Here is a 60,948-nt window from a genome sequence, read left to right as displayed (position 1 = left end):
TGGCTTTTTCACATTCCGTATAGTATGAGTTTACCATTTCTTTAGTTTCAGTTACTGGGCATTTAAGTTGATTATAGGCTTTTGTTACTACAATGTTTCTCCACTAAATAACTCTGTAAAGTCATTTCTGATATCTATTTACTATAGGATAGATTCCTCAAATTAATATAATTAAGTTTAAAATTACATGCATTTTTTTTTTTTGTTTTGGGGCCACACCCAGCAGTTCTCAGGGCTTACTCCTTGCTCTGTGCTCAGGGATCACTCCTGACAGTGCACAGGAGATCATATGGGGTGTGAGGTCCACTATGTGCAAGGCAAGTACCTTATGCCATACTATTGCTCTGGCCCACTTTTAAAGCTGACAAACTGCTCTCAGTGGAGGTTATGCAATTACATTCTCACTAGTCTTAGACAAAAGAATGCAAGCTTCCTCATTCCTACGTCCATGAAATTTAAAGTGATGAAAAGTACCTTTTGGAAACTTCAGCACATTTTTTTCTCCCCCTTCCTTACAAAGTTCTATGTTCTTACTTCAGAGCTAGCGATAGATAGCTAATTAATGCTTGACTTTCTTGTTACTCTTTAAGCTGGGCTTTCTGGAAGTTGGGATTTTGTTCATTATATAGTTTTGCACTCTGGAATGAACAGGCTCATGTCACACAGGAGTTAACTCCAAAAGTTTGTCTTCATAGTCCACATGTACTTCCAATCACTAGTGGACTGAGTATTAAATTGGCCACACTAGGAGGCCCAGGAAGGTAATTAATGTAAAATGGCTGCAGTGGCTTGGGAAGTGAGAATAGGGGCAAAAAAGGGGAACACTGAACCGCAGTCATTTATTTTAAAAGCACTCACAATGCGGCCCCATTGTAAGATTTTCATCCTGAGGTCAGACTTCTGGCTTTCCTGTAAAACTGCCCGTTTTCGCGTGTGGGGGCGTCTGTCAGTGTTGGGGAATTACCCCCGGCGGGGTCGGGGACCATCTGGGGTGCTGGGGATGGAACCCGGGTGAGCTGCGCGCAAGCCATGCGCCTTTTCCGCTGACCCATCACGCTGGCCCCTACACTGGCCTAATTTTGCAATCATCCCATCAAAACTAGCCTGTGTACAAGGCAGCCCTTGCAGCAGGGGGTTTGCAAAGCCTGCCGGACCCGGGAGCTAGTACAGGGTTTAAGCTTCTTGACATGCATGCAGCTGACCCTGGGTCGATCCCAGCACCCCATATGGTCCCCCATCCCCCTCCCCCAATCAAACCTGGCAAGGCCCCAGCGCAGAGAGCTGGGAGTAAGCCCTAAGACGGCTGGGGGTGGCCCAATTCCCGCAACTCCCCGCGTCGGACAGTGACCGCCAACGCAAGGTCTTCGAGCCTGAAATGAACGCAGACTCGCGGCCGAGCCAGGTGGTGGAAGCGCAGTCACGCGGGTCTCTGCAGGCGCGTCCCAAGGCGCGGGGCTGTCGGGGTCCGGCTAGGAAGTTTACAGGTTGCACGCCGGCCCCAAGCAGCAGCCGCGCCACTTCCGGCACCTCTTCCGCCGGGCAGGTTTCTCTTCCGCCCCGCCCACCTACTTCCGGCCCGGCCCGGCCCGGGCTAGCCCCGCCCGACGACTTCCGACGCTCCGGTCGCCTGGGAGACGGCCAACTTCCGGCTGCGCGGCGGAGGGGGCGGAGCCAAGATGGCTGCGGAGACTGCGGTGACGGTGAGCTGCGCGGCTTGGCCCTCGGTGAAGCGGCCGGGCGGGAGCGGGCAGAGTGGGCCCCCTCGGAGGGCCAAGGCCGGCCGGGGGCTTCTCCCACTGCACCCCCGCGGCGGCGGGGGCTTCCCGAGCGTCCCGGGAGGCGGGGGGCGGTGGGCCGCGGGCTGGTGCGGGCCGCCGCTCGGCGCTGCCCAGGGTCGCGTTTCCGCGCCGGGCCCGCTGCGGGGGCCGCCTGCGGTGCGTCGCTCGGCCGGTCCTGGGGGAGACGCCCCGGAGAGCAACGGAGCGCCGTTTCCCCGCCGCGGGCCGGTGTTTCCTCCTCCCTCCAGATCTCTGGGTCCGGAGCAGCAGGCCAGAGCAGAGGTTTCCGTTAAACCGACTCGATGCGGCTCTGTGATTTCGGGGCCGCCCCTGGCCCTGCGCCCCGGCCTCGCTCCTCCTGGCGGGGCTCGGGGGGCGCACGGGCTCCCGGAGCCTCGGCCCCGTCCGCCGCGTGCACGGCAGTTTCCGTTCTTTGGACCGCCACGAGGCGTGGTGCGAGGCTAATTTAGGTTTTGCAAAGGGTTCAGCGGCATCGTTTTGTTGCAGGTGACGCAGATGAAGTGGGACGCGCCCCCGCACGGTCCTCGGGCCGCCCCTGGGTCCCGCCGGTTCCACGCCCGGTGGGAGACGATCCCCCAGGCGCGTTTCTCGGGAGCCGCGGGACCCGGGCGGGAGCGAGGAACGAGGGCAGGGGGGTCCGTTCTGAATTCTCCCCCAGGCCCGCGGGCCGGCGCTTTCCGCACGCAGCAAAGAATCCCAGGGGCCGAGAGGGAGGGAAGGAGCACGGGAGGAGAGAGAGAACTGGGCTGTCAGCGGAGGGGCGAGAGCCCAGCCCGCATCCCGGGGGTGCGGCCGAGCCTTTGCAGGGTTGGATCCTGGTTTCCCCCAAACTGCCCCACGGGGTCCTTTCTGCTAGGTAAGAGTGTCGCCAGGGCGTTGCCACCGGGAGGAGCTTGGAACTCCTGGTGTCCACCTTCATGCCTTTATCACACCCCCTTGTTCCTGCTGTAGCTGTTCCTGCAGGGGTGCTGGGCTCCACCCGCTCTGGCCTGTGCTGGCCCCTCAGTTCCTGTCCTCAAAGTGCCACCTGCCATAGTGCTTTCTGACTTATTTTCTGGTGCTCATTGCAAGTATGATTTTGTATGTACTTGATACCTATGATACAATGATATCTCTGGTGCGGTTGTCTCCTAGTGCTTTTAAATCATGACTCTTTGGGGCTGGAGAGGTGACACAGCGGATAGGGCATTTGCCTTGCACGCGGCCAACCCTGGTTCCATTCCCGGCATCCCGTATGGTGCCCCTGAGCACCGCCAGGAGTAATCCCTGTGCATCGCCAGGTGTGACCCGAAAAGCCAAGGGAAAAAAAAAAATCACGACTTTCTGATTTCCATACGACTTTAGCACTTGGACGTGAGAATAATTAGTTTACACCCGTGTCAAGTTTTGTTGTTTTTTAAATTCCAACTTCATTTTAGCAAGTTGACACACTGTGGAAATAAGAATTCCTGACATTTTGGGGAGTGTTGTGGCATTTTATAATAATGTTTAAAAGGATCCTAATCTTCAGCCTTTGTCCCATAAATATAAAAGTAAATCATAAGCATGTGACAGGATATTCATTGCAGCGTTGATAGTGGAAACAGATTGAATGCTCGTTATTAGGGTAATGTTAAACATAGTATATATCTAAATAAAAATGATATGATTTGGAGTATAGTGTGTAATTAACTTTTATGATGGACACTGGACACTGTCCTCCCGTTGTTCATCAATTTTCTCGAGTGGGCCCAGTAACATCTCTATCGGAGACTTTGTTGTTACTGTGTTTGGCATATCGAATACATCACGGGTAGCTTGCCAGGCTCTGCCATGAGGGTGAGATACTCTTGGTAGCTTGCCGGGCTCTCCGAGAGGGGCGGAGGAATCGAACTCGGGTTGGCCATGTTGGCTGCGTGCAAGGCAAACGCCCTACCCGCTGTGCTATCGCTCCAGCCCGACTTTTATGATACAAAGAAAAAATATATTTGTAGGTGAGGGTATATAGATGAGGAAAGACAACTAAGGCTTAAAGCAGAGAGATTTGGTTTTAGGGCACTTGCTTGATGTTGCCATTCTGGGTTCAATCCCCTGCTCCCCATATGGTCCCCTAAGCCTCTGCCAGGAGTGATCCCTGAACATTGCTGAGTGTGGTCCAAGAAACACCCCCAACCCTTTGGGATTTGAGCAACTGTATATATTAGAGAAAAGAATTAAGAAAAATTTGAATTTTTTGCAAATTTTTGCAATATTTGCAGGAGACATCCAGCAAATGGAGTAAAATTAGTCCAGAGTGGACTAGTTTAATATGCTGTTTAATATGCTGTTAAAACTATTAATGGTTACTTCCAGTTCTCTAGGGAGGAAGACTGAGAACTGACATTTATATTTTATTAATCAGTACTTGCTTATAAGATCTTAAAACAATGCACATAGCTCTTATTTCCATGATTTATACTTAATAAAATTTTTATAGCTACCTAATTCCCATTACAGATCAAAGTTTTCAAAACAGAAAACAAAAATTAATATTCCTTTAATTCATTTGGCTCAGAGTGCCTAGCACATATCACGTATTACCAGAAGATTTATCAAATGAATAAATGATCACATAACTACATATATATAAATTCACAAAAATATAGTGACTTTTCCATATTTATGATCCCGTGGACTATTGCAGCAACCCCTCTCCAACCCCAGTGGGGGCTGGATTGCTCACTTTGGGAAGCAGTGATCTATACTGTAGGTAGCAGTGGTTTTCTCCCTTTTTGGTTATTTAGTTTTTGGGCCACACTCAGCTGTGCTCAGGGCTTAACTCCTACTTCTGCGCTCAGGGATCACTCCTGTTGGGCATGGGGGACAGTATGAGGTGGTGGGGATTGAATCTGTGTCGGTTGCTCGCAAGGCAATTGCCTAGTCCCCTATACTGTTGCTCTGGCCATTGGGCTTACATTACTGACCAAGCAACAACAGAATTGACTCCCTACATCCTCCAGCATTCCTTTGGGGAGGCCCTTATTAAAATTTTTTGTATCTGCATGAAGTTAATTAACTGCATCATTGGAGAACATCAACTGTTGTTACATGAGTGCTTTTTTTAAAAGTTAGCAGGATTTATGGGTGGGGGAGCTTGCTTCTTTTCATGGAGCCGGCTTCTCTTTCATCCCAATACCACATGGTCTCCTGAGCATCAAGCTGGAAGTAGCCCCTGAGATTCACTGGGTGTGGTCTAAAAGCAAAACAAAAAGTTATGGTGGTGCATTAACATTGATTTCATTCATTTTAGAAAACACAGTTTGGTGCAACTGCTGAATCTCAGAGTTCTCGGCCGAAAAAAGGTCTGTATGCAATTTCCATTGTATGCTTGCATAGGTTTCTTTACTAGTTAATTGTTACGTATGTATTAAATATTTAGTTGATGTTTTGAGGCTATACCTGATGGTACTTGGCTATACCTGGTGGTGGTTTTATCTTAGCAATGCTTAGGTGATGCTGCGGATCCAGCCTGGGACTCCTGCATGTAAATCCATGTGCTCAGTCACTATTTTTTTTTCCCAGACCTTGGAGATACTGCTGGAAGTAGCCGTTTAACACTGAGCCAGGAATATAGCCTTTGAGCATACAACATGTAACCCCAAAACCTAACCCTCTGGCTTTCAAAAAAGCCTCCATCTGGATCAGAGGTATCCAGATTTACTTGACCAACTGTCCCCTTTTCTGGAAAAAAAAAATCACAGTGTCTGCAAAAAATCAACCTTCTTTAGGTGAACAAATGGAACGTGCCCCCCTGGGTTGTTCAGTTGTCCCATGAGATCATTCTAGAATCCCCCTAGAGTTTTGTTTACTTTGGGAAACACTAATCTGGACCTTTTATTTTATTTTTTAATTAATTAATTAATTTTTTTGTTGAATCATCCTAAGATACAGTTACAGACTTACAAACTTTTCATGATTACATTTCGGTCATACAGTGATTGAGCACCCATCCCTCCACCAGTGCCCATTCTTCACCACCAATGTTCCCAGTATCCCTCCTGCCATCCTCAACCCTTCCCATCCCTTGCCTCTGTGGCAGGAACATTCCCTCTTTTTCTCTCCTTTCGGGTGTTACGGTTTGCAATATAGGTACTAAGAGGCCATCATGTTTGGTCTATAGTCTGCTTCAGCACACATCTCCCATCCCAAATGATCCCTCCAACCATCATTTACTTTGTGATCCCTTCTCTATCCCAGCTGCCTTTTCCCCCAGCACGTGAGGCCAGTTTCCAGGCTGTGGTACAATCCCCTGGCCCTTATCTTTACTGTCTTTAGGTGTTAGTCTCTTATTATGTTACTTTATATTCCACAAATTAGTGTAGACATTCTGTCTGTCCCTTTCTTTCTGACTCATTTCACTTAGCATGATATTCTGCATGTCCATCCACTTATATGCTGATTTCATGATTTCTAATAGTTGCATAATATTCCATTGTGTAGATGTACCAAAGTTTCTTTAACCAGTTGTCTGTTCTTGGGCACTCGGGTTTTTCCAGATTCTGACTATTGTAAACAGTGCTGCAATAAACATAGAAGTGCAGATGTCATTTCTACTGTATTTTTTTTGTATCTCTGGAATATATTCCCAGAAGTGGTATTGCTGGGTCCTATGGGAGCTCAGTTTCTAAATTTTGGAGGAATGTCTATATTGTTTTCCAGAAAGGCTGGACCAGTCGGCATTCCCACCAACAATGAATGAGTGTCCCTTTCTCCCCACATCTGCGCCAGCACTGGTTGTTCTTTTCCTTTGTGCCAGTTTCTGTGTTGTAAAATGATATCTCATTGTTGTTTTGATTTGCATCTCCCTGGTGATTAGCGATGTAAAGCATTTTTTCACGTACCTTTTAGCCATTTGAATTTCTTTCTTCTTTTTTTTAAATGTAGGAGTACTGCTATTTATTCAGCCATTGATTAAGCTGCTTGAATTGGGCATGAACTCCACATTACTTCTTTTCTTTTTAAATTTTTTTAATTAGATATCTGTGAGATAGACTGTTCATAGTTGGGTTTCAATCATACAATGATCCAGCACCCATCCTTCCACCAGTGTACATTTCCCACCAACCAATGTCTCCCGTTTCCCCACCACCATCCCCTGACCCCCTACCCTCAGCCTTCCTCTATGGGAGGCACTTTCCTTCTTGCTCTGTCTCTCCTTTTCCTTTTTACGCATTATGGTTTGCAATAAAGGTGCTAAGAGATCATGGTGTTTGTTCGGGGCATTTGGTATTTTAATCGGGATGGTAAGGCTGGAGTAGCTTTTCAGTTGGGTGAAAGCTTTGGGGTGTTGATGTGACTGCCAATACTTCCGGAAGAACAAGGAGGTGGGGGGAGGTAGCCCATCCCAATCCTGAGAAAGCTTGGAGATTTCAGTCACAAAACCCGAATACCAGAATATTCAACAGATTATATCTTGGTGAGGTCGTCTGAGATGGTAGAGTCAGGCAGGGGTTATGTTGGCAGTTTTGGATTGTGGAAGCAGTAGCTGCTGGGGCCTCTGATTGGGTGGGCACAGGCCAAACATCCCCCTTCGATTTACCCTGGTCTATTCAGCCAAGCATGGGTCCGAGCTTAACTGTGGCCTTTGATCTCTTTCAAGATATATTAGTCTTTAAAGCAAGGCCAGTAGTAGAGCTTACAGGGTGGCGCTGGAGTTGGTTCGTGGGGTGACTGCCAGTGCTTCCATGAATATTGGGACGTGGGGGGAGGTACCCCATCCCAACTTCAAGAAAGTCTGGAGATTTCAGTTATAAAACCCCATACCCGAATTTTCAGCAGATTATATATATCTTGATGAGGTCTGCCCTGAGACGATGGAATCAGGCTGGGGGTATGGTGACAGTTTTGGATTGTAGAAGCAAGTGGCTGTCGGGGACTGTGCTTGGGCAGGCCACCAGGCCAGTGCACCGCCCTCTGATTTATCCCAGTCAGTTCAGCCATACACAGGTTCGAGATTAACTGTGGCTTTTGATTTCTTTCTAGATTTCTCTGTGTCTCTGAAATAAGGCCAATAAATGAGCTTGTATAGCTGAGCTGGGGGTGGTTTGTCGGCATGGCTCCCACATACCTAACTTTTGGCCATTTAATTTCTTGTAAACTTGGTCCCAAGTTAGAGGGGTCCAGCCAAAGGCATAGCAACAATTTGGGGGTATCAGTAAGCCTGAAGGCATCATCAGGCTGCTGATGCATTTGCCCCGCAGGTACAGGTTGGTGGCATCATACCCCCATTGAGTTTCTTTTTTGAGGAAATTTCTGTTCATTTCTTTTTCCCATCTTTTGATTGGGTTGGAGGGTTGTTTCTTTGTAAAGTTCTACCAGTGTCTTGTATAACCTGGATATTAAGTCCCTGTCTGATGGATATTGAGTAAATAATTTTTCCCATTCCATGGGGTCTGTATTTTGGTCACTGTTTCTTTTGAGGTGCAGCAGCTACTTAGTGTAATGTAATCCCATCTGTTTACATTTGTTTCTACTTGCTTGGTCAGTGGTGTTTCATCCTTGAAGATGCCTTTAACTTCAGTGTCATGCAGGTTTCTGTCTACATTTTCCTCCATGTACCGTATGGATTCAGGTCTGATATTGAGGTCTTTAATCTTTTTGGATCTGACTTTTGTATGTGGCATTAGACAGAGGTCTGAGGTAATTTTTTTGCATATAGTTGTCCAGTTTTCCAAGCAGCATTTGTTGAAGAGGCTTTCCTTATTCCACTTCACATTTCTTACTCCTTTATTAAATATTAAGTGACTTTATACTGGAGAGGCTGTGTCAGAATGTTCAACTGTGTTCCATTGGTCTGCAGGTCTGTTTCTATTCCAATACCATGCTGCTTTAATTACTACTGCTTTATAGTACAGTTTGAAATTGGAAATGTTATGCCACCCATCTTCTTTTCCCCAAGGGTTGTGTTAGCTATTTGTGGAGTTTACTGCTCCATATGAATTTCAGGAGTGTTTTATGTATTTCTTTGAAAAAATGTCATGGGTATCCTTATAGGGACTGCACTGAATCTGTATAATGCTTTGGGGAGTATTGCCATTTTGACAATAAAGTAAAGTAAAAGTAAAGGCCCTCCCGTTGATCATCGATTTGCTCGAGCGGACCCAGTAACGTCTCCATTGGAGACTTTGTTGTTACTGTGTCTGGCATATCGAATACGTCACGGGGAGCTTGCCAGGCTCTGCCGTGCGGGCGAGATACTCTCAGTAGCTTGCCAGGCTCTCTGAGAGGGGCGGAGGAATCGAACTCGGGTCGGCCATGTTGGCTGCGTGCAAGGCAAACGCCCTACCGCTGTGCTATCGCTCCAGCCCTACCGATCCATGAGCAGGTGATGTGTCTCCATTCCTAGTGTAATCTGGACCTTTTATTTCTGTTAGTTCAATTTTATTTCTGTAGTCCAACTACTTTGCCTTTTGGGATACCTATTTACATGTTTGCAGTATCACTTTATTACACAGTACTGGGGGTGTTACACCTGTAGAATAAAATGATTGCAACATAAACAGTGCCTCTGGAGTTCTGTAAGGTAATGACACGAGCGCCTAAGATATTGAGAGTAATCTTTCCTTTAATTTCTATATTTTCATAATTTATAATTTGATTTGTTGATATGATTGTCTGCATTGGTTGATTTTCAAAATATTGTGTATACTTGTAGCCCTTGGATAAGCCATATTGGATTATGATATGTTAATCTTTCTGCATATTGTGAGATTCAGTGGGTTAATACTTTGTTTAGGGTTTAATTCCATGACGAATATTGATCTTTATTTTTCTTCAAGAACTTTTAATTATATTTTTGATAGCAAGGTTGCAATAGTGTTAAATTTTTTATTATACAGATACTGCATCTCACCTCTACTAAATTACTAATAACTGTCAACCAGTGTCCATAGAGATTTTTCTTTTTCTTTAAGAAAATTTATTAAAGTAACTCTTTCTGCATCCATCATCAGTAATTGGGTTACAGTATATATACACATACACATATATTTAAATTTTATTTTATTTTTATAAAGTTGTTCACAATAATTTATTGCATTTAATATTCAAGCACCAATCCCACCATCGTACACCTACCTAGCAGCATAAGAGCAAAGCGTATGAAGATGGTTGCGTTTCATCCTGGAGCCATTTAAACCCTTGTATAAGACATTACAAGCATGTATGTTAAACTCAAACATGTGCTACTTTTGGTACATCAGTGGGATAGAGTATGAAAGGTCACATGGCCGCAAATACGGCTACGCAGTACAGGAATTCTGAAGTTTAGAATATGATTATAGAGCAAATTTACTCATGGGTAAGGCATATATGGCTGTCTTCCAGGAGCTTTATTTTAGAGTCTCTGGGTCTTGGCCTTTGATGAGATTACATGCGCTGGGGGCAGTTTGTGAGTGTAACTGCCGAACTACTGGAAAACTAGAGTTGGGGGGGAAGAGGCCCAGTCCCACTCTAAGCAAACTTGGAGATCTCAGTCACGGGTCCTGCATACCTGGGTTTTTCTGCAGGTTCTCTTGTGGGTGAGGCTCCTCCAAGCGGCCTTGAGCATGGCTGCAGTTGAGTTTTGGAGGTTTTTTGACTGCCAGGATTCTGATGGGTCAGGGAGGGAAACTCAACCCACCCCACTTTAAGTTGCCCCATTGAAGACAGCCTGGCACAGGGTCAGGATGTTCTGTGTCGCTCTCTTTTGGGAGCTTTATTGCAGAGTCTCTGGATTTTAGCTGTTGATGAGATAATATGTACAGTGTATATGTTTTTTAATTTGTTTTATTTAAGCATTATTATTTATAATTTTATTAAGAGTCTCTTGCCCCCGCGCCTGGCTGTCCTCGCCAGGGGCCCCTTTGGAGGGGGGCGGGTTGAGTTTCCCTCCCCGCCCCGAGCAGAGCCTTGGCAGCTGAAGACCTCCAGAACCAGCCACAACTATGCTGAGACCACTCTCCACACGCATGAAGGTACTGGCAGAGGAACAAAGGCATGCGGGTCCTGGGGCTGAGATCTCCAAGCCTGCTCGGACCGGGGCTGAGCATCCTCTACCCAGATCCTCCATCTTCCAGTAGGCAGGGGTCACACCCACCAACTGCTCCCTGGCACCGTGTAATCCTATCAATGGCCAAGACCCAGAGACTATAAAGCCCAGCTCCCGGAAGCTCTTACTATCTCATTCTTTTTTTGGACGACCTGGCAGACTACCAAATGTAACCTGCCCACACAGCGGAGTCTGGCAAACTGCCCATGGCATACCCAATATGCCCAATACCAGTAACAGTGATGGGTCTCATTCTCCTAACTCTGAAAGAGCCTTGAAAGTGGCACTTTTTAGAATCTCAGAGCTAGGACGAAGGAGACGTTACTGGTGCCTGCTCGAGGCAATCGACGAACAACAGGATGATCGTGATTAAGAGTAATATATATATTTCTATGTATATAATCCTGTGTGTGCATGTGTATGTGTGTTTTGGCGCAGGTAGGGAGGGCATACTCAGCAGTACTCAGGGCTTACTCCTGGCAGTGCTCAAGGTACCACTTGAGATGTCAGGGATTGAACTTGGGTCAGCCACATGCAAGACAAACGCCCTACCCGCTCTACTGTATCCCAGGTCCCTTCCTTTCAGTTCTTGAGGACCATGTGGTGATGGGCTTCCTGCATGTAAACCATGGACTTCAATCTGTTGAGTTATCTCTCTGATCTCACAACTGGATCAGGATCTTACAACTAGAAAAGTTTAATCCCTGAATACAAATTATGTGACATGTTTTCTTTTTATTATTTAAAAAAATTTTATTTTGGCCACACATGGCAATGCTTGGGGCTTATGAGGTTACTCCTGCCTGTGCACGCAGTAATCACTCCTGGTGGTGCTCAGGGGACCATAAAATATGCTGGATTAAGCTTGGGGTGGCCACATGTAAAGCCTTATCCACTGTACTATTGCTCTACCCACTCAGTTTTGCTCCGCCCACTCAGTTTTGATTTCTAATAGCATTGGGCCCCTGAGCATCAAGGGGAATGATCCTTTTTTTTTTTGCTTTTTGGGTCACACCTGGCGATGCACAGGGGTTACTCCTGGCTTTGCACTCAGGAACTACTACTGGTGGTGCTCGGGGGACCATATGGGATCTGGGAATCGAACCTGGGTTTGTCGCGTACAAGGCAAACGCCCTACTCTCTGTGCTATCACTCCAGCCCCCTCCAAGAGGAATGATTCTTAAGCACAGCAGGGAATAGCCTCTGAGCGCTCTGAGTTGTGACCTGATTCTCCACTTATCACCCCCAAAAGTTATCAATTGTGCCTAGAGTTGTGGTTCAAGCGATGAAGCACATGGTTTGTGTGTTTGGTCTGTGGCACTTATGACCCCTTTCTATTCCATCTGGTATATATTTTACAACAAATACAAAAATTGCTGGTTCACAAAAAGGGAGATTAACACCCAGGAATGGCTGAGATTAGTACCAGGAATTTTGCTCCATGAATGGAAGGCCAGCCACAGGCTCTAGGTGAAAAGGAAGCTCAGATAGAGAAGAGAGTACCAAATGAAGGGTGTTGTGAGGACCCTCCCAGGGTGGGAGAAGCATGCTAAAAGTAGTCGATAGACCAAACATGATTGCCACTCAAAGCCTCTCTTGCAAAACACAGTACCCAAAAGAAGAGAGAGAGAACAAGGGGGAATACCCTGCCACAGAGGCAGGATGGGACGGGGGGGAGGGGGGGGATGCTGGGAACCGTGGGGATGGATGACGGGCACTGGTGGAGGGATGGGCACTTGATCATTGTATAACTGAAACCCAAGCACAAAATTTGTAAGCCTATAACTGTACCTCATGGTTTTTCACTAATAAAAAAAGAAAAAAAAACAAAAAACCCCAAAAATTGCTGGTTTGCAGCTATCATAATAATATTGGCATTTATAACAGCACTTACAGAATGACATTTAGATATAATGTGTCATTTATATACTGGCATTTATAAATGCATAGTATTCATCTCATTGAGCTCACTCTATAATGTCTAACCCCTAGACTTCTCGGGGGCCCCTAAAAATACATTTTTAAAAAAAAAGGATTTCCATTGGTGTTCAGCCAACCCCCTACCCTCTCACCCACTGTCTTTCCTCCCCTCTTCCTTCTCATCCTTTTTTCTTCTTTATTTCTTGTGCCAGGGGATTGAACCTATAGTCTCTCTCACTTACAAGGCAAGTGCTCTTCCACTGAGCTCTGTCCCTAGACCTGAAGACAGCTTTTTCCAGTGAAATTCACAGCGTATAAGAAGTTGTTTATTTTCATTTACTTGAACAGCATCCTCATTTTCCTTTTAACCCATTAAAGGATACAATTCATTTTTTCTTGAATTTTTTTGTATTATACTTTCTAAAAATTGTATAATACACAATGATATTTGAACTATTTTAGTGTATAATCCAGTAGTATCAATTACCTTCTCAATGTTGTAATTGTCACAACTATTTCCAGACCTCTATCATCATCCCATAACCATTGAGCAATAGCTCTTCATCTGGGCCCCACTCCACCTCAGCACACACAGTTCCTGTTAGCTGCTTAGCTTCTATTTCTGCTTCTGTGAATATCTGGCTTATTTTACTGACCATAATGCTTTCAGGACTCATCTCTATTATAGCATGTGCCAGTCGTTTCTTTTTTATGGCAGATACATACTGTGTTGGATGTATGTACCACATTTTGTTGATTTTTTCATCTGCTAATAGACATTTGGGTTATTTTCCACTTTCAGCTGTTGTGAATAATGGTGGAGTGAGCATTTGTATAGAGATTTCTATTTATTTCTTTCTGATTTTATTTCTTTTGAGGATTAAGGATGGAGGGGCCCGGACCAGAACGATAGTACAGTGGGAAGAATGTTTGCCTTGCCTTTGGCCAATCCAGGTTTGATCTCCGGCGTCCCATATAGTCCCTCAGGCACTGCCAGAATTAATTCCTGAGTGCAGAGACAGGAGTAACCTCTGAGCATTGCCGGGTGTGGCCCAAAAACCCAAAAAAGAAGAATGAAGAAGGGGCCAGAGTAATAATACAGTGGGTAAGGCACTTCCCTTGTAGATGGTGAACCTGGATTTGATCCCCAGCATCCCATTTGGTCCCTGAGCACCGCCAGGAGTAATTCCTGAGTGGAGAGTCTAGAGTAGTCCCTGAGCATCTTCTGGTGTGGCCCAAAGGGGGTGGGAAATTCAAAGAAATAGAAAACCATGAAATGGCTGGATTATGTGGTAATTCTGTGTCAGACTTTTTAAGGAATGCCATACTTTTCTGTAAATGCTACTATTTTAAGTTCTCATCTTAAAAATACAGTGGTTCCAGTTTCTCTGTTTCCTGGCCACATGTTTTGTTTTCTTTTGGTAGTGTTCAAGAAAAATAGCTGTCCTAGTTCATGTGAAGTGGCAAGTCATACATCTCATTGTAGTTGTGATTTGCGTTTCTCTGTTGACTAAAGTTATTGAGAATCTATTCGTGTTTTTTTGTTTGCTTGTTTTTTTCCCCCTCATTTGTACATCAACTTAGATAAATACCTGCTTAAGTCCTTTACCCTTTTTAGGAGGGTAGGGGGACACATCTGGTGGTGCTCAGGGCTAAACTCCTGGCTGTGTGTCTCAGGGATTGCTCCTGGCAGGTTTGGGGGACCATAGTGGGTGTTGGGGATTAAACCTGGGCTGGGTGTCTGCAAGGCAAACGCCCTACCCACTGTACTCAGACCCCTTGTCCTTTACCCATTTTAACTTCTTTTCCTTTTTTATTGATTTGTCATTGAGCTGGAGCCATAGCACAGCTGGTAGGGCGTTTGCCTTGCACGCAGCCAACATGGCCAACCTGAGTTCGATTCCTCGGCCTCTCTCAGAGAGCCTGGCAAGCTACCGAGAGTATCTTGCCCGCACAGCAAAGCCTGGCAAGCTACCTGTGATGTATTTGATATGCCAAACACAGTAACAAGTTTCACAATGTTACTGGGCCCGCTCAAGCAAATGGATGAACAACGAGAGAACAGTGACAAGTGATTGATTTGTCATTATTTTATAAGATCATATAATTTCATAGCTTACTGTCTCTATATATAGTATTTATCACATACGCAAAATTCAGTGCTCTCCAACCACAGAAAAGATCCCTGTGCCTATTCCTCCCAACAACCCGTTTTCTCTCTGGTAATTGTCACAGTTCTTGTTGTTTTCCATTTATTTGCTTTAGTTCTTTGTATTCCACCTATGTGGTCATGGTCATTATTTTTCACTTTTTCCCCCCACTTAACATAATTATCTCAAATTCCATCCATTTGGTCCCAAACAGTACAGTTTCAAGTTTTTTGGCTTTGGGTGTTAGAGAATGGAGTCAGGGCATTATGCATGTAAAGTATGTTTCTTCATGCTGAAGTACATTTTTGACCCCAGTTTTATTTAGTTTTAGATAGTAGAATAATATTCCATTATGTATATATACCACAGCTTCTGTATCATTTTTTGATTCTTTGTTTTGGCTATTGTGAATTAAACTGCTAATGAACACAGGGATGCAAATACCTCTTTGAAGATAGCACAGCGGGTAGGGCGTTTGCCTTACAAGCGGCCAACATGGCCGACCCGAGTTCGATTCCTCCGCCCCTCTCGGAGAGCCCGGCCAGCTACCGAGAGTATTCGATATGCCAGACACAGTAACAACAAAGTCTCCAATGGAGACGTTACTGGGCCCGCTCGAGCAAATCGACGAACAACGGGAGGGCCTTTACCTTTACCTTATCTTCTGGAGAAATTCTTAGGAACTGATATTGCTGGATCATCTGTTATTTACATTTAAAATTTTCAAAACTTTTCTTTTTGTGTGTGTGGTGCCAGGAATAGGCAAGTGCTGTACCTCTGAGCTCACATCCGTAGCCCCCATTGAAAATTTTATACTTTTTTGGGGGCACACCCAGTGGTGTTTATAGGTTACTCCTGGATCTATGCTCACGGATCATTCTTGGCAGTGCTCAGGAGACCATGTAGAGGACCGTATATCCAACCTGAGTTGGCTGTGTGCAAGCCAGTGCCTTGCGCACTGTACGATCTCTCTAGCCCTTGTATTGTTTTTAATTTTTAAAATTTAAAAAGTTTAAAGAAAATAAGTTTTTAATATTATTTTTGTGTGTGTGTTTTGTGTTCGGGCTATAAATGGCAATGCTCAGGGGTTACTCCTGGCTCTGAACTCAGTAATTACTCCTGGTGGTGCTTGGGGAACCATATAGGATGCAGGGCATTGAACCCAGGTCAGCCGTGAGCAAGGTGGGTGCCATATCCAATGTGTTGTTCACAATGTATCGAAAGTAAGACATACTGAATACAGGATTGTATGAAGGATGTGCTCATTTTTTTAGACTATTTTTTTTGACAGTTGCTTTCAACAGTAGATTAAATCCAACTGATTTCTTCATTAGATAGGAAATTAATTGGTTTGAGAGAAAGTTCAGTGATCAGATGAATTCAGGATTGATTTAGCTACTCATGCTTTGACTTTTCCTGAATTATAGCTTCCATTTAAAGCTACCAAAAATGGCATTGACACTCCATTTTTCCAATTCTGTCCATATGGTCTGGCCTTTTGTGCTTCTTTCATTTTTTTTATTTTTTAAAATTTATTAGAGCCCCGTAATTGTAAAGTTATTGTAAAGTTATTCGTATTTGTGTTTTAGACATACATCTGTCCAGTCCCAATCCCATCACCAATGTCAGCTTTCCTCTACCACTGTCCCCAGGTTTTCTTTCACCCTCCAGCCTGCTTCCTTGGCATTTGCATTAAGTTTGATTGTTGTACTTTGAATCAATGTTCTATGCTTCTTTTAAAAAGAGTCCCTGGCCGGAGTGATAGTACAGCAGGTAGGGCATTTGCCTTGCGTGCAGCCAACACGGGCTTGATCCCTGACATCCCGTATGGTCCCCCGAGCCTACCAGGAGTGGTTCCTGAATGCTGAGCCAGGAGTAAATCTTGAGCATCACTGAGTGTTTTCCCTAAATAAACAAAATCCCAACTCCCCCACCTCTTCCCCAAGGAATCCTACCTTCCTGTAAGGAATACTCTTAATTGGGTCAAATTAAAGATCTGAGGGTCATGATCATTGGAAATAGGGTTTTTTCTAGCAATTTAATTTAACCTCATCTGAAATGAACTTGTGGTAGGGGTCCACTATTGGTTGCAGAACAAGAAAATCTATTAAGTGGTATACAGAGTAACAACTAAATAGTGACGGAACAACTGTAAGGATACAGGATTAAATGAGAATATATAGCAAACTTTTATATATTCCTTCCCTAGAGTTGTATTTTAGGAGTCAGCAACCATTCTGGCATGGTCCAATTTCCATTATGAGATGTACCATCTGTTTTTTTTGTGTTTGTTCTAATTATGCTTGTAGTGCTCTAGTTACTACATCTCTTGTACATTTTGTTTTATTGATAATTTGCTTATTTAAAAAAATTTTATGTATCTTTCCTGACTGGTCACTGGCATTGGCTAGCACTGCATCCTCAGGTCCTCACTTTGAACCACTGACTGCCGGCTGGTTGGCCTAATTCTGCAGAGAAGGGCCCCAGGTTGCCCCAGAACTGCTTGGGAGGATCCCTACCCACCCACCCATCCACTAGGAGAAAAAAAAGGGGGGGGGGGAAATGTAAATATATGAGTTACACATTTTATATTTTGTAGATACAAATTAGTTGACTCTGAAGAATAGGATATCACAAAATAATATCACAAAATAATTACTTTCTGAGAGTAGTAATGTAGCAGGTAGAGTATTTTCCTTGCATGTGACTAACCTGGGTTCAGTCCCTGGCACCACATATGGTTCACCAGCCCCACTAGGTGTGACCCCTGAGCTCAGAAATGGGAGTAAGTCCTGAGCACTAGAGGTGTGGCCCAGAAACAAAGATAAAAGAAAGTAGTTATTTTCTATAAAGTGTTGTTTCAATATTACTCAATAATTTCTCTGAATTCTCATGTCAATTGGATTTTCAGTTAAGAGTACATAATAAATTCAAGTTGGGGCCAGAGTGATAGTTCAGTAGCTAGAGTGTTTGCCCTGCAGGGGACCGGCCTGGATATAATCCCTGGCATCCCATATGGTCCCCTGAGTACTGGGGTGATTTCTGAGTGTTGCCAAGTGTGGCCCCAAAATAAAAAAACAAAGCAAGTTTTGGACATTCATGCTCCAGAAACAGAGCAATAATGAATGTGAGTAGAAAAATAATACAGGTATATCCATCCTGAAGGAAAATTGTTTTTAGGCAAATAAACTGTTACAAGAAAAGCAGAAGGAGGAGGTGGAGAGGTAGTACAGGATGTAAGGCACTTCACATGTGGCAGTTTCAGCTTCTACCTGGTTCAACAGTCTATACCAATATGGTACCCCGAGCACTGCCAGAACTGATGTCTGAGCACAGAACCCTGAGCACTGCCAAATGTGGCTCAGTCCGTTCCCCCCCCCCCCCCCCAACTTCCAAGAGAAACAAGGATTGTTATGGTACTTTAATTTTTTGGAGAGGTGTTTGGCTTATCCACCCCCCCACCCACCCACCCCCACATACTGCTAAGGATAGCTACTTCTGGCTCTTTATTTTCTAGACTGTTATTTATTAAGGTTTTTAGATACCACACCTATAGGCTCAGAGCTCATTCCTTCCTTTCTTTCTTTCTTTCTTTCTTTCTTTCTTTCTTTCTTTCTTTTTTGGCGAGGAGGGGTGGCACGAGGCACACCCAGTGATACTCCGGGGTTATTCCTGGCTCTACACTCAGAAATTATTCCTGGTAGTGCTGGGGACTATATGGGATGCAGGGGATTGAACTCAGGTCAGCCTTGTGTAAGACAGGTGCCCTACCTGCTGTACTGTCTCTGACCCTTAGGGCTTACTGACTTTGAGCTCAGGGATCCCTCCTGGCCATGATTTGGAGGACCACACATGGAGCCGTTAATTAATGCCTCACCCACTGTACTCTCTTTTGTCTATCCTTAAATTTCTTCTTCTTTTTTTTAATAATAAAGTTTTCTCCTTTTTTTCTTTATTGGTTTGTTTTTGGGTCACATCTGGCAATGCTCAGAGGTTACTTTTTATTTTTTAAATTTTTAAATTTTTTTTTTTGGCTTTTTGTGTCACACCCTGCGATGCTCAGGGGTCACTCCTGTCTCTGCACTCAGGAGTCACTCCTGGCGGTGCTCGGGGGACCATATGGGATGCTGGGAATCGAACCTGGGTCGGCCGCGTGCAAGGCACTGGGTCCTACCTGCTGTGCCATTGCTCCAGCCCCCTTAAATTTCTTTTTAACCTTTAAGGTTGATTTTCTCAACATTAGCACTATTGACATTTTGAAAAATTTAGTTCCTTGTCATAGGAGCAGTCTTGTTTAGATTGTTAACAGCATCTTCCTGGGCCTCTGCATTGTAGATGTTAGTAGCATTGAGTTGCACCAACCAAAAATGTGCCCAGACATTGTCAGCTGTCTCCTAGGGTACAAAATTGTTCTTAATTGAGGAGCCCTAATCTGGTTAAGTAAAATGACAGTTGACAGTAGAAGGCAGGAAGAATTCACATAGAAGCTGGGTTAACAAGCAGAGAAGCTTTATTTGTACACGTCAGAAGCATTTTGACTGAGGAATTGAATTTGGTAATATGTCTGATGATCTTCCCCTTCTTGAACTAGAGAGGCTCCTATTCTGCACTGAGTATAGTCTTTGGAAATACTGGGTGACAACTATGGAAGGGATAAACAACTTCCGCATGGGATTTTCGATATAGCAGGACTTTGTCAAGAACAAGAAACTTTTAATTTGGAATTGTTAATCAGAACTACTTGGTAGTTCTGAGAGAATGATATCCTATCTGGGGCTACTTAAGTCCTCTTCATTTCTCCCCATGATATGACCCCAGGTGACTTTCTTCTGGCTTTCAGTTGAGGACCTTATCCGTCACTGAGGTGAGTGAATCAGCTTACTTCTTTGGGTATATTTCCTTCCTTAAAGGAGTCTCCATCATGAACCTTACCTTTTGTGCTAGTTGTAATTCACGTTAAGTTTTTCCTACAATGTGAGACAATACTATATTTCTATTCCAGCTTGGGGTAGAGAGAGAATATAGCCAGTAGGGTGCTTGCATGTGGCTGACCCAGATTCAGCCCTTAGCACCCCATTATGGTCCTCTGAGTTCCACTGGAATGCTCCCTTGTGCGTAGAGCCAGCCCTAAGCCTTGAGTGCTACTGGGTGTGTCCCCAAAATAAAATTTTAAGACACCCTACTGAATGGGAGAAACTATTTGTGCACAGTACATCAGATAAAGGGCTAATATCCAAAGTATATAAAGTATTCATAAAGTTCAACAACAAAATAATGTTATTTAAAAATGAGGCAAAGGGACTGGAGCAATAGCACAGCGGGTAAGGTGTTTGCCTTGCATGCGGCCGACCTGGATTTGATTCCCAGTATCCCATATGGTACCCCCAGTACCACCAGCAGTAATTCCTGAGTTCATGAGCCAGGAGTAACCCCTGTGCCTTGCCAGCTGTGACCCAAAAAGCAAAAACAAACCAAAAAACAATAAAAATGCGGCAAAAAATAGAAAACTCCCCCCAAAAAATAAAAATGAGGCAAGACGTACAGATTGCCACTAGGCAGACATAAAAGGGTTCATCCTATTATCAAGAAAATTAAAATAAAAATGGTAAGATAAAGGACTGGAGTGATAGTACGATGTATAGAGTGTTTACCTTGCACGCATCTGACCCGGGTTCGATCCCCAGTATCCCATATGGTTCCCCGAGCACTGCCAGGAGTAATTCCTGAATGCACAGCCAGGAATAACCCCTGTACATCGCCGGGTGTCACCCAGAAAGCAAAAAAAAAAAAAAAAAAAAAAAAAAAAGTAAGGTATCAGTCACAGCAGTGAGAATACCATATATCAGAAATAGTTGAAAATGACCAGTGTTGGTGAGAATGTGGAGAAAAAGGAACCCTCATTTACTGTTGGTGGGTTCAGCCTTTATGAAAAACAATATGAAGAATCTTAAAAAACTAGTGAGAGTAGAGCTCCCAGTGATTCCATTTCATCGCATCTATCTTTCCCTCACCCTTACCAGCAGAGAAATATTTATCCAAAATAGATACATATGCATATGTTCATTGTAGCACTTAGTTCAATAGCCAAGACATGAAAACAACCCAAAGTCCAGCAGGTGAAAGAATTAAAAGTGACATACATATGTATATATATATGTATATATGATATATATATATGCTGTGATTATTATGCCGCTGTAAGATAGGATGAAATCTTGCAATTAATTATAACTTAGATGTAGCTGAAGGGTAGGTACCCTGTTAGATGAAACAAGTCAAAATTGGAGGACAAATACAGAATGATCTCATTCATCTTTGACACAGAGAAGGACAAAAACGGGATAGATATCAATTAGTAACAGTCTTTTGACCTTGGATTACAAGATACCAAAGAGTTGGGGGAGAGGGATGATGAGGTGGGCTAGAGGTAGAGGTAAAGAGACAGTAGTAGAGGATCTTGGACACTTTGGTGGGTGCAGTAACTGTCCATCAGTACCACAAAACATTGACACTATTGTAAACATTGCTTACGCTAGCTATACTATATAATCTTTCAGAATTCTCTTCTCTCCAAAAAATAAGAAAATTAGACATAGAGAGGTCAAAGGAATTGAAAACGCATGCTTTGCCCGCAGGAGCAGCTCCCCAGAACACAGAGCTGGGAGTAAACTTTTAGCATCGCCTGATATGCCCCCCAAGCAAAACAAGCACTGTAGCACTGTCCTTCCATTGTTCGTCAATTTGCTCGAGCAGGCCCAGTAAATTCTCCATTGTGAGACTTGTTACTGTGTTTGGCATATCGAATACGTCACGGGTAGCTTGCCAGGCTTTGCCATGTGGGCGAGATACTCTCGGTATCTTGCCGGGCTCTCCGAGAGGAATCAAAGCCGGGTTGGCCCGGTCGGTAGCATGTAAGGCAAACGCCCTACCCACTGTGCTATCGCTCCAGCCCCATACAAAACAAACCAAATAAATTAGACTGTGGTAGGACAGAAACTTTGTGCAGCTTAATTAGTATCCTTAGAGACATGGTTCATCATTCTGTCTCTTCCATTAATTAGTTCTTGAATGGGGGCAAAATCATTTACTCTCTGGAGACTTAATTTTTTTTTTTCTGTAATATAATAGTCCCTGAATTATTTGACTCTCGCCTCATGGGACTATTCACTGGAATAACTGGGGAGAAAACAATTCAATATAAATATGTATCAGATATACAGAAACAAACTATAATACATACAAATCACATATATCAATAAAACTGTATACAAATGTGGAATACACACATCCATGAACCCAAAACATAATTATGTTGTTGAGGCTGGAGAGATAATACAGTGAATATAGCCCTTATCTTTTATGCAACTGATCCAGGTTTGATCCCAAGTCATCAGGAGTGATCCCTGAGCACAGAATGAGGAGAAAACCCTGAACGTCGCCAGGTGTGGCCCCTAAACACTCTCTCTCTCTCGCTCTCTTGCGCTCTTGCTCTCTTGTGCTCTCGCTCTGTGTGTGTGTGTGTGTGTGTGTGTGTGTGTGTGTGTACACATATGTATGTAATTGTTTGAAAAAAAAAAAACAACAAGCGCACCGTGGCGTATTTGATATGCCAAAAACAGTAACAAGTCTCACAATGGAGACGTTACTGGTGCCCGCTCGCGCAAATCAATGAACAGTGGGAGGACAGTGCTACAGTGCTACAGGTTATGTAGTAAAACTTCAATGTATTTCATATGATCTAATTCCCTTTATCAGGGTTGCCCACACACAGTATTGCTTTAGGGCTTACCGCTGTTGATGCTTAGGGTAGCATATCAGATGCCAGATGCCAGGGATCAAACTTGATTGCTTGCAAAGTGCCTTAACCCCTGTATTATCTCTCAGCAATCCCCCTGCCCCCGCCCCATTCATTGTAAAATCGTGGAAGGAAGCAAACAAGTTGGAAACCAGCAATATAAGAAAAAAAAATCTGGCTTCCAATATGTATCCGATTGGTACTGATGTTGTCCCATCTCCTCCATTGTTAATGTTTTAGCAGAGTTGATGTTTCTGTTGATTCTGGGCCTTTCCCCACAAGATCCGTCCTCACCTTTCCTTCCCTGCTGCCTATTGTGAGGAGCTGACCCTCAAAATCCTTCCAGGCTCCTGCGTCAGTAGACTTCCACTGGATTAGCAAGTAGGAACAGTAGATTGGAGGATCTGAGGCAGAAACAGCAAATTTTCTTCCTCCCTCTTCCTTCTCAGCTTGAGGAAGCTCTGAGGAGTGGGAATGTGCTCTGGTAGCATCTCTTTATTGTTTCTGCCAGACTTCATTGGCAGCTTTCTCTGAATAACTTTGGCCTGGGGTAGTGGTCGTAACACACTTAATCAATGTAGCCTAGAGGTGGTCACAGCCTTTGCTCCAATGCATATCTCTGATTTGTCTTTTGGGCCTGTATAAATTTCTTCTATCTCCTGATCATTCAATTAAATTTCCCCCTTAATTATTTTTTAGTGAGTGAAACAAGCCTGTTTTTTTTTTTTTTTGGTCTCATACCGGGGATGCACAGAGGTTGCTTCTGGCTTTGCACTCAGGAATTACTCCTGGCGGTGCTTGGGGAGCCGTATGGGATGCTGGGAATTGAACCCAGGTCAGCCGCGTGCAAGGCAAATGCCTTACCCGCTGTACTATCGCTCCAGCTCCAAGCAAGGCTGTTGTAATTGAATGACATTTGCTTAGGAAAGTGTGAGAGGAGAGAAAGGGAGAAAATGTGTTGAAGAGAGAACACAGACTTCTCCAGGATAGGCGAGCAAAGAACCATAGAGACAAGCAAGTGAGAAACATGCACAAGAGAGAACACAGGTTTGAAGAGCAAGCCCCCGTTTTTTATTTGAAAAATGCAAAGAAAATTTCTTTGGGTTTTTTTTGGATCACACCTGCTCAGGTCTTACTCCTGACTCTGTGCTCAGGGATCACTTCTGGTGGGGCTCAGGGAACCATATGTGGTGCCAGGAATCAAATCCAAGTTAGCTGTATGCAGTGCAGCTGCAATACCCAGTGTACTATTGTTCTGGCCCCCTTAGCTATTTTAGAAAAATTTTCATCAAAATAATCTTAAGGCAGGAGCCAGAAGATAACACAGCAGTTAAGGATCATGTCTAGCATGCATCTCACTAGGGTACAATTCCAAATACCACATTGTCCTCCAGGTATTTCTGAATGTTGCCCCAGAGACCTCCCGACCCCCAGCACCCCTACCTGTCCTCCTGGGACCCCAGCACTGAAGGGTTCAAGCATCATAGCTTCCTCAGATGCCTATTTTGAACTGAAGTCCTGCTAGCCTACATTCACTAATCCCAACCCCTCCACACCCCAACTTTCTGAGTACTGTTTGGAAAAATATACCCCCCTCCCCCATTAAAAAAACTAAACCCAAAGTACAATCTGATTTTCTTTCATACAGTTACTTTCTAGTATTAGATTACTATGAAGGTTTGAGTTAGGATCATTCCTAAGAGAATTTGGTACCCAGGCAAATAAATGACTGGGAAAAAGAATTCTGGTGATCTCATATTTGTTTGATTGTAGGATTATTTAAGATATACATCTTGCTCATCCTTAAGTGGATAGAGAGGTCACAAACGTGTAGAATGGGAGCAGGAGAGTGGGAAGGCCATGAGTATGTTGTTGTCAGCCTTCTGCCCTCTGCCTTTGTGTTATTGAAAAGACAAGTGTGTGAGAGCTCGGAACATGAAAGTGGTCTTTGTGCAAATAATTAAGACTTTACTTTGTCTTCACTGATTGTGCTAGGAAGAGATATGTGGAAACAGGTCTTCTTATAAACAAATTACCTTAGTTTTAGCTCATCAGTTGGCCACCTCTGTGGTTATACACTCCAAAAATGTGGCGTCCTATATGACTTTTGCTTTGCTGTAAAATGGAAGTGACTCGGCTTGTATGTAAGTGTCCTCATCATTGTTTAGAAGCTCTTTCAAATAATGTAATTCTTGGTAGTAGTTGTGAAAGCATTAAGATTCCATATCCTTATTTGTAGAGGGAATTGGAGTGAGCAATGATTTGGAATGCAAGAAATTCAACTTTCACAGGTAAAATTCTAACTGAAAATTAGGATGCATAGCCCGTAGGGATTTGTAAGGTATTCAGAGTTTCCTCACCTTTGAAAATAAATACAATAAAAATAACAGTAACACTAGTTAACACTTCTTTAGGACTTAACATGTGACAGATAATATTTGAATCTCTAAATATGTATTCAGTCTCACTTATAGAGGATGAATGTTTAATTCATCCTCCCTTCCCCCATTTATAAGTATAATTCCTCCCTCTCTACACTCCTTTCAGTTCCTTACCTATCTATTATTTTGGGATCATACCCAGCTGTGTTCAGGAGTCTGCACTCAGGAATTACTTTTGTTGGTGCTCAGGGGACCATATGGAATTCTGGGGATTGAACCTGGATCGCCCACATGCAGAGCAAGTGCCCTACCTGCTGTACTATTGTTCTGGCCCTGCTCATCTCTACTTTTTCCATAGAGAAATACCATCATGGGGCTGGTGTGAGAGTATAGCAGGTAAGGCACTAGTATTGCATGTGGATGACTGAGTTCAGTTCCTTCTACTCAGGATGGTCCCCTGAGTTCTGCCTAGAATTATCCTTCAGCACAGAGCCAGGAATAAGCCTTGAGCACCACTGGGTTGTCCCCCCAAAATAAAGGGAAAATAATCATTCATATTTGTTCATAACTTTTTATCCCCTGTCCCCTCTACCAGGACTCTTTGCTCCACCTCTCTAAACCCTAACAGACTGTAAACTCCCTGAAAGCAGGTGGTTAGTTTTCTTCATTTTCAGATCTCAGTATCTGGCACATGGGAGGCATTCTTTGATTATTTATTGAATGAATGTCTCTACAGATTGAGGAAACAATTTATCATATAACAGTAATAGGAAGATATGAGGACACTTGAAATGATTTGTAAAGTCATGGATGAAACTGAAATTCTTTTCGTTTTTCAACAATCTCCAACTCCAGGAGTATGGCATGATTTTTAAACACTGCTTTGTGGTTCCTTTTCTTCTTGTGATCCTTAATATTTCATCTCATAAATGTCTTAAGCCCTCAAATTACTTTGCAAAGTGATCACTTTTCCCTTATTCCATTTTTCAGCCAGAGTGCATGAAATGATTTGACTTTCATTGTAAGATTTTTCTTTGTTGAGGGGATAGGGGAGTGGGGCATATGGAGACTGTATGTGGTGCTGGGATTTGACCCAGTGTTGGCAGGCTACAAGTTAAGCATCTTCACTTCCATACTTTTATTTCTCTGTCCCTTATTATAAAACTTTAATACAGAAGTCTCAAATTTGCATGTTTTTTTATTGTAAAAGAAAATACCTAGTGATTTTCTGAATTCAAATAGTTCTGTCTCTTTTTCGTTCTGATCCCTTGGTGGCAGAGGGTAACCTGTACAATTAATCTGAGTCCAAGATTTGTCACTGAGCTATTTGTCCCAGAGCTATTAAGTTCAATGTCACACACAGAATATTACACTACATACTTGGTTTTAAATTGGTGATTTGTATGGCCTTTGATAAGAAACTAATTCTGGAAATGGTTATGCAGAACAAGCATTACCAGTATCTAATGGTTTGTGTAAATTGAGGGAAAAGAAATGAAGGAAACAAAAATCAAAGAATCTGACATAGATTCCTGATTCTTTCCTTGATTGTTACTGACCTGCAGAAAAGACTTGCTTAGAGAATATGGGAAGTTAAAACACGGATGCCAGTTGTTTTAACAGTGGTTGTTTTTCTCTCTTCTTCTGCATACAGTTGTATTTAAACTTTTAATCTTAAATAATTTTAACTTAATTTCATTGATATAATTTATTTTTGGGAAGGAATGTTTAATATTACTTCAATTTTGTGTTCTGGTAACATTAACTTTGGGTTGTGGTACTCCCCTTTCTTTCACATTATGGAACTCTGGAATAATCATTTTCTATATTGATTTTTATCTTCTAAGGTTCATGGCGTTATAAATCCCTCTTGTCCCTGCTGTACCTTTTACTTTTTTCTGTTTTGTTTTTTGGGCTATACTTATTGGTGCGCAGGACTACCTGGCTCTGTGCTCAGGGGATCATATGTGGTACTAGGGATTGAACTTGGGTTAGCATTATGCAGAGCAATTGCTCTACCTCTCTACTTGCCGTGCTCTGGACCCATTTCCTTTTTTTTTTTTTTTAAAGCAGAGACTATCTCAAATACATAAAGATTCATAAAAAAACAATAGAAATATTTGTTCCTACTGACTGGATTTACAAAATGAAAAAATGTAGCTATGTATATTTTAAAATTCTTTTTGTTTTAGAATTTCTTGTTTTTGTTTTGAGGCCACACTTGGTGGTGGTTAGGTTTTACTCCTGCTTTTGTGCTCAGGGATCTCTCCTAGTGGGGCTCAGGCAGGGCATATGAGGTTTTGGGGGTTAATCCCAGGTCAGATACAAGCTAAGTGCCCTACCCACTATACTATCTCTTCTGGCCCCTATTTTAGAGACTGTAATTTATTTTTGAGAGAGAACCAAAGAGTTGAAGTCAACTTTTTCTATTTTCTGAATTTCATTCCTTTTTCTTTCTGTTGTTTCAGCATTAGCAGGGAATCTTCTCTTTTTAAACACAAACTTGTAATTTCTGTTCTTTTTAATGGTGTGTGTGTTGCTGGGGATTGAGCCCAGAGATGTGAGGCTCTACATCCCTGGCCCTGAAAAATACATTTTTGGGGGGTTGTGAGGGCCACATTCTGGTGCTCCAGGGGCCACATCTGGTGGTGCTGGGAGACCATATGTAGTGCTGGGATTTGAACCAGGGTTGCAGGGCTGGCCACAGCCACATACTAGGCTAGTGCTTTAATCTTTCTACCATCTCTCAGGTGCCCCCAAGTAATTTTTTAAATGAGTTTTTACCTACTTTTTTTGGGGGGGGACTCCCCAGCAGTGCTAGGGGTTACAATTAGCAGTACTGGGGTGGGGGGTGGTTATGCAGTGCAGGGATCTGAACTTGGGACCTCTGCATGTAGGGTTTATAGTCAAGCTTTTTGGACTATGTTGTGATTGCTGTGTTTTAAAGTTTTTTTGTGGAGCCTTATCCAGTGGTTCTGGGAGCAACTCTTGGGTCTGTTTGGGAGCTAATCCTAGTAGTGCTCAGGCACTTAATTCAGGGCTCACCCAGTATTAAGTCAAATTAATTATCTTATTTAGGGGTCACACCCATCGGTGCTCGGGGCTCTCTGACTCTGCATTCAGGTATCATTCCTGGTGGGATTCCAGGGACTTGGGTAGGCCACATGCAAGGCAAGCATCCTGTACTCTGTACTATCTCTTTGGCCACTGGTCCCTTTGTTGTTTTCGAGGTACACTCGATGGTGCTCAGGCATTAATCCTGGCTCTGCACTCAAGAATTACTCCTAGCTGTGTTTGGAGATTAGCTGGGTATCAAACCTCGGACAGCCTACCCTCTGTACTATTGCTCTGATCCTAGGCCCCCAGATTCCCCCCCCCCCTTTTTTTTATTGTTTGGGGCCACATCCTGCAGTGCTCAAGACTTAGTCCTGTCTCTGCACTCAGGGATCACAACTGACAGTGCTCAGAGGACCATACGTGGTTCCAGGGATCAAATCTGGTCTGGCCGTGTGCAAGGCAAGTGCCATACCACACTGTACAATCCAGCACTGTGTCTCATTTTAATAGTCTATTTTGTGCTTCAATAAAAATAACTTAAAAAAATATTTTGAGAGGCGATGCTTGGACCACAGTTGGTAGTTTTTAGGGCTTAATTCCTGACTCTGGTCAGGGATCACTCTTGGCCGTGCTCGGATGTGATATATGTGATGCTAGGAATTGAACTAGGGTCATTTGTGAGTGAGGCAAGCACTTTAACCCCTGTGCTAATTCTCAGCCTTAATAGTATATATTTTGTTTGGGGGTTACGCCCAGCAGTGCTCAGGGCTTATTCCTGGCTCTGTACTCAGGAATTACTCCTGGCTGGCTTGGGGAACCACATGGGGTGCTGGGGATTGAATCCTGATTGGACACATTTAAGGCAAGCACCCTGCCCTATAGTTTATCGGGGGCTGTACTATCTCTCTATCCTCTGATGCACTATATTCTTATAATCAGCAGTATAAAAAATTATGATATTATATTTGTTGTTATTTAGACATGAAAACAATACTGAAGAACTAACCATGACTCTTTATTTTGTCAAAATATGTTCACCCAGCCCCAGACTTTCCTATTTTGGAGAAGCAGAACTGGTTGATCCATCTTCACTATATCCGAAAAGATTATGAAGCATGCAAGGTGAGAGACTTATGATAACAGAAGAGATGAGAGACCTGCTTTAGCTAGGCAACTAACAGTGTCTGTGGCAGGTCCTGTCCTATTATGATGTGTAAGTCTTTGGTTCACACTTTTTGTGTCTTGCTTAGCTTTTTATCATGATGATAACTGCTTAAGAAATAGTCTCAAAATGTCAGTGGTCTCCAGTGACATTTATTCAGATTGTCTGTGGTCTGACTATGTGTAACTTCAGGCCTGGGGCTAGCTAGAGCCAGGGCCAGACATACTCGAAGTGTTCTCATTTCAGGATTAGACTGAAGCCACCTTTGGGAGCTTGTTGGTTTCATGACAAAAGGTATGTGTACAGCCCAGCAGGGTATTTAACTTTTTAATCTCTAGAGGGGGGGAAATAGTTCTTCCATGAGGTTTATTTTATGGTTCTGGGGTGCCAGGGATTGAATCCGGGTCGGCTGTGTACAAGGCAAGTGTCCTACCTGCTGAACTCTCTCTCCAGCCTGGTATCATCTTTTTTGGCATTTATATCTTTAGTGTTCTTGAGGTTTTGGTGTATTTAATTATATCTGTGTGTCATTTATACTCGTGTCAGCGAACAGAATTAGCAGTGCACTGTGCAACTCTTGAAAGATTTCTTTCAATATTTTTGTTCATTTGCCTTTTTGGATCTGCTATTTCCTTTCCCTCTCTCCTCAGCTTCTCACCTTTGTATTTCTTGAGAGTTGGGCTGTTCTTGATTCTTATTTCTGTACTATCTAGCCCTGCAGTGGGTGAGCCTGCCTATCTTCCTGTCTGCTGCCTACTTGCCTGCCTGCCTGCCTGCCTGCCTGTCTGCCACCCTCCCTCCCTGCCTCTCTGCCTCTCTATCCTCCTTACCTCCCTCTCCCTCCCTTCCCCTCTCCTCCCCTCCCCTCTTCTCTCCTCTCCTCTCCTCTTTTTTTTTTTAAATGTAGGAGTATTGCTATTTATTCAGCCATTGATTAGGCTGATTGAATTGGGCATGAACTCCACCTTTTTTTTCCCCTCTTTTTTTAATAAATTTATTTATTGAATCACCATAGGAGCAGTTACAAAGCTTTCGGGTTTAAGTCTCAGTCATACAGTGAAACACCCATACCTTCACCAGTGCCCATTTTCTACCACCAAAACCCCCAGTATACCCTCATCCCACACCCTCCCCCTACCTGTGGGGCAGATGATTTCCACATTACTCTCTCTCTACTTTGATTACATTCAATAGTTCGACACCAGACCCACCATTATTTTTGGGGATTTTACCCCAACATTCAGATCTACTGAAAAGGCAACAGTAGACAATTTGTTTTTTTTTCTTTTTTTTTTTCCCTTTTTTGAATCCTACCCGGAGATGCACAGGAGTTACTCCTGGTTCATGCGCTCAGGAATCTCTCCTGGCGGTGCTTGGGGGACCATATGGGATGCTGGGAATCGAACCTGGGTCTGCCGCATGCAAGGCAAATGCCCTACCTGCTGTGCTATTGCTCCAGCCCCGTCAATTTGTTTTCTATTGCTAGTTATGAATAACATATAATGTCGCACGGCCGCAATAGTGGCTGTGCAATTTTGGAATTCTGAAATTTTAACAATTAAATCTGGAGGGATTTCTGCCAAAACCTGCTAGGTTCCGAGATTTGTTCCTGAGTCTCTTGGATCATGACTGTTAAGCAGCTTGATCAGGAGCCAGAGAGGCCGTTCGTGTGTGGCCACTCGGGATCTCCTTGGGGTGGGGAGAAAAGGGCTGGCTCCAACCCATCCCGCGAGGCCCTGCCTGTTTCATCACTGCAGGCCCGATCCTGAAGGTCCAATGACCTCTGGAGGATGGTGGCCACCATGCTGCCAAGGGGGAGCAGGTGGAGGGACAGCATTCTTTCTCTCCTGGGGTGTCCCAGCGCTGGTAACCTGCTGTGGGAACCGGTTGCATTTCTGCCAAAAGCCGCTGGGTTCCAGGATTTGTTTCTGAGTCTGTGGGGTCATGGTCGTTAAGCTTGATCAGGATCCAGAGAGGCCGTTTGTGGGTGGCGGCTCGGGGTGTCATTGGGGTGGGGAGGAAAGGGCCGGCTCCACCCCCATCCTGTGAGGCCCCGTGTGTCTCGTCACTGTGGGCCCAAATCTTGTCCAATGGCCTCTGGAAGATGGCAGCCACTGAGCCGCCAGGGGAAACAGGCCAAGGCACAAAACCTGTTCCCACTTGGGGTGGCCCGGCGTTGGTAACCTACTGTGGGGACAGGATGTATTTCTGCCAAAAGGTGCTGGGTTCCGAGATTTGTTTCTGAGTCTCTGGGATCATGGCCGTTAAGCAGCTTGATCAAGAGCCAGAGAGGCCGTTCATGGGCAGTGACTCGGGGTCTCATTGGGTGGGCAGGAAAGGGCCGGTTCCACCCCCCACCACGTGGCCCCGCATGTCTCATCACTGTGGTCCCAAACCTGACTCTCCAGTGGCCTCTGGAAGATGGTGGCCACCAAGCTGCCAAAGGGGAGCAGGCAGAGGGACAACACCCTTTCTCCCCTGGGGTGGTCTGGCACCGGTAACGCATTGCGGGGACCAGACGCATCTCTGCCAAAAGCTGCTGGGTTCTGAGATTTGTTTCTGAGTCTGTGGGATCATGACCCTTAAGCAGTTCAATCAGGAACCAGAGAGGCCTTGCCTCCAATTATATAACTGAGCCGGAGGTGGTTTGTGGGTGTGTCTCCCACATACCTAACTTTTGGCTGTTCACTTTCTTGGTAAACTTTGCCCCAAGTTTTTGGGGTCTAGCCAAAGGCACAGCAGCAATTTTGGGGTATCTGAAAGTCTGAAGGCTCCATCAGGCTGCTGATGCACTCGCCTCACAGGTAAAGATTGACCTGCAGGCAGCACCATGCCCTCTCCTCTTTTTTTCTCTCTTTACCCCCCTCCCTCATTTTTGATGCCATACCTGGCAATGCTTAGGGTTTACTCCTGGCTCTGGCTCTGCACTCAGGGATCACTCCTGGGAGTGTACACGGGACCATATGAGTGTTATATATGAATTTATGTTATTTATAATAATCTACTATAATATCACATAATTTAAAAAACATCATCTGGGGCCAGAGGGCGACTACGGGAGGTAAAACACTTGCCTTGCACGCAGCTGACCTGGGTCTGAGCCTTGGCACCTGTATGGTTCCCCTGAGCCATCCAGGAGTGACTCCTAAGCGCAGAGCTGGGAGTTAGCCCTGAGCACTGCTGAATTGGTCTGAAAAAAAAAAAACAAAATAAAAAGAACAACCTCCCAAACCAAAACATCATTCACTATTGGACTAAGTAAAAGTCAAAAGTTTGTCAGAGGGGCTGAAGTGACAGTACGGTGGGTGAGGCATTTGCCTAGCATGTGGCCTGGGATCCATATGGTTCCCCCATGCAGAGCTAGGAATAACCCTTGACTTCTCTGGGTATGGTCCAAAAAGCCAAAACAAAACAAGTTTGTAAGATTGTAGCACTGTAGCACTGTTCTCTAGTTGTTCATCATTGTTCATCCATTTGCTTGAGCGGGCACCAGTGACTCCATTGTGAGACTTGTTACTGTTTTTGGCATATAGAATACAAGAGCCCTACCACGGGAGCTTGCCAGGCTCTGCCATGGGGGCGGGATACTCTCCGTAGCTTTCCGGGCTCTCCGAGAGGGATGAAGGATTCAAACCTGGGTCAGCCACATGTAAGGCAAACACCCTAACTGCTGTGCCCTAAATTTATAATTTTGTTTTATTAAAGCATTGTGATTTATAGAGTTATTCATAGTTAAGTTTTAGGCATGCAGTGTTTCAACAATGATCCCACCACTAGTGTCAACTTCCCTCCACCAACATTCTCTCCCATACCCTGCCTTCCCCCCAAGACCCTATATTTTTTTTCCTTTTTGGGTCACACCCAGTGACACTCAGAGGTTAATTCTGGCTCTGCACTTGGGAGTTCTTCCTGGAAGTGCTTGGGTGACCATATGGGATGCCAGGGATTGAAGCCGGCTGACCTGAATTCAAGGCAAATGCCCTACCTTCTGTAGGCCCCAGATCCTAAAATTTAAGATCAGCCACCTGTACTGCATAAGTCCCTAACAGACCTTGGAATTTGCAACAGTCTGTGCTGACAAGGGATGGGAAACGGTGTGCTCTGAGCTGTGTAAAGAAGCAGTTTACTCTTGTGTGGTATGTGGCTATAAGCCATGGCATCTTTAAAACATAAGTAAAATTTGTGGTTAATCTTGTAGAGTCAATTTAGTTCTTGGCTTTTGGACCACACTTGGTGATGCTTGTGGCTTTTTCATGGCTCTGCTCTCAGGGCTCAGTCCTGGTGGTCCCGGGGGGACCATGTGGGGTGCTGGGAATAGAACTTGAGCTGGATGTGTGCAAGGCAAGAACCTTACCTCCTGTTCAGTGTCTCTGGTTCAGTCTTGCAAGATTTTAATTGACACTTTGTAATGTAGCTTTAGAGTATGTGCAAGCTCCATTTTGTAATCATTAGTTGAATGGGTTTGGAGTTTTATGATCTATTGCGATCCCTGGGCCTAAGATGATGAAGTGAACGTCTGTCCTACTATCCTTCTTGAGTTAGCGATCGCATTTAGTATGAGGAACTTGAGCATAACATGGGGCACCAAGGATCAAAGCCAGGGCCTTACCCACTATACTGCTGCTCTGGACTCAGAAGTCGGTTTTTCATAGCTTTCTGATTTTCAGCTGTTGTTTAGGCAGTGATGTGGGTTTGACACCAGTTTGACACCTTTTCCTTATGAAATAAACTGAAGAAAGATGCCACAGGATTTAAGTCTTTGCTCGGTCTTTGCTCAGTTTCCAGCTTGCACAGGTGGGAGAAATCGGTTTGAAAAGCCGTTGTTAGCCTTCCCTTCTTTCAAGACTCTGCCTGGCTAACAAAACCAGGTGCTGTTGCAGTTGCTGCCCAACTCAAAAGGGACGTTGCACCAATTCTCCATAAATGACAAGGGATAATCAAAATAAAAGCAATAGTACAGTGGGTAGGGCGCTTGCCTTGCGTGTGGCCTTCCTGGGTTCAATCCCTGGCACCACATGTCACCCAGACCCTGCAGGACATGATCCCTGAGCACAGTGTAAGGAGTAAGCTTTGAGCATCGCATTAGGGGTAGTCCAGAAACCAAAAACAAGAAGTAGCAGTCATATCACTACCATAGTCACCAAGTTCTGAGCCTTCTTTTCCTGTCATGACATTGTTCATGTCTTAAGAGTCCTTACTTAGGGGCTGGAGCAATAGCACAGCAGGTAGGGCATTTGCCTTGCACGCGGCCAACCTGGGTTCAATTCCCAGCATCCCATATGGTCCCCTGAGCACCGCCAGGGGTAACTTCTGAGTACAGAGCCAGGAGTAACCCCTGTGCATCACCAGGTGTGACCCAAAAAGAAAAAATAAATAAATAAAGAGTCCTTACTTAGTCCGCATAATTTTACAGTAAATAGACTATGATTGCTTCTTGCTAAACTTACCAAGATTTTTTGATGACTTTTAGAATGGCTTTCACATGGCATTAGAAGCCTTCTTTAGCTGTCTTGTTCACCTCAGCTGCCACTGCCTTGCCTGTGTCTCTGACTTGAATTAAATGCTTGCCCACTGAGCTTCTTGAGCACATAGTGTTCCTGAGAGCCCCTCACTGTACTCGGGAATCTTCGTTCTTGTTTGATATTGCCTCTGTAGATTTGATATAGGGGTTTCCAAGCTCTTTCTTTAAGGTCATTTGGTAAACGCTTTAGGCTTTGCCGGTCACATACTTGCTGTCTCAGTTTCTTTATCTGCTCTTAAATAACATACGAAATACTAATAGCTTGAGATCTGTACAAATAGACTCTGTGGGTCAGATCTGGTCTGTTTGCCAACCAGTGTTGTAGAATACAGAACAAGAGGGTTAAAATTTTAAAAATTACAGATTATTTTATTAGAATCCTGGATTTATTACTTTGTTCCTTATTTATATTTATTTTTTTCTAAAGACAATTATTTATTTATAAAGACATATATTTATTGCTCAGAAATTCTTTTCTTTTTCTTTCAGGCTGTTATCAAAGAACAGCTTCAGGAAACTCAGGGGTTGTGTGAATATGCTATCTATGTACAAGGTAAAACATATTTTTCATCTTCTTGCTAAAGAAACACACTTTGCTTGATTATAGAAAAAAAGCAACCTTATAAAAAACTTGAAGTTCATGTTCCAGAGGTTGGTTTTCTTGTTTGATTTTTGGCCACATCCGCCTGTGCACAGGGCTGACTCCTGGCTCTGTGCTTAGGGATCACTCCTGGCAGGCACATAACCCAGTATGGGGTGCCAGGAATTAAATCTAGGTCTTCCACATGCCAGGCAAGCTCCCTACCACTGTGCTATCATTCTGGCCCTCCAGAGGCCTTATCCACCTCTTCCGTGTCCTGAAATTGGAACACAGCCCTTGTGCTTGATTCAGCTTCAGAAACTTCAGACACTATTAGATATTTTGCTACCAGGCTGGAGAGATAGTACAGTGGGTAGGGCTGTTGTTTTTCACGTGGCTGACCTGGGTTCGAGCTCTAGAGCCGCATATGGCTCTGAAACCTGCCAGTGATCCCTGAGTTCAGAGAGGAGTAAGCCCTGAGCATCATCGAGTGTTAACCAAAAGCAGTACAAAAAAATTTTTTTGTGGTTACCATCCTTCCTAGTTTCTGACCAGTATTCTTTTAGAATAGATATTATGGGCATCAATTTTAGGCCCAGAAGAGGCTTAAAGTGTTCCTGTAGTCAAGCTAAGAAAAATGTGGAAAGAGGACTTTTATAAGGAAAGTCAGGATAAAGGGAAGCTGTAATATACAGGATAAAAGGTAAAGGTAAAGGCCCTCCCTTGTTCGTCGATTTGCTCGAGTGGGCCCAGTAACGTCTCCATCGGGAGACTTTGTTGTTACTGTGTCTGGCATATCGAATACGTCACGGGGGGCTTGCCAGGCTCTGCCGTGCGGGCGAGATCCTCTCGGTAGCTGGCCGGGCTCTCCGAGAGGGGCGAAGGAATCGAACTCGGGTTGGCCATGTTGGCTGCGTGCAAGGCAAATGCCCTACCGCTGTGCTATCACTCCAGCTAATATACAGGATATAGATGAGAATTAATGAAATACATCAGAAACCAAATGTAGGAACCACTGAATGGAATTTTATCCTTTTGTGCCAAAAGAAATGGGTGTGTTGTGTGGGTTGGTGTTCATGCCATACTTGGCTGTGTTCAGGAGCTTATCAGGAGAGACCCTTGGCAGTGTTGTGTGCTGATTTAAAATTAAACCAACAGATTGCAAAGCAAGCATCACACTCTGTACTATCTCTTCAGCTCAACGTAACTTACATTTTTTCCAGAACTTTTAACTCAGTATAAACACATTCTTTTATTTACGACTTACTCCTTTTTTGGAGTAATATGTAATTTTCTGACATAAAAGAAAAAGCTTATTTCCAGTAGTGAAAGTTTTAGATTTTCAGCACTTCATAGTACTTTGATATTTACAAATCTTCTGAGAACTAGGTTTAGAAAATGTAGAGCAAGTTATTACTGGTTGCTATACTGAAAACAAAGTGTGAAGCATTATTATTACTTCATTTGCCAAAGTCTCTTTGTTGGATTTGGGTATTGATTTCACTTGCCCTGTTTGGATGTGCTCCGTGAAGTAGTATCAGGCGGTTATCGTGATAAAGAGAGTGTCTGATGGTAATTCCCAAGATTGTTCTCATTTTGAAGAGTTTGTCGGGGACTGGGGAGATAGTATGGCAATTAGGGCTCGTACTTTGGACACTGCTAACCCGGGTTTGAACCGCAGCATCCCATATGCCCATATAGTCCCTCCATATGCCAGAGTAATTCCTAAGGGCAGAGTCGGGAGTAACCCCTGAGCATTACTAGGTGTGGCCCCCAAAACAACAACAACAAAAGAATTTGTGGGACAGTTCACAAGCACCTGATTATCAGTGTTTTGGATGTTGGCCATGGAAGGAGTAGGTGGGTTTGGTTTGAAATTCCTAAGATTTTAGCCTGTTAACAACTTTGCTATTTTAGTTCCTCTGAAATAATATCTGATGTGGAAGCAAAGAACATGAGAACTGGGAGCCGGAGCGATAGTATAGCAGGGAGCCTTGCATGCGGCTGACCCAGGTTCGATCCCCAGCATCCCATATGGCCCCCCAAGCCCTGCCAGAGAATAGTTCTTGAGTGCAGAGCCATGAGTAACTTACCCCTGAGCATTGCCAGGTGTGACCCAAAAAGCCAAAAAAAAAAGAACCCCAACAGCATGCAAACCGGTATTCCGTGGGAATCAGGCCAACTGACTGGGGGAGAGCGGAGCGGGGGGGCAATGACTTTGGTGGAGGGAAGCATTCAGCCAGGAAGAGGGGGTGGTGCTGACAGGTAGTCAAGTGTCACGTGTGAGATTCTGTCAGCAGTAGTGCTGTAGTAGTGTAAACTGCAGTGCAGAAACTTACATATTAAAAAGTGGCCTTCATAGAAGCGGATGGATGGGAGGGAGGCCAGTGGGGGAGGAGGGGAAAGTGGTGACTGGAAGTGGGCACTGGTGAAGGGATCGGTGTTGAAACATTGTATGCCCAAAACCCAATTATGTATGACTTTGCAACTCATGTGACTAAATGAAAAAAAAAAACTGATTGCATTAAAAATTTACTTATCCAAAGAATTTCTTCAGTATTATTTCTTGCCTTAATTTTTCTGCTACCAGGCTCTGTTCTTTGCAGGAAAGAGGGAATGGTTTTATATATATATATATATATTTTTTTTTTTTTTTAATTTTTATTAGTGAAACACCATGAGGTACAGTTGTAGACTTACAAATTTTTGTGCTTGGGTTTCAGTTATATAATGATTGAGTACCCATCCCTCCACCGGTGCCCATTCTCCACCACCACTAATCCCAATATCCCTCCTATCCCCCCATCCCCCCACCCCACCCTGCCTCTGTTTTCTTGACAGCACTGATACTTCGCCTGGAAGGAAATATCCAAGAATCCCTCGAACTCTTTCAGACATGTGCTGTTCTTAGCCCTCTGTGTGCTGATAACCTCAAGCAAGTGGCCAGATCTTTGTGAGTATTGGCAGCCAGCAGGGCACTCAGAGAACAATGTCAGTGGTCAGGGAGAGGCTGCCTCTGCAGCCAGCAGGCGGCCACAGGGAGAGGTGCTTGAATGGTACACTAGCATCTACTTTAAAAGTAGAAATTAATTTTGTAATTAGAGAAAACAATACAACTTTATAACACTGTAGTCTATAGGAACTATTTCAAATACTGTATACTCTAGTTTAATTCGGGAATGCCAATATTCTTGTATAAGTAGTAACATCCTGTAGCACTGTCCTCCCATTTATCGATTTGCTGGATTGGCCACCAGTAACGTCTCCATTGTGAGACTTGTTGTTATTGTTTTTGTCATATTGAATACGCCACGGGGAGCTTGCCAGGCTCTGCCGTGCAGGTGGGATAGCTTGCCAGGCTCACCGAGAGGGACGGAGGAGTGGAACCTGGGTCGGCCACATGCAAGGCAAATGCCCTACCCTCTGTGCTATCGCTCCAGCCCAGTAACATCTTAGCCCCTAATATTGGCAACCCATGGAAGTTTTCCCATTCACTGTTCCAATCAATACTAGCAGATTTTTTACATGTGTGTGTATGTGTGTGTATGCGCGCGCGTGTGTGTGTTCATGCGTGTCACACTTGACTGTGATCAGGGCTTACTTCTGGCTCTGTGTTCAGGGATCATTCCTGGCTCTGGTAGGTGTGGGACCACAGGAAGTGCTAGGGATTGAACCCAGATGAACTTGATACATGGCAATTGCCTTATCCCTTGTGTTCTCTCTCTGGCTCAGTACTTTAAAAAAACGTTTATCAAGTCAATGTCCTAAAGATTCTTGGAGATAAACACCTTCAGAGTCTTTATAACCTGTTATGTACACCCCTTCCAGTGGTAAAGTATTCCATTGAAAGTATTTCACTTTCTTACCTAAACTGTCATTTATACGTGTACTGCCTTTGCCCAGAGCCAGTTTTTTCTGTCTCTTCAGAAGCATGATTTCATGTAATGGAGAGAGACTTAGGCTTGGAAGGAAAGGGCATGTCCTTAAATAGATTGATAAATGATGACAGCCCTTGCTTAGTATACTTTGATTTGGTTTGGTCTTTAAGCATTGTGAATCATAAATTAGGGAAGACTAAAATTTATGTAGAATCAGGACCAAGGTCCAGAACAGCTATCAATGATATCTCTACATTCTGATGTTGATTTATAGCAGATTTAGGTTTACCCCTGGCCAAACCAGCACAATCAGCTCACAGGAAAGAGTCTTCAAGAATTCTTTAAAAAGAATTAAATGTGGGACTAGTAACTTACTTTTATAAAAACTTCGAGTCAATAATTATGGAAAATGTATTTCTTCCACAGATTTCTTTTGGGAAAACATAAAGCTGCCACTGAAGTATATAATGAGGCTGCTAAACTTAACCAGAAAGACTGGGTCAGTAGGGATCTTTAAGTTCTTTGTTATTGGTAACATTGTATTGATTTTGTTGAAATTTTTTTGTTCAATTGACTTTTTTTTGTTACTGTTATTACTGAGTTCTTTCATGCTGAGATGTCTTACGTTTACCCTTGATTGATGCTGTGGGTAGGTCTGTGTTCAAGAATCTTGTTTCCTCATAACTGAGCAGATGTTGCTGCCTGTTTTCTGGCAAATTGTGTAGCGATACGCAGTCTGTTACCAGTCGCATGCTTTTTGAGAACCTCACTTTCCTTTTAGAAACTGTGAAATTTCCTTTTATCATGGGAGCCCCGAGAAGTTAGTAATAGTTGTGTAAGTGAGTTTCTTTGCTTTTTTTTCACCCTCCTCTGTGAACACTCTTTGAGGGACTTTGTCTGCCTGGATCAGAAATTTTTTTTCTGATAATTCTTTATTCCTCCCTCTGTCTCATTCAATACGTCAGGATGGTCTAACCAAAAATATTTTGACTGAACTTTGGGCATATCAAATTGGGTTTAACTTTTTTCATGAAATGAGAAGTCCAGATACAGTTGCTGACTGTGTTTCGGTTGTCCAGGTATGTCAAGAGTAAAGCCTTTTTCCTCTCATGGTTCCAAGATGCCTGCTCTCAGTCTTAAGTTACCGTAGTGGGAGCAGCAAAGAGAAAAAGACATAACCTGAATTGGGAAGCACAGCCTACCCAGACATTTCCATTAGACTTCTGCTTATATCATTAAGTACCCAGTTTGTAGGGGTTTTGTTGGTGTTGGTGTTTTGGGGGTCATACCGGGCTGTGCTCTGGTTCTGTGCTTTTCAGGGACAGTGATGGGAATGTGTGTACTCAAGGGAACACAGACTCAGGAAGAGCACCTGATTATTCTGCTTTTCTCTCTTTTAATCTGTAATTTTCTTTTTGGTATTGAGCTCATTTTATAGAATGAAATATATTTGAGTATGAAATTTAATAAAAAATTTACTGGGATCACACCTGTCTTCCTTTCTTTTATGTGCAGGAGATCTGTCATAACCTAGGAGTTTGCTACATTTACCTGAAACAGTTCAACAAGGTAATTTAGAGAAAGGTAGCCAGAATTGGGCAGGGAATTGTTCTGAGGATATGCTCGTTACCAAGATGTCATTGTTATTTTTGTGTTCTTTCCAGTTCTGGCAGAGAATTTTGGTAGTAGAAATTAGTGTTATATATACTTATTCCCCATTGATTGTCATTTTTCATTACTCTTTGCTTTTAGTATGAAAATGAAAAATTTTAGAAATTATAAATGGCAATCTTAAATTGCTTTTTTTTTCACCATCCCAATTTAATTTTCCAGTATAGAAACATACGTTTAATAAAACTTGGATGTCAAAAAATATTTTAATAGTTGATCAGTGGGCCAGCTGGGATCATCTGGGGTAGTGCTACTACCTGGGATGTCCTTTTTGATTTAGGAAATATTTCACGAGGTTTGAATGTCAAGAAGTAGAAAACACTCAGAAAGGAGGTCATTTGTCTTTCTGAGGTAATCCGCTCTCTCAGGCAGCCGCAGGGGCAGTCACTTTGTGTTGCTGTCTTGTTCCTGTCAGCAAGCACAGTTTGGGGTTTGGGGGCACTGAGGGTTATTTGCTAACATGGGATGCTCCTACCTTAGTACAGCACAAGCTCTCTTGACATTATTGCTGTACAAAGCCACTTGCCTCCCACTGTATGATTTGGTTTTCTTTATTCCACTAATCTTCTTAGGCGAAAGACCAGTTGCACAATGCCCTGCATCTTCACAAGCATGACCTGACTTACATAATGCTAGGGAAGATCCATTTGCTGGAGGGGGACTTGAACAAAGCCATCGAAATCTACAAGAAAGCTGTGGAGTAAGTGCTTCTTTAGAGAAATGAGAAACTGGAAAAAAAAAAAAGAAAATGGGGTAGATCAAGAATGTGTGGGTGATTATTACTCATTGTGTATCATCTACAAGAAAAGGTTAGCCCCCAATAGCTTATGTGAGGAAGATTTTGTAGTCTCTCCCAGCTGGTAATTTCTGCTCAACAGAGTTATCCTGAGATCCAGATTCCTTCTGTTTTAACCCACAGTTCTTTAGGCTGTTGTATTGATCTGCATGGTTAAAGCTGACTTAACTATAGTGCATCCATAGCCCAGGCTGTGGTGGGAGGCGGTGGGAGAGGAAGTTAAATACTCAATAAATAGCTTATAGTAAGTTGTAAATGGCCCAGAAGTTATATACCTTCTTATGCATCATTACTGTTTGGAGGCTACACCTAGCTGGCAGACAGACCCCAGTGCTCAGGTACACAGAGAATAGATTTTGGACTTCTGGCTGTCTGCCATTTTGTAGGTTGATAACCAATAAAATGGCAGTACTTGCGTGGTTGTGGTGCTCAGACACACTTGGCTGTGTATTCGAACTCGCAGAGCATTCTGGTATTGGGGGCTGAGACAGCAGAACTGCAGGGAGCATGCTGATGGCACCTGGTATCGACAACGCGGGCCTGAAGTCATTCTCGGGAGTTTCAGGGATAGCAGGGGGCAGGTTGCAGGAGGGCACCTCACTCTACACAAGTCTCATCCACATCAGCTTCCCTCTGCGTCTTTGTTGGTTGTAGGTTTTCACCAGAAAATACAGAACTTCTGACAACTTTAGGATTACTCTACTTAGAGGTAAGGAGAACTCTTTACTCATTCATGCGTTGATGTTAGAAATGCTTTTGAATTTGTAAATTTCCTGGTTTCCTTGCAGCTGATTGTACTTTATCTTTTTACTGAAAGTCATATTAAACACTTTGGTTTTGTTTTGTTTTGGGGTCATACCCCGCAATGCACAGGGCTTATCCTGACAGTGCTTGGGGGACCATATGGGATGCTGATTTTTAAACCTAGGTCGGTTGTGTTCAAGGCAAGCACCCTATCTGCTTTTACTGTCACTCTGGCACCTGTGGCAATTTTCTTACTCTCTCTACTTGATATTCTTTGCTAAAGAAATGAACTTTTATGTATTCATCTCAGAAGCATTTAGTTATACTTCTTATCTGACTAAGGGAAGAGAATACACGAAAGGCAGTTGATGAATGGGTGGGTGAACACTTTATTTTGGGGAGAAACTGTGTGGTACAAGCTAGCTCTAATTGTGAATGGGGTTTCTTTAGCATCATCACTTTTCTGTATTAGCTTGAATACCAGCCCAGGTTGCTCGAGCGGGCCCAGTAACGTCTCCATTGGAGACTTTGTTGTTACTGTGTCTGGCATATCGAATACGTCACGGGGGGCTTGCCAGGCTCTGCCGTGCGGGCGAGATACTCTGGGTAGCTGGCCGGGCTCTCCGAGAGGGGCGGAGGAACCGAACTCGGGTCGGCCATGTTGGCTGCGTGCAAGGCAAACGCCCTACCGCTGTGCTATCGCTCCAGCCCAAACTACCAAGGTAAAGGTAAAGGTAAAGGCCCTCCCGTTGATCGTCGATTTGCTCGAGCGGGCCCAGTAACGTCTCCATTGGAGACTTTGTTGTTACTGTGTCTGGCATATCGAATACTCTCGGTAGCTGGCCGGGCTCTCCGAGAGGGGCGGAGGAACCGAACTCGGGTCGGCCATGTTGGCTGCGTGCAAGGCAAACGCCCTACCGCTGTGCTATCGCTCCAGCCCATCCAAAGTAATAATAATAATAATAATAGGGCTGGAGCGATAGCACAGCGGTAGGGCGTTTGCCTTGCACGCAGCCAACATGGCCAACCCGAGTTCGGTTCCTCCGCTCCTCTCGGAGAGCCCGGCCAGCTACCCAGAGTATCTCGCCCGCACGGCAGAGCCTGGCAAGCTCCCCGTGACGTATTCGATATGCCAGACACAGTAACAACAAAGTCTCCAATGGAGACGTTACTGGGCCCGCTCTAGCAAATCGATGAACAACGGGAGGGCCTTTACCTTTTTTTACCAGCCCAGGTATCCCTGGGGAGTCTTTCCCCCTCCCTCAGTTGATCCTGTCTTTAACTCTGCCTGTGAGGCCTTTCTGGCCTCTTTTTCTCTTTAGAAGGAATTGGAGCTTAACCCTTCCTGGACTTTCGCCTGAGAGGCTGCCCCAATGGATGTGAGGCTAACTGGGTGTTTTGTATCCAGAGCAGCACTAGAGTAGCAGAGATAGTTACTAGCTAGTGAATGGATAATTTGTTCTTACTCGGGAACAGTTTTGCCAGTCTTATATGGAGTGACAAACACCAATGTAAAGATTTTTAGTTATTCTCCTACTTATCAGATGTCTGTTGCTTTATTTTTGACAAGAAAACTATGTTTCTGTTCAGGGGGAGGGTGACTGGACTCCTTAACTTCTGTCCCATGTCAGTTCTTTGGTTTGCTTTTTCTCCAAGCTTGGCATTTACCAGAAGGCATTTGAACATCTTGGAAATGCACTGACTTACGACCCTACGAACTATAAGGTACCGCAGCCCGTCAAAGACTGTGTAGCCCCAGGAAGCATTTTGAATACCTGAGAAATTTCCTTTTTCTTAGGTAAATTATCACTAACCATAGCTCTTTTTGTCACTAACCATACTATTTATTGAAAATACTGTGAAGTACTGATGTTCTGCTTAATTTGTAAAAAGGACACATTTGTTGTAATAAGCCTATCATTGCCTAGAAAGTGAAGTTGTGGTACTTGTAAATGTTACTTAGGAAATTAGCAATCCTTAGAACTACTGCCAAAAGTAATTCTGTTGCAGTGATTCTAGATTCCTAATGAAGTTGAGACAGCAGTTTTTGTCCAGATGAAATTATGGATGAGAATCCTCAAATGAATAAGGGAGATGCAGCAAAACAGGCTTTTGCTTGAAGAGCACAAACTCATTCCGGTCTGGGAAATCATCTGAGTGTGATTCAGCTTCCTGCCTGCCTTTCCTCCCTTAGAGAAATGAAAAGGCTGCATTATTGGGCCAAGAAGCTGACTCACCTTTGGCACAAGATCTGCACCATTAGTGGGTAAATCAGATGTTGTAGTTCTACTTGTCGGAGGCAGAAATTTTTAGCCTTTTTTACTCTCATGGCCTAGTGGTGGAAAACCTCTGCACCCAGCAGGGGTGGTTTTACCTAAAGGTTCCTGATACCCTGTGCTGTCAAGAGAGCCACATTTGGTTTTCATGACATGCCCCTTGAAAATATCCCAAGAGCTGGCATATGTTCATGAAAGGCCTTTTCAGCCCTGTTTGTGCTGCCCCCAGGAAGGAAACTTCATTGCTGCGACCTTTTTGGAGGGACAGAATCATCAACATTCCCTCTCTGCATTTTAGGCCATCCTAGCGGCAGGTAGCATGATGCAGACCCACGCAGACTTTGACGTTGCCCTCACCAAGTACAGAGTAGTAGCATGTGCTGTTCCTGAAAGTCCTCCACTCTGGAATAACATTGGAATGTGTTTCTTCGGCAAGAAGAAATATGTGGCAGTGAGTGCCTCCTCATTTTCCTTGTGGATCTGTGAACTTGCCCCAGCATCTGAGTGAGTGCCCTTTTCCCCTGCAGGCTATCAGCTGTCTGAAACGAGCCAACTACTTGGCACCCTTTGACTGGAAGATTCTGTTTAATTTGGGCCTGGTCCATTTGACCATGCAGCAGTACGCATCGGCTTTTCATTTTCTCAGCGCAGCTATCAACTTCCAGCCAAAGATGGGGGAGCTTTACATGCTGTTGGCTGGTAAGAGACAGCTAGGCCACAGTTAGTTACTACTGCCATCTCTTAGGGTTGGTAAGAAGGTTTTGTAAATAAAGAGCCAATAAATAGTATTGTTAATAATGCTATTATTATATATAATGATTACACATAACTATAATTATTTTACTATAAACATTAAAAAATATATATATTTTGGGGCCACACTGGGCAATGCTCAGTGGTTACTCTTGGCTCTGCACTCGGGACCACATGGGGTGCTGGGGATCGAACTTGAATTGGCTATGTAAAAGGCAAGTGCCCTATCTGCTATACTATTTTTACTATAAATAAACTTTTGAAATGTTCTTTCTGGGCCTGCTATTTCTACATATACTAAATATAGTGTCGGGGCTGGAGCAGTAGTACAGCAGGTAGGGCGTCTGCCTTGCATGCAGCCGATCCAGGTTCAATCCCCGGCATCCCATATGCTCCCCTGAGCACCAGTAGGAGAAATTCCTGAATGCAGAGCTAGGAGTAACCACTGAGCATTGCTGGGTGCAACCCAAAAAGAAAACAAACTAAACATACTCAAAAGCTCCAAAGCAGTTTCTGTGTTCTCACAGTAGTCTTTTAATTTTTTAAAAATTAAGTCACTATAGATCACAAAGTTGGGCTGGAGAACAGCGGATAGAGCATTTGCCTTGCACATGACTGACCCAGATTTGATTCCTCTGTCCCTCTCGGAGAGCCCGGCAAACTTCCGAGAGTATCCCGCCTGCACAACAGAGCCTGGCAAGCTCCCCATTCAAAATGCCAAAAACAGTAACCACAAGTCTCACAATGGAGACATTCCTGGTGCCCGCTCGAGCAAATCCACAAACAATGGGAGGACAGTGCTACAGATCACAAAGTTATTCATGATTAGGTTTCAGGCATACAGTGTTTCAACACCAGCCCCTTCACCAATGATCACTTCCTGCCACCAATGTCTTACAGTTGTCTTCAGCTGAATTTTTATGGGTCTTTACTGTGGAGATGCTATTTCAAAAGAAAGGTTGTAAGACATAAAAACAAATGGGGACACAGGAATGTAACCAAAGAGCCATACCATAAGGCATAAGCAGTCATTCTAACTTCACAAAACGATGGCTTTCACATGAAAAGACAAGCTAGAATTCAGTATCATGGAGTAGCCAGGGGCCACTGAACAGAGGCATGAGGCTATAAAACTGTGGTGTTCCCTGCAGGTAGCAGGCAACAGTGTTACATACAGAATATAGTGGAGATGAGGCAGGAAAGGTAGGGTGGGATCTGGTGGAAACTGCTTCAGAAGCACAATCCAAGGACTCTACACTTGATTTAGAGGCCATGTTTTTCACATTCCATTCCTAGATCTGTCTCAAGTGTTGACAGAACTGAGTGGGCAGTGTTTCCAGAGCAGCTCTGTTTGTTGTAGATCTGACTTCAGAAGATACTTATTTTAAGGGGGGGAGTGTCCTATTGCCAAACAAATTTAAAGAGCATGGTTATGGGTGATGGAGAAGCAGGGAGGACTTTTAAGTAGAACAGTCAGATGATGAGCTGTGGGAAAAGTGGAAAGCCTGAAAGGACTGACTAATGATGCCAGGAGCTGAGAGGGCAAAGGTGGAGTTAACGTTAAGTAGTGGGATATTGATCCACTCTATTCATTCTAGCTGCAGTGTTCTCTTTCTTTGTTGCAGTGGCTCTGACCAATTTGGAAGATACAGAGAATGCTAAGAAAGCTTACTCAGAAGCAGTGCGTCTGGACAAGTAAGCGGGTGTTGGGAGTGGACTCTGCAGAGCCACACGGGGGCGCCCGTGCTGCCTGCGTTGGCCGCCCGGCTCTCTGCTAGGCTTGTTCGTAGCCTCAGCAGGAATTTTCTTTCTGAGAAAATATTTCTGGCCTGATGTCAGTAAAACAGACTGTGCTGCTGAAATATGAGCTGGAACTACAAAGATAAACTTGGCTTTTAGGCCTTATTCCCCTGGCCTGGTCTCTGCCAGCAGCAGGTTGGGGAGCGCCTTTCCTGTTGCTCCCTGGTGGTCTTTGTCGAGGACGGAAATCTTAATCTTGGGCCCAGTACCTTTTTGTTGGGCAGTTTCTTGATTCTTGTCACAGGTCCCCACAAGCATGTATGTTTCCGCTGGTTAGAGAGGCTGGCCCTGTAGAATCTGTTTGTTTGCCACAGGTGTAACCCTTTAGTAAACCTGAACTACGCGGTGCTCCTGTACAACTGCGGGGAGAAGAGAGGTGCCCTGGCCCAGTACCAGGAGATGGAGAAGAAAGTCAACCTGCTCAAGGACAGCGTGTCTCTAGACTTTGACCCTGAGGTATGTCTCTTATTAGCTCCCTGGAGTCGTAAGCAAGCTGTCAGAGACTTGATTGACTGATTGAGTCCACGTAATCCAAATAGAGGGTGGTAGATGCTAACTAATGTTTACTTTGGTGTTCTTGGTAGCACAAATTAGTAAAATACGAAGACTTCCTAGAAAATAGTACCAGAGTTAAAGGGGCCTGTTCTGCATGTGGCTGACCCTAGTTTGAGCACTGCCAGGTCACAGGTAGAAATAAGTTGAAGTTAAGGGTTATCTGTTACCAGTAACAGAACTGGAATCAGGATCTATCTTGAAGACTTCCTCTTACTACTTATGTCGGAAAGGCAGTAGCTTAACCCAGTAACAAACCAAATGTGAATTTCACATCTGGTGTGAACTTCTGTCTTCCATTGTTCTGTGTTCTTTCTTTGAGGTTGTTTTCATTGCTTAATTCCCTTGAATGCTAGAACTGATAGATGTTATTTCAGCTATCCTTATGGTGGAAGGGCTTGTCTCGGCCAGTCACGCTGACTCTTTCTTCTTGTGTGGGATAAGATGGTGGACATGGCCCAGAAGTTGGGAGCTGCTCTCCAGGTTGGGGAGGCACTAGTCTGGACTAAACCAGCTAAAGACCCCAAATCAAAGCAACGGACCACTTCAACCAGCAAACCTGCCAGTTCCCAGCAGCCTCTGGGCTCTAATCAAGCTCTCGGACGGGCTATGTCTTCAGCAGCTGCATACAGGAAGCTCCCTTCAGGTAGGAGGTCATATCAAGGCCCACGGTGGCTTGTTTCCTAAGGACATTTTGTGGCCCTTGAATGATAAGGGCTCCTAGTAGGCTTAGTTGGACAGTCAACACAGTCTTTATGAGTCAGAAAAAAATTAGTAGTTTTGCTTAAACTTCCAGTGTCTAGTCCGAATAGGATAGTAGCCACATACTTAGTGAACCATTGAAAGCACGCTTGTTTTTCTTCAGTTACGGTGTCCTTTTATAGCTACAAAGGTGAATCATGGTCTGGGAATACAAATTTCTTTCTGGCGTAGTGAAGCTACTTGCTTGTTTCTAGGTACTGGAGGCAGCACACTCCAGCTCCCAAAAGAACCATCTCTTCCGCTCGAGCCAGCCGTGGAAGCTCATCCAACGGAAGCAGCAGCACAAATCAGAGAAAAATAGGAACGAGCTGACCCCCCAGAAGTAGGGGGTTCTTTGGCGAGGATGTAGCAGAATTAGATGCAGGCAGAGTGGAGCCTGGTGCATGAAGGTGATCAGGAGGGGCCCCGGGAACCAGAAGGAAAGCAGCCAGATCAGTCCTTTAAGAACTGAGAGCCAGCAGGGCACACGACACTGTGTGCTTCTGAAAGGGAGGTGTGACACAGACCTCTGCCCCATCATGACCATGAGGCCTTGGGTTAGCTGAGGCGACCCTCAGGTATTTCAGCTCCAGGGCTACTTGGATTAATCATCCAGTTACATAGTTTTTGAAAAATGGAAAATACCTCTGAATTGAGGCCCAGCCTGCTGAGTGAATTTCCAGCGTCACTTGCAGAAGGGAATCCAGAACAAGTCCAGTTCTTGAGAGAGGTCACAATGTATAGCGCCAGATCGTGTCAGTGTAAGAATGAAGGAGTTTTATGTAAAATAATCAATGATATCACAGGCCAGATACTATCGATATTCTATGTAATGTGTATGTCCTTTTTAGAATAAAGATTATGTGCTGTCATTCCTTTGAGAAAGTTATTCAGGCATAAAAATGAGAGATTACAATAAAAAGTTTAAAAAGAACCTGTGGTCTTAGTTTTTCCTATTTCCAAGTCTAGCTTGAAACTGAAGGAGTCTGCAGCTCAGAAGTCAGCAAGTCAGCATGTGGCAGAACTTGGCCAGTACCTCCTGCACCCGAACAAGCCCATGCCCGCGTCCACCTCAGTGTGGAGGGAGTATAGCTGCCCTATTTTTTTGGTACTTTTTGGGTCACACCCAGTGATCCTCAGGGGTTACTCCTGGCTCTGCACTTGGGAATTACTCTTGGCAGTGCTTGGGGGACCTTATGGGATTTCAGGGATTGAACCCAGATTGGCCATGTGCAAGGCAAATGCCCTACATGCTATATTACCACTCCAGTCCCTAGACCAGAGCTTCTTAAATTCTTTCCACATGTTACCCCAAGATATAAAATGGGTGAGTGCTGCCAGAAACAGTTTGGGTTCATTATACATATTTGGGTTTTTCTTTACATGTTCAGAAACTTGTGAGCATATTTGGGGTTTTCTTTACATGTTCAGAAATTTTTTCATTGTTGTGCTTGTTAGATGGAGAGATAATGAGGGTATAAACTACGGAAAGAGGAAAAAGAATGTGTGAGAGATTGAAGAGACAAAATCAACAGAAAATAGGGACTAATTAGAAAGGCTGGGGCCACACAGAGCAGGGGAACTCGGGCTGCAGAGTCTAGTTTACATACTATTTATCTGCAACACCCAAACGCAGACCAGTAGGCGTGTGGAATCTGACTTAAAGGAGCAGCAGTAATTACCCAGGAAAAGGGGCTGCAGAATAAAATCTCCAGGTGGTAGTCTCTTGCACTTAAACCTGGTCTAGATGGAAAGTTCATGTTCTCCACTATTAAGTAGTCATGTAAAGTGACTGCAGCAGAGACCCAAGGGCCTGACGTCAAATAGACTGAACTGCAGCAGCTATTGGGAAAACAATCAGATTCACAAATATAGCTTCTTCGAACAGTTAATACAATCAGACAAAATGTGTGAAGGATCACTTTGACCTGCCAGTATCGAAAAGTACCATTAATGGCAAATACATATTTTTTAATACATTCAAGCAAGACATACCTAGGCTATAAAATAGATCTTAAAGTTGGATTAATATTAAGATATTTTATAGGTATGTTCTCTGACCCCCAATTATATTAGAAACAACAGCATTTAGATACTGAGAAAACCTCCAAATAATAGAAATCAAAGACATTTGCATTGCTTTGGAGGAATTAATGGGCAGGGGCTGTAGCTCAGTGATAGATCTAGCACTTGCCTTCTCCTGGGTAAGGTCCTGGGTTCAATCCCCAGTACTGGAAAAAAAAAAAGTAAGGCAAAAGAAAGTAGAAAGTAATCTGAATGAAAACAAATTGAAACTCGTGTGATTTAGCTTACGGAGAAATTCCACAGTAATGCTGCTTTCAGAACAATAAGGGGTGTGGGTTTAGAATTCCTGCCCGGTAACAAATTCGAATCCCTGTGCTGGGTGTGAACCTGGCAGCTCTGCTGTCTGCAGCCCCAGCACTGTGACGTGCACACCAGAGCCGAGTATATGAGCACTACTGTGCACCTCAGTAACCCTTGTTATGCACCACAGCCTGCTTGGTAAGTCAAAAATGCGCGAGCATCATAGTCAGGTTTGTGTGCAACACTTGGGTCATCACAACATGAACAACGAAGGAAGGAGAGAGGAATTAAACCAATAGAAGGTAGACGAGCATGGATGATGTGGATTCTACCTTCATACATTGATGCTGGTGTGTACGACAGGCGGCTTACGTTGGACTATAGCTTAACTAACAAATTGCAAACCAGCTAAAAAAGCACAAAATCAAAACAGGAAAAAACTGACAATCTAACTTTTGAAAGAACTGACAAACTAACAAATAATCTACTATTCAGAAGCTGCCCTTAAATTGGACATTACAAAACTTGTAGGGGCACAGAAACCACAGGTAAGGCAAGTTGTGTGTGGTCAACTCCAGTTGAATTTTCATCATTGTATAGCCAGGTGTGACCCACAATCAGTACGAAATCTTTAGGAAATTTTTTGAGCAAGAACACCCCAGATTGTATGACCATTACTCTGCATGGATGGATATAGGTGTGAAAGTCCATAATACATGATAAAATCAAGTCCGGCAACATAAAAATATTGCTGTGATTACTGTCACCAAGGATGTGATTACTGTCATTAGGATGTTCTAGGGTTCCACGTGTGAACAAAATTTAAGTCGTGATTTCAGAAGATGCAGAAAAAAGCATACAAAGCCATCGTAACCCAACACCAAATTTGGGACAGTAGGGAACTGTTGGTTTGTTTTGGGGGGCCAAACCCTGCAGTGCTATGGGATTACTCCTGGATCTTTGCTCAAGAATCACTCCTGGTGGTGCTTGGTGGACCATACGGGATGCCGGATATTGAACCCTGGTCAGCCATATGCAAGGGTAGTTGGCCATATGCAAGGCCCCACCCTGCTGTACTATTGCTCTGGCTCTGAGAACATAACCCGATAAAGGGCATCTATAAGAAATAGCAGTATCACATTTAGTGGTGAAACACTGAATATTTTGTGCCTGAGGTAAGGGCCAAGGCAAGGAAATTCACTCTTACCACTTTTATCTTTATCCTCGAGATTCTAGTCTGTGTCATGAAGAATAAGAAAAAGCAGGGATGCAGCTCATTGGTAGAAGTGTATGAGAGTCCCTGAAAAAAAAAAAGGCACCAAAATTTGAAAAGTAAAAATGAAAATCTTAACAGAGGACATGATTGTTTTTGTAGAAGATCCTAGGTGATGCTAAGAGTTAGATACAACTGATAAATATTTTTGGCAAGGTATAGGAAATAAGACCTTTGTGCAAAATTCAGTTCTTTTATGCCAGAAAGGAAGAATTTGAACATGAAATTTTAAAAACAATTTTAGGGGCTGGGGCAATAGTACAGTGGGTAGGACACTTGCTTTCCTTGCAAGCAGCCCACCCAGATTCGATCCCCAGCATCCCATATGGTCACTGAAGCACTGCCAGTAGTAACACCTGAGCATCACTGGGTATAGCCAAAAAACCCCGTTGTTGGGACTGGAGAAATAGTACAGCGGGTAGGGCAGTTGCCTTGCATGCAACCCATCCGGGTTCAATTCCTATCACCATATATCGTTCCCCAAACCCTCCCCATGGGGAGATCCCAGAGTGCAGAGCCAGGAGAAAGCCCTTTTCACCACTGGCTGTGGCCCCAAAACCAAAAAAAAGTTTCAAAAATTTTTTTTGAAAATATTTATTAATTGAGCTTTTCTTGGAGGGGAAGAGGAGGGCGGGGGCACACCCAGCAGTGCTCAGGGCTTACTCCTAGTAATGCTGCCAGGACTTGAACTGGGGTTGGCCGCATGCATGAAAAACACCCTGTAATAGCTCTTCAGCCCCAATATATTCATGAATAAAGTTTTGTGAAGATGACATTCCCAAACTAATCTATCATGATCCCAGCAGGTTTGCAGGCTAGATAATCTGGTTCTAAAATGTTACAGAAATACAAAGGACCTAGGTAATTGTTACCTTTGAACATAATTGGATGATTCAAACTTCTAAGACCATCCCTAACCATAAATTATGTAACACCAACACAGGGCTAGAGAGATTGCTCAAAGGTCTGGAGAATAAGCTTGGTATGTGGCATCAAACCCAGGGCTCTGGGTGCATGGTTCCCCAAACACCATGCCAGAGATAGTCTTGACTATGGACCAATCATGATGGCTGCTTGTTACCTGTATTGCAAACCATAACACCAAAAAGGACAGAGTAAGGGGTTTTGCCTGCCACAGAAGCAGGAGGTGGGAACGTGCGGCAAAGGATGCTGGGAACATTGGTGGTGGAGAATGGGCACTGGTGGAGGGATGGGGTCTTGAACACTGTTCAACTGAAATGCAATCATTAAAGTCTAAGTCTATAAATGTATCTCACGGTGATTCATTAAAATAAAAAAAATAGTCTGGAGCACTGCTGGGTGTGGACCCCCTTCCTCCTCCATCCCCCCACGCAGAAAAAGAAAAGCAGATCAATAAAGTGATAGAGCTACAGTTACACAATCATTTGGGGTAGAACACTCCCAGCAATCCTTTGGGGGGCCATGTTGGAGCTCAGTGCAAGAGCACCCGCCTTATGTGTCGAATGCCCGAGGTTTGCTCCTGGCACAACACAAACCACACACAAACGTATATCCACCGTTCCTCACGAGGGAGATGCAGAATAAAAACAAGCATTACTGCCTCCATCAGAATGACCAAAATTCATGAGGCCAGAGATAGAATAGTGGGTAGGGTGCTTGCCTCGTTTGCTGCCAATCTGTGCTTGATCCTTGGCATCACGTATGGTCCCCCAAGGACTCCCAGGAGTGATCCCTAAGTAGCGTCCTGAGCACCGCCAGGCACGGCCCCCCAAGACAAAACAATAGGCCAAAATTCAGCTCTGACATTTGCAAACATTGCCGATAATGAGACGCAACCACAAAATGTAACAGATTAGTGGCGGGAATGTACATGGCTGAGGATCTTTGGGTAACAGCCTGTCAACCATGACATGAAGTATTCCTGGTAATTCTACTTTGATGGATTTCTACCAAGACAAAAGAAAACGTGTACAAAGACTTGCCGACACAGCATTACTCATAAAAAGCCCCCAAGTGAAAACTGTTATCCACAGTCATACTTAGCTGTAAAGGGGGGAGAAGTACATGCAACATGGATCAGTCTCAAACTTCAGATGTCGAATGAGATGAGTTTCCACAAAAGACAAAATTCTTTACTTCATTTCTATGATGTCCCAGAACAGGCAAAACAAGTTGATTATGGAAGAAGTTTCTAAGGAGGCCGGGGTACGAGATGGGGGATGACAGGGAACTGCCATGCCGTCCTAACTGATGAGAGCACTCTGACAGACATCCGGACCAGACATCGGCATCTGCCAAAACTTACCACTCATGTACATTTTTGTGTAGTTTCACTATAAGGAAATTTTCACCTGAAAAAGTCCAAAAAATTATGTTAAATTATCATCATGGTAGCTTTTCAATATTTCACCATCACTCTCGAAGCCCAGAAAATTGCCTGTTCAGTTTAGCTGACAGTTACCAAACTTTTATGTTCCATTTGGGAAGTCAGTATTTGGTTGGCTGGAACTACTACTTTACCGGTAAGGAAAAGGCTCATTAAGGGTATGTGCAAACAAGTGCCTACTGACCATCTCAAAACCTGCCTCGAATTTAGATTTCTTCTGTTGGTGATTAATTATCCCCACCTTCTTCTCCAACCTGAGAGGTCTACAAATACCATTCTGGGGGCTGCAGATTTCCCCCTAGGTGTGAGAAGCAATTTCAGGTTAGAACTCTTTTTCCAGGGCTATGTTCATCATGCATCCTTCCTGATCTAGCAGATTTTCCAAGCTTCCTTTAGGTAAAACGTGTAGAAACCTTTGTAAAATACAATGCTAAGGGCTGAAGGGCCTAAGGTCTTTCCTGTCTGTCTCAGGAGCTGCAGCCTGGTCAGAGCCCTCTGGATCTCCACAGGTGGCTCACTTACAAGAAGCCTGAAATCTACGTGCTCAGGGACAAGGTGTTTTTACAAAATGACACACATGTAGTGCATGATGCATTTCAATCTTTTTGATGACCACTGATGAGTGACTTATTTCATTTTGGGCCACAGCTGGCAGAACTCAGGGCTGACTCCTGGCTCTGTGTCAGGAGACCGTGTGTGGTGCCATGGATTGAACTGAACTAGGGTTGGGCCACTTTGCAAACAAGTGCCCCTGTACTAATTCTTAGGCCCCTGGTGACTTAATAAATACCTTATGCTTCATTCAAAATAATAATAATCACTAAAAATAGTGATTATTAGTAATTTCAAACTTATCCTTTGTAAAGTCACTGTCGTAGGACAGGAGTTGGCGATCCTCGAACTAGTATATACTAACGTCATCAGAGAGAACAGAGTTTAGTGCCTGAGAGAGCACGGGGGGAAGGCACTTGCCTTAGTCAGTCAACCTGGGTTCAAACCCTGGCATCACTTATAGTTCCCTGTGCACTGCTGGGTGTGTGTGCCCCCCTGCAAACAACAAAACACTGAATATCACTCAGGGTAGGAGAGGCACAGCCTACAGACTGTGTCATTCCAGCATCGGGGGAGGTGTGCAGTCACCCACTTTGGCAGACACTGGCCTGGCCAGTATTTCCTCTGAGGGTGTGACAAGTGTCTGTCCCCACTCCAGGCAAGGAGGGGGGAGGCCGCAGATAAAGAGTAAGGGGTGGCCTTGAGGTTCCAGGGCCCGCTGCTGAGAGCCTGTGTGAAAGGGGTCCCCTGACCTCAGCTGCCTCGCGCGCAGCTGCTGTTCCTCCAGGACTCTCGGAACAAGCTGAGAAGGCTAAGCTGGGCTCTTTCAAACTGTTGGTTGTGCAGGCATGGCTGATCTGTTCCCTTCTGTCATGACAGGGGACTTGCTCTCAGTGTGAGGAATAGCCTGAGCCATGCAGGGAAGATGATCAAAGCCTTGGGGCAATTCACGAGTTTATCTGGCTGTAGCTTGGTGAGATACAAAGTCAGTCACAAATAGACTTACGATTCTCAATTCTCAAAATGGAGGTTTTTAATCTTTTAAAAGCACACTGACAAGTCATCTTAATTTATAAAAAATAAATACAGAACATGGTGAATTTATTCATGATCCTGGGGCTCTTTTGAGGTCAAATTGTTAATAGATGTGATGTGTCAATGTAAACACACATGATCCGTTGTACACACAGGAGCATATTCCAGTTGCAAAATCATCGGAACAAACAAAGCTCAATCTTCTATCACAGGAAGCAGGATCTAGCTGCCAGCTTACCCTCGCAGAAGGTGGGGCTGGACCGCACAATGGCCTTCAGCCAACAGTGCCCCCTGCAGGCCGGCCAGGACAACTGCACCCTGAAGGCCCCCCCACTGCAGTGGCTGTGAGGCACATGGACGATTTCCTCCTTGCTTGTGGCTCAGTGTGACATGTGACAGGAGGCTGAGAAGGCGTGCTCCTGAGGTGCTGTCACGCTGACGCTGAACAGGCTCTCTAAGCAACCAAAGTGTCGGGGACGGCCCTCTTCCAGGTCGGCCAAGGGAAGTGCTGTTTCCAGTCGACATGCTCTTGATTGTAAAAAATTGTGACTTAAAATACTGACACTGCCTAAACTGGGGGGCGAGTTACTCCCCCTGTAACATACAACATGAAAAAAAACAAAACCCCCCAAAAAAACATAAAACAAAAAAAAACAATGAGAATCCAGTGACCTACATTTAGATCAAAACTGGAAATACTGGTATGCGACATCCATAGGCTGGAATGGATCTGGCACCGTTTCACCTGCTATTTTTTAGTTCTTTGGCTATCTTTCAAGTAGATCTACAAACTGCCCCACCGTCCTTCATCCTATTTTCCAAATTGTTTCATTCCTGGAACTCTAAGCCGGCCAGTTCTCCTTCCTGAGAAAGCTGCCCCCCTTCACCTTCCTATGCGGGTGGGCGAAGTTCGGAATAGTAGAGTCCCTCAGCCGAGATGGCATCCCCCAGGCCCACCGTCCGGACGGGATCCGCACACACCAGCACGGGCGTGAAGTGGAAGCTTATGCCCTCCCGGTGCCACTCCACGACCGGCTCGTCGGGGTCGAGGGTGACCTTGGAGCCCGGCCCTGAATGGAAAGTCAAGAACTCGTGGGGCGCCCGCAGAGACACTCTGCCCGTGTCCAGGGTCTCCGTGGCACAGGCCTGTGTCCCCGCCACGCGTGCACCCGCAGCCACCGCCGCCCGCTGGTTGGCCCAGTGCCCGTCCACGGTGGCCAGGATGTGGTAGGCCAGGGTGTGGAAGTGGATCCTGGTGAGCTCCGAGGCTCTGCTCCCGCTGCGGCCATGCTCCTTCAGGATCCAAAACAGGATGTCGCTGACCATGCCCACGTCGGGGAGCCCGCGCCAGGCAGGGAGGGAAGAGTGCGGGCCGCCCGCCGCCTGGCTGAGGAATAGCAGCTCCTGCTCATTCAGCCCAAGCGAGGTCACAGCCGGGAAGACCTGCTAACAAGACACACAAAGTGGCGGGTCTCCTTCTGAGGGACATCGGGCCCGAAGGTGTCCTAGACCATAGCCAATGGCCGGTGTGGGGGAGGGCAGCATCTTCCTCCCGAGGCAGCGCCCCGCTCAGAGGCCACTGTCCTGCTCATGACGTCTTCCGCTATCCCCCCTTTCAATCACACTCTGGACAAGCAGGGCAGTCACAGTCAGCCCTGTCTCCTGCCATTCTGAGAAAAAGGGTGGGGGAGTATCTAAGCTGTTTCTCACTTTCCCTTTGCACACACACACCCCTCTTCCTTGGAGGGACAGGACTCTTGGCTCTGGACGTCAGCAGGCTGGAGAAGACCTGGGACCGGGGGCTAGCACAGCAGCCAAGACTCGAGCCTGAGCAGGCCGATGCCCGACCCCACAGCAGTGCCGCATCCCTGCACCTTAGCTGAGCCACTGGTGGGAGTTCAGAGACTTGCCGGTGAAGCCTCGGGGCCTCCTGAGCACCACTAGGGAGCACACCCCCCTCCCTCCCCCACTAATGGAAATGACTGTAGCAATACAGCCAGGCTCTTGGAACAGGCATGGGTCAGGACTGCAGGGTGACAACAGGGTCGAAAAGGAGCCACTAAACTCACTTCCCTTATAGTTTTATTTTGCCTGGCAGTGCTCAGGAACTCCTCCTCTCTGTGCTTAAGAATCACTCCTGGCAAGGCTCAGGGAACCATAGGGATGCTCAGGGATGCCGGGGATCCATGCGATGCCATGTACGAGGCAAGTGCCTTACCTGCTGTACTATCCAGGCTATCCAGGCCCCTTGAACCCACTTTCAATCTTTTTTTTTTTTTTTTTTAGGGGAAGAGCCACACCTGGTGGTGGTGCTCAGAGCGACTCCTGGCTTTGTGTCAGGGATCACTCCTAGTGGGGCTCGGGGGCATCCAATGGGGCATCAGGGATCTAACCACTGTAAGCTGTGTGCCAGGCCCCCACTGTGCTGTTTCTGATGGGCAGGAGAGCCTGCCCCGACGCTGCCCAGGCCAGCTCCCCCGTCTGTTCCCCAAGGATGAAGCCCACCTCAGAGGGCTGCTCTGCTCCTGGGCCCAGCCTGAGGAGGTGGTTACCTGGTGGACGATGCTGCTCATGAGCTCCCGGTTGGTCATGCTGGCCAGCTCCAGGTGAACCGGAACGCCAGTGGGGATGTCAGAGAGGGAGGCGACCACCTGCGGAGAGCAGAGGACACAGCACTTCCGTGACACGGAAGAAGGATTTGATCCTGAGAGGCCGGGCCCTGTCTGTGGGTCTCAGTCCTCCCAAGAGCACAGGAAGGCCACCATGGCCAGGACTAGTTCAGTCGTGGCGGACCCCAGGTCTCCTCTCGCCAGGGAGACTGCCCGTACGCAGAGGGCGGCTCCTGCAGTGCCCAGCAAGCCAAGCTGGCATCCGGTGCCCGAGTTCGCAGATGCCACAGTGCCACAGCAGATGCAAGAGGTGAGACCCACCATGAGCACAAACTGTGGACACAGCTGCCTGAGGCCAGCCAGGGGAGCACGGGACAGAGGCTCAGGCAGCACCCTGACTACTCTGTGCAGGCACTTCCGGGCTCCAGAGAATCCGGGAGGTGCCTCGGTGGGGCGGGAATCTGAGCAGAAAGACTGTGCTTTGGTGGCAGGGCCATTACCTCCAAGAGCCGCTTCTTCTGGAGCTCCGGGCTCTGTCCCTCCATCATGTGCAGTCCCGAGAGCACCACCAAGTCGGGCCGGAACTCCTCCAGGCTTGACACAAACACCTCCAGCATGTTCATGGCCCCGTTGGAGAGGTCGTGGGAGAAGATGAATCTGTTGGCATGGGGGGCTTTTAACTGGCCCCACTCCTCCCCTAGAGAGGCCCAGTGGGCACACGAGCGGGGGAGAGAAAGGAAGAGGCTCTGTAAGTCTCCCAGCCCCGGTGGACTCAGCACTGCCTCCAGGAGGATGGGAGGGCGGGGGACAATAAAGATTCAGCCTCAGCCCTCAGCCCCCTCCCCAGATGGAAACACTGCACGGGGCTGTCCCTTCCCAGGGAATGGCGATGGCTTCCCCTAGAGCCCCAGGAAAGCAAACTGCCCCAGATCCTCAAATCCTGGCTTTCCCATGCTTTTCCAGTGAGGACGTGGGCACAGGGTGGCGCAGGGAGCCCCCCCCCACAGGCCCTGTGCAAAGACCCAGCCCTGAGCACCCCCCAGAAAGGGGCATATGAGGGCCAGAGTGCCCATCACCCCAGAGCTGCCCACCTCTGATTTTGGGCGCTTAACCTACAAGGCAAGAGGATCTGCCTGGGGGAGGAGTCCAGGTGCATGTAAGGCCCCCGGAGCAGGTCTGTGTCAGATTCGCTGGTGGCCAGACCCCAACCCCAGAGATGCTGATACACAGGAGGGCAGCGAGGGCTGACCAGGACCCCACGCTGAATGCCGAGAGGGCTGAGCTCTGGCTGCCATCAGGGTTTGGTGTGTACCAATGGCAGCTTTCCCAAACAGCACTCACAGCCTTCTCCATAAGTCAAGGTACAGATCTTGTTTTCTTCTTTTTTTTAGTGGGGGGAGGGGAGTCACAGTCAAGGGGACTCAGCCAAGGGTACTCAGATGTCCTACCTCCTGGCCCCACCTTCAGAGTTCCCCCCAATCAGTAGAGGGTTTCCTGCACTGCAGAACAGTCTGCCAATTTGCTGCCCCACAGTGACGGGCTTTCCCGGGGCTCCCTGCCTCTCTGGGGTGTGTGTGTGTGTGCACAGGGGCCTGGGGTTCCTTTAGAACAAGAGTGCGGGGGCTGGGAGATCCTTTCCTTCCCTGGCTTTGACTCTGCCTTACTGAACCCATTCCCCTGAAAAACGTTTTGTGGCTGGGTCCTTGTATAACCAAAAAGGAAAAGGTCACCTACCCATGAAGCCCTGACACAGTGGTTAAAGCGACACATTCCCTTCTTGCCTCCAGCCCTCAGCTCACCACCTGCCCACAGCAACTCCCAGCGGGGGCTTACAGAGCTGAGCTCAAGCTCGGTATGACCTCTGAGGACCCAGACCAGGATGGCCTTCCCAGAGGGTAGGAGTGGGGGGGGGGGGGGGGTCATTTCTGAGCCCCTCCTCAGCACGGCCCTGCAGAGAGCAACCCTGTCTCTCCTCTCTGTTCCCACATTTCCAGTCTCACACTGCACTGGGCACCTTGTCAGGGGAAGGAATTAGCAAAACAAGCAACGAGAACAGATCACTAACTTAGATGCCCACGACGACAGAAACAAAACAAAAACCAAAACATGGGTATGTACCAATCCAACCTTTGTCCAATGCCTGAGGCGAGAAGGACGCAAGACG

General features: G+C 45.1%; 2 protein-coding genes across 3 annotated transcripts in view; one reads left to right on the top strand and one right to left on the bottom strand.

Annotated features, from left to right (window-relative positions):
* The first annotated feature begins 1,634 nt into the window (after nt 1–1,634).
* On the top strand, nt 1,635–49,553 carry BBS4 (Bardet-Biedl syndrome 4). The gene is made up of 16 exons (XM_056128744.1): nt 1,635–1,700; nt 5,068–5,119; nt 29,191–29,270; nt 35,321–35,384; nt 38,253–38,364; nt 39,716–39,788; nt 40,805–40,858; nt 41,533–41,660; nt 42,411–42,465; nt 44,157–44,225; nt 45,075–45,227; nt 45,304–45,475; nt 47,155–47,224; nt 47,644–47,785; nt 48,326–48,527; nt 48,838–49,553. Exons 1-16 carry the CDS (start codon nt 1,677–1,679, stop codon nt 48,942–48,944), a joined length of 1,557 nt encoding a protein of 518 aa, XP_055984719.1. The 5' UTR covers nt 1,635–1,676; the 3' UTR covers nt 48,945–49,553.
* Nucleotides 49,554–56,163: 6,610 nt separating this feature from the next.
* Nucleotides 56,164–60,948, bottom strand: part of ADPGK (ADP dependent glucokinase) — a 24,984-nt gene continuing 20,199 nt past the window's right edge. The window contains exons 5-7 of one of the 2 annotated variants that reach the window (XM_056128720.1): nt 59,285–59,481; nt 58,728–58,826; nt 56,164–57,621 (exon numbers count right to left, since the gene is read on the bottom strand). In XM_056128720.1, coding sequence (XP_055984695.1) covers nt 57,067–57,621; nt 58,728–58,826; nt 59,285–59,481 — 851 coding nt within the window. In that variant the 3' untranslated portion in view covers nt 56,164–57,066. The remainder of the gene's footprint in view (nt 57,622–58,727; nt 58,827–59,284; nt 59,482–60,948) is intronic. The other variant, XM_056128721.1, reaches the window with a different exon arrangement.

The sequence above is a fragment of the Sorex fumeus genome, unplaced genomic scaffold (assembly GCF_029834395.1).
Source record: "Sorex fumeus unplaced genomic scaffold, SorFum_2.1 ptg000067l, whole genome shotgun sequence".
Lineage (NCBI taxonomy): Eukaryota > Metazoa > Chordata > Mammalia > Eulipotyphla > Soricidae > Sorex > Sorex fumeus.
Note: the sequence above shows the minus strand (reverse complement) of the source record. Positions and strands in the feature narration are given on the sequence as shown.

Coding starts and splice junctions, on each gene's coding strand:
- BBS4 (XM_056128744.1), top strand. CDS start 1,677: ATGGCTGCGGAGACTGCGGTGACG. Junction 5,120..29,190: donor GAGTTCTCGGCCGAAAAAAG/GTCTGTATGCAA, acceptor ATGTTCACCCAG/CCCCAGACTTTCCTATTTTG. Junction 29,271..35,320: donor AAGATTATGAAGCATGCAAG/GTGAGAGACTTA, acceptor TTTTTCTTTCAG/GCTGTTATCAAAGAACAGCT.